Source organism: Aulonocara stuartgranti (genome assembly GCF_965226115.1).
Source record: "Aulonocara stuartgranti genome assembly, chromosome: 3".
Lineage (NCBI taxonomy): Eukaryota > Metazoa > Chordata > Actinopteri > Cichliformes > Cichlidae > Aulonocara > Aulonocara stuartgranti.
In genome coordinates, this window is record NC_138941.1 from 14,229,866 (window position 1) to 14,297,522 (window position 67,657).

At 43.5% G+C, this 67,657-nt stretch overlaps 1 protein-coding gene and 1 pseudogene across 2 annotated transcripts; both read left to right on the top strand.

Annotated features, from left to right (window-relative positions):
* The first annotated feature begins 652 nt into the window (after positions 1 to 652).
* Positions 653 to 24,417, top strand: LOC309702579 (protein NLRC3-like; annotated as a pseudogene). Its single transcript, XR_014280745.1, has 8 exons — positions 653 to 802; positions 2,713 to 2,848; positions 14,402 to 14,478; positions 14,595 to 16,432; positions 17,954 to 18,130; positions 19,871 to 20,047; positions 22,418 to 22,591; positions 24,000 to 24,417. The product of XR_014280745.1 is annotated as a protein NLRC3-like (transcript).
* LOC309702594 (uncharacterized protein) lies at positions 7,305 to 9,743 on the top strand. Its single transcript, XM_082527220.1, has 3 exons — positions 7,305 to 7,508; positions 7,618 to 7,899; positions 8,392 to 9,743. The coding sequence occupies exons 2-3, from the start codon at positions 7,728 to 7,730 to the stop codon at positions 9,420 to 9,422; spliced, it is 1,203 nt and encodes a 400-aa protein (XP_082383346.1). The 5' UTR covers positions 7,305 to 7,508; positions 7,618 to 7,727; the 3' UTR covers positions 9,423 to 9,743.
* Positions 24,418 to 67,657: the final 43,240 nt, after the last annotated feature.

Genomic DNA, 67,657 nt, shown 5'->3' on the forward strand with positions numbered 1-67,657 from the left:
ACGCCACAATTTGCCAATGGATTGTAGATGCTTGGGCTAACATGGCTGCTGGCACTGTTGTTCGAGCTTTCGCAAAAGCCGGCATCATTTCCGAGGAGCCGCACGGCACGGAAAGTGACTCTGACAGTGAAGAAAGTGAACCTGGCACGTTTGATGGAGATTTAGCGCAGCTGTTCAATTCAGACACAGAGGATGAGGACTTCGATGGGTTTGATTGATGATAAAAATGTGAGTACCAAACTTTGTTTTGCTCCTGCTTTATTTTTAAATACGCACACTTGTATGCTTGTGTGTTGTTGATGATGACGATTACTGGTAATAAAAATGTGAGTAAGGTACCGAACTCAGGTTTGCTCCCGCTTTATTTTTAAATACGCATACGGTACTTGTATGCGCCCTATGGTCCAGTGCGCCTTATGTGTGTGTTAAATACAGTAAGGGCACACATAACTGAGACTGCGCCTTTTAGCACAGTGCGCCTTATGGTCGTGAAAATACGGTAATACTATTGAAGCTTGCAGACACACCCACATCCTCTGATTTGTTCTCAGGGTTGTTCAGTGTGTTGGAGTTGGAGCAGAAACCTGCTGCAGGTTAATTATTGATCAAACAATATCACACAAGGTGCAGCAGCTGACCTTTGAGCTGTGAGCTTCAGACTCTTTGCTGGTGTGAAGTGTTTAATGTGACTTCAGCCTGCAGACACAGAGGACTGATGAAGCAGAAGATTGTCTCTGTTTCTACACAGACCTGGTCCAGACAGCAGAGCTGCAGAGGGAAGATGTTCATGGGAAGAAGCTGAGTAAGTGCAACGTCCTCTTTGAATCCTGGATCAGGAAGTGAAGCCGGTGAATATTTGGTGGCTGGACTCTAACCTGTGAGTTTCCTGTGACTGAAACCACAAGCTGACATTTTCCTTCTGAAGCAGCTGAATGGATGTTTGAGTTTACCTGCATACATGGTGCAAATAAACCCACTTTGGATGGTTTGGAGGCGGAGCCCAAAGCAGGACAGGATTCTAATGTGATTGGTCACTTTGATAAGGTGGCTGGAACTCAGGTGTTCGAGCAGGTCACCTGCTAACCAGAAGGTTGGTGGTTTAATGCCAGACTGCATGATGTCCTTGGGCAAGATACTAACCCCATGTTGCTCTCCGATGCAGACGCAGGTTCTGCAGCCTCTGCAGTCTCTGCACTGCTGTGCCATCAGTCTGTTGGACAGTATTTGATAGATTTCAGGGAAAAATGAAGGAACATGAACAACTGGTCAGAAACACTTATACTTTATACATCATGCTTTTCTTATGCAACATCCACATGTGAATCATGAAACTTTAACATTTAAAGGATCGTAGCTCTGTTGCTAAATTATCTGACTCTTGTTTTAATGGTAATAGTCAAAGTGTGATCGGTGAATTGTGAGCAGCAGAAAGGATGAAAGCACTAATGCTGGCACAAGGGGCCACAAGCCAGTGTACTCCAAGTGCCAGCCTGGGTAAATGGGGAGTGTTGCATTAGTAAGGGCCTTCTGAACTAAAGCTTTACCAAATAAAATGCGTGGATCATAATGAATAAGACTGTCATGCTATTGATGGCTGTTCACCTTACATTAATGTAATAACATGGTTAGCCTACTCAACGTAAATTACACACGAACAACATTAAGCTACTCACCCAGAGAAGAACGGCTGCTGCTGCATCATCATCTGTCAACATTTCTGCAACACTGGCAGGGCTGGGGGCCAGGACTCTCCTCTTCAGGTTCTTGGGGGATGTTGCTAACTCCGGGTCTGATAACAGGCTGATAACAAGTTGGGGTTAGTATCTTGCCTAAGATACTTGACACACAGGTTGGAGGAGCCTGGGATCGAACCATCAACCTTCCGATCAGTAGGTGACCAGCTCTACCTCCTGCATCTGAACAAAACAGAAGTACACACCAAACTCAATGGATAGTCAAATGTAGAATCACAGAACAGAACTGCAGGCTGAGTTTGGATGTTTGTCTTTCACACCTCTCTGTGGCTCACACACACAGTGACGTCAGACACAGTCACACACACTGTTTCATCTGCTTTGTGCACAAATTCATTACTTGCCCAGTGAATACTTTGCAATGTATTCAGTGGGCATATATTGATTATATTGGTAAACAGGCTGTAGCATAAACATCAGGTCTGTTCTGAAAACTGGCTTTATTTTTTCAAAGTAAGGGAATATCTGTGGTGTGATACCGCGGGCTCATGGGCTAAGGACTTGGATTGACAAGTCAAGCGCAGATGATTGTGTTGTTTCTTATAAAGGCTTGTGTGTGTGTGCCTTCCTGTGTGTGTCCTTGTGTCAGTGGAACTGAATCAGTGTGTTAGAGAAAGTGCTCCTCTGCTGTGCCGTCATCGTGTGGATGCTTCTTTTAAAGTTGGAACTCATGTTCTTATGATCTGCTTCATTTCATTGAACCTTTATTTCTAACCATGAAGTCCCTTTGAGGTTACAGCCTCCTGGTTAGGTTTAGGCTGTTATTGTGCTTCAGGCTGAAATATGAGGAGTAAGGAGTGGGGCTGGTTAGCCCTCATGACCCTCACCATAACACATACGTCACAGGACAGTGTTTACCATAGAAACTCCATGAAATGATCAATGAGAACTTTAGAAACCTGTCAGTGTGATGCTTCAAGTACAACAGCACCTCTGAGTGTGTGTGTTTGCCTCTCAGACTAACTCCATCCTGACATCAAGAAGATGGAGGAAGAGGATGGAGCAGGATCTGCAGCATCCAGCTGTGTGTCTGTGAGGAGTGACTGGTCCAAAGAAGAACCTCCATTCTTCAGTAATGAACCTGCAGCAACAATGTAAGAGAGCTGCTGACTCATTTATTCAGTGTAAATAATGATTTTTGATGCAATGGGAGAAGAAAAATGACAAAAACAGTTTTAAAAATAAGGATTAAAATATTACAAACTATGTTTTTGAGTTTCCTGATGTAGTACAAAAATATATGAACATAACTGTATATAGGACAGATATTTCACGGTTCTTTTAGGCAGCCCCTAAAAACAAAAAGACTATTTTTAAGCTGTCTGAGGTAGTGAGTCAACATGTCACACTGGGTCAAAGGTCAGGGAGTAAAAGTGTGTTTTAAAGGAGGTTTAAAAGCAGCGAGTGAAGGAGCCTGTCGAGGTAAATCGTTCCATAACTGATCAAATTCAGTTGGTGGACCTCTGTGTGAAATCAAGCATCTGGTTCACAGAGAGGATAACCCTCACATGGGCTGTACAACATTATATAGGGAGACAAAAACAGAGATTATCGTAGCCATCGCTCTCTCGCATGGACGTGGCAGTCTTGCTGTCTGCTGCGAATCCTCCCCGTACCTCCGTGACCTCGTCTGGTATCTGCTCCCTCCTCTGTAAGAGACAGTAAAGGAAAACACGTCTCTGCCTAGTCTTGAAAATCTAATCTTATCATCCATTGTTCTTCTAGGGCCTCTTCTTCTTGTGGCCTCAGCTAACTGCTAATATTTAAATGGATAACATTAACATGTGTGCCAGCCAGGTTCACATTTATGATGAACTATGATTAATTAACTGATGTTGAAACTGGAGCTTTACTGACCTCTGAAATTCCTCCTAAAGTGTTATTCAGTGTTGTGACAGTCAGCTGCTTCAGCTGCTGCTGGGATGGGCTGTGGCAAAGAGAACAGAGAAAATCCAAATCAGAGTTTTTCTCTGAATTAAAAGCAAGGAAACAACAATATATTCTACATGGTGAAACTGATGGTTTCTGGTGTTTGGGTCTGTTTTTCTGTATTTATGCAGATAAAGTGTAAACTCAGATGAATTATACCATCAAATGTTAAAGGAAAATATCAGGATGAGTGTCTGTGAGCTGAGAAGGACGTGAAGCGAGCAGTTTATCCCAGAGCTGAAGCTGCTCTGTGTGCAGAGATGAGCTCAGATTCCTGCTGTGATTGATCAACAGTCACAGAAATGTAGACTTGTAGTTATTACTGCAGTATGGTCACAGCAGATACTGATAAACATGTACTATGAGGATGGATGATCAAGTTTCTCACTCTCTCCTTTAAATCTCAGTTTTTTCTTCTTCACAGTTTATCTGTTAATTTATTAATGAATACAACAACAATCTTTATTTATAGAGCACATTTAAAAGCCTTGGGCATACCAAAGTGCTTTACATAAAACAATAAAAAACTAGAAAAATTTGCATTTCCTGCGAAAATGCTGTGTGGATGCCTTAAGGGCTGAAGATATCTGCTGAAAAAAGCTGAAACCCCCCCCCCCCCCCCAAAAAAAGCTGCCCTGAGCAGGATTTGAACCTGGCCCTTCTGGTACTCAAGGCAGGTTCTCATGTCACTGCACCAAGCTCTTTCTCACAAAGAAGAGGTGGAGAGACTGACAATTGTGCTGAAATGAGCAGAAGAGGCTGAGAATTGTGCTGATAAGAGGTGAAAAGGCTAAACATTTGGGAGAAAAGAGGTGAATCAGAAGAATTTCTGCTGAAAAGAGGTAAAGAAGCAAAAAGAGGTGTAGAAGCAGAAGTGCTTGCTGAAGATGGCTGTATGTGTAATGACACACTGGAGAGTGTCAAGAAAGCAGAGCGCATGCAAGCAGGGAACATGTGTAGCAACTGTCACAGGTAGGATTCGAACCTCTGCCACCGGGTCTCACGGCAGCTGCCCTACCCTCTGAGCCAAATGAGCTCTGGTCACAAGCAAAGATATGATGAGAGGGAAAATGTGCACTGTGGAGCAGAAGCTCAAATTAGCAGAAAAGAGGTGAAGAGGAAGAACTTTGTTGTGAAATGAGGTAAAGAAACTGAAATTTGTGCTTAAAACAAGTGAAAAAGCTGAACTCTGAAATCCTGCTAAAACAGCAGAAGAGGCTGATATGTTTCAGCTACTCATTGAGCCAAACTGGTTCTCACGTAACTGAAAAAAGGTGGAAAAGCTTAAAATTCTAATGAAAACAGCAGAAGAGGCTGAGATTTGTGCTGATAAGAGGTGAAAATGCTGATCCAATCAGAGGTACTGCTTCTGTCTGCTTCATCACGCTGTGTACTTGTATGTATTTCTGCCATAGACTGTTAACAAGAATCTGAGGTCCATATTAGAAAAGCTGCCGTTTTTTGGAGTTACAAAACGTCGTGTAACTCAAAAACTAGGTGGGATAGAAGCATAATTCTTGCACTGGGTGAATCAGCGGACTTTGGTGTACTTTGACTGCGATTTACATAGCTCTTTGTATCTCCATCGCGGAGATATGACGAGAGAAGAAACGGCTTCAGTTTCAGAGTTTGAAAACTGAGAGGAGGACAGATTTCCTACCATCAAACAAGTCTAACTCATCTCAGAACGGTAATAGGTGAGAAAATATTTCTGCTGAAAAGAGTTCAATTAGCATAATTTCTGCTGAAAAGAGTTCAATCAGCAGAATTTCTGCTGAAATGAGGTGAATGAGCAGAATTCTGCTGAAAAGAGCAGAAGCTGCTGAGAATTATGCTGATAAGAGGTGAAATGGTTGAAGATTTGGCAGAAAAGAGGTAAATCAGCAGAATTTCATCTCATACTCATCTCACTGAGCCAAACCGGTTCTCATATGATATCACTTCTTACAGGGTTCACGTTTACTAAGGCACTACCCAAAAGGCGCCACAAGAGGGCACTCCAACACAAGAGATGACCTATTTACACTGATGCACTTAGTAAACAGTCAGCCCCCTACTTAGCCACTACATAATACAGTGAAATTACAGTATACAAATTTACACAAATACTATGATTTGGCACAAATACTATGACTTAGTAGTAATACTATAACATAACAGATTTCCTAAAAAAACTATGAAATTGCAGTAATTCTGTGACTCGGCAGAGATACTACGTTTTAGCACAAATACTATAACAACACAGAAATACTATGACTTAGTAGTAATACTATAACATAACAGTTCAAGGTTCTTGCACAAATACCACAATATGGCAGAAATACTATGTTTTAGCACAAATACTGTGATTTGGTATAAATACTACGATTTGGCACACATACTATATTCCGCAGATACACTATAACATAACAGATATTCTACGACTTAGTAGTAATACTATAACATATTATAGAATTATTACTTGGGCACAAATACCACGATTTGGCAAAAATACCATGATTCGGCACAAATACGATGACATGGCAAAAATACTATGATTGGGTACAAATACTATGATTTGGCAACAATACTGCACAACTACTGAGATTTGATTGAAATACTATGATTTAGAAGAAATACTATTACTCCATACAAATACGATGCTTTGGGACAAATACTATGTTTTGGTTCCAATACTATGATGTGCAACAAATACTATGATTTGGCAGAAATACTATGCCTTAGTAGTAATACTATAACATAAGAGATATACTATGGTTTTGCAGACATACTATGTTTTTGCACAAATACCATGATTTGGCACAAATGCTGTGATTTAGCAGAAATACTATGATTGGGTACAAATACTATCATTTGGCAATAATACTGCATTTTAACAACAACTACTGAGATTTGATTGAAATACTATGATTTAGAAGAAATACTATGGCTCCATACAAATACGATTCTTTGGCACAAATACTATGATTTGGCAAAAGTACTATCATTTAGTACAAATACTATGATTGGGCAGAAGTACTATGTTTCAGTACAAATACTATGATTTGGCAGGAATACTCTGGTTTAGCAGAAATACTCTGATTTAGCAGAAGTACTATCTTTTGGTAAAAATTCCTGCTAAAAGGTACTATTTCTGCGTTTTAGCAGAAATACTGTAATTTGGCATGAATACTATAATTTGGGATAAATACTATGATTTGGCACATATAATATATTCAGCACATATATTATAAAATAACAGAAATATTATGATTTGGCCCCAAAACAATGATTTTGCACAAATACCATGATTTTTGCAAAAATACTATGATTTAGCAGAAATACTATAATTTGGCAAAAGTACTAAGATGTAGTAGAAGTACTTTGCTTTAGCAGAAATACTATGATTGAGGAGTAATACTTAAACATAGGAGAAATATTGATACACAGACACACATACACAGACAGTAAAGGGAACAAGAGCTGTGGAGAGTCTGGGCTTGGTGTAGGTCAGTTAAATAGCTGGGTTTCATTTGACGTAGACGTGACGTCGACGTAAAGCGCGAAATTTGACTGGAGGGCGGAAGTGAAAAAGATCAGCGCAAAATCACAGACAGACAGTACGCAAAATGCCTTTGTCCTGTTGTGTTTACGGATGCTCCAGTAGGTCGACCCGAGAAACTGATAAACGGTATTTTAGGGTACCAAAAATAGCCCAACGAAGAGGAGAAAAATGGAAAATTCTAACCGAAAAACGTAGGAAAAAATGGATTTTAAATTTACGTTTACAGTCGGGAGGAGCAGAGTCTGCCAATGCCCGTGTCTGCAGCGACCACTTCGTCAGAGGTAATGTTATGTTTGCAAACGAACTTATTAGCATTATGTTGTCGTTAAATTCTCGTTTACTTAGTGCTTTTAAGTTAGTAGTCTAATATTGACTTGATTGGGACTATAGGCTGCCCAAGTGCTTTGGATGACGAAGAGTCGGAGGACTGGGCTCCGACGGTCAATCTCGGCTACGAACGAAAACCCAGATCGGAATCAGTTCTCAAACGAGATAAAAGAATGAAGCTTAAGGCAGAACAGCATCGATGTGCAGAGGCGATTTTGGATATGCAACAGACGGCTGAGAGCCCGGATTTGAGCCTAGTGACAGTGGAGAACCCCGAACTGCAGCTTCCAGCTGAGAATCCACAACCAGAAGACTTCAGTGTGAATGAGACATTCACTTATCCAGGTAAGATATTGTGCTGAGATGTAAAACAAACAAGAATCATGTCAAAGAGAAAAAGATGCCATTATCTGTAATGATTATGGTCCAAGTTACATATTACATGTTTGTGATTTTTTAATCACAGAGTAAATCCATACCATTTTATTCAGAAAAAAAGAAAAAGTGGCACTTATTACCGTCAGGCACACACCACAGGTTTTTGTACACTGCTGTGGTTCTTATATTGCCAGATTCCAGACAGTCTCCTTTCACAGATAAGTAAAGATATCCGTAATGTAAGGTTTCTGTGGTGAGAAACATATAAATATATTTTTTGTTTAGACGCAACATGTTTTTTTGTTGATTAAAAAAAATAATTACATTAAATTAACATAGTGAATTAAACACATTACACCAGATTCTAATAGCCCACTAAAAAACTCCTACAGTGAAAATGAGTAAAAATTGAGGTTGCCTCTATTATGCTGATTATGCTCCCCCACTGTTATATTGCAGGCTGTGCGGATGCTGGATGCCAGACAGAGCTGACGATGGATGACATCGAGAAGATGGAGGATGTTTTGAGACAGAACACAGCAGAGCTGGTTGATCTTCGGAGCAAGGCTCTGGACACACAGTTCAGCCAGGAGGCTTTTGAAAAAAATGAAGACAAGACAAAGTTCTACACAGGGCTCCCCAACTTCTTAGTTTTAATTCAGATTTTTGAACTGTGCGAGCCCTATATCACCTCGGGACCTATGTCTTTGTTGTCCAAATTTGAACAATTCATACTAGTTTTGCTGAGGCTGAGACTAAATCTGCCCCTGAAAGATTTAGCTTTCAGGTTCAATATTTCTCTGTCCACTGCTTCTAGAGTTTGGCATAAAGTAATTGACATACTTCATAAAAGGTTAGAGTTCCTAATTGAGTGGCCAGAGCGACATGTTCTTCAAGCTACGATGCCACTGAGTTTCAGACAGGCATTTGGATGTAAAGTGGCTGTGATTGTTGATTGCTTTGAAGTCTTTATTGAGAGACCATCTAATCTTCTTGCACAAGCTCAAACTTGGTCCAACTACAAGCACCATCACACTGTAAAATTTTTGATTGGTGTTGCCCCCCAAGGCTACGTCACTTACATATCTTCTGCCTGGGGAGGGAGAATTAGCGATAAGCAGATCACAATAGAGAGTGGCCTCCTAAAGAACTTGTTACCTGGAGATATTGTCCTTGCAGATCGTGGGTTCAATATTGGCGATAATGTGGGGTTTTACTGTGCTTCACTACAGACACCGGCATTCACTAAAGGGAGAAAACAGCTGTCAGCCTATGAAGTGGCAGAGACAAGGAAAATAGCCAATTTGCGTATCCATGTTGAGCGAGTCATAGGTTTAGTCAGGAGGAAATATCAAATTCTGCAGAGCAGGGCTATGCCAATAGAGAACATGTCCACAAAGCCAGGTGAGACACATGCATTGATCGACAAGATTGGGGTAATTTGTTGTGCCTTATCAAATCTCTCCGAGTCTGTTGTCCCACTGGAGTAAGGGGGGTGGGTGGTAATCAATCAGTTAAAAAAAATTAAATGTCTTGTCACTGTCACGGCTCACAGAAGGGGGTGGAGAGGAAGAGTAGTGTCCAGTATCTGCTGCTTGGCTCTGGTGATAAGTAGAACAGGGTAGAGTAATAGTAGTACCTAAGTCCTGACTCCTGATTAGTCTGTAAATGTTTTCAAATGAAATATTTTTCTCCAACTGTCATATTGTGCTGGCAGTTTGTACAGTATTATACTGTGAGATGGATTGCAATCTATTTTGTTTATTTGTTTAAAAGTCTAATCTTGTAAATAAACCACCAATGTATTATTATGCTGCCTCAATAGCATTTAATCATTGTGTAGTGTTACACAACACTTAAATGACACAATTAAATGTACAATAAAATTAAATGACAATCTGTGCTCTAATGCTACGTCAGAGCAAATACAATAGCCAGAACTCATAATGACTACCATCAGGTCATAACAATATTCAAAATGTCATTATGTTGTCGTCCTTTTATCACATTACACATGTATGTTTGTAACTTGCTGTCCCAGTATTTCTGGGAGTATACTGTTTCTAAAAAAACACTCAACTTTAGGAATCGCATCATCCCAAAACTCAAGGTCAGGCAAAATCCTTTCAACAAATATGTCATTGCGGTTCCACACAACAAAGTCACAGTACTCTGCATTTGCAATGTGAAGCTGTGCCTGAATTTGGTAATAGTAGTCATGAGTTGGGTCCAGTGTGACATTATCCCCGTCACTGATGAGGCAGAAGCCCTTCTCCCCAGCACGCATGCGCAGGTTGACCGCATCTCTCTGAGAGTGTGGGCACTAAAATCACAGTGATGAGAACAACAATCAAGATTTATCTGATGAAACAGTGAAGAAGCAAAGATGATGGGTGTGGTCTGTGTTATCATAATCTCTCATTGCCCAAAACAAATGTCTATTTGAGACAGACAATAAAGCCTCATCTTATCTTAATTGAACAATAGATTAGAAATTAGAAAAGGTATTTCCTGCATTTTTACTCAGTTCACTGATTCTTATGGAAAGATGTCACACCTATGGCCTTGACTACAACAGAGTCAATACCTTAATCTCGCAGATGCCAGTTCCATGACAGTCACAAGTGACTATCCCATCAGGGGTGGACCCCATGTATGGCCACTTGGGGTTCAGCCAGAGACCGCTGTCCATACATGAGAAGCCTGCATGCTCCTGGCTCATAAGCTTCTCATATGCTCCTCTGGCTTGTGCTTCATGTTTGCATCCGTAACTATAAACAGTACACATGCCAAACATGAAAAGGAAATTATTACTTAGTATTGGATGTGTAAAACAGTAAAGTGATGTATTATACAATATGCCATTACCCTAAACTATACTTAGTTCTTACCCTGTATAACCCTAGCCGTATAAGCCTATAACTAACCTCCATCTTCATAACACTTTTTTAGTTACAGTTATGGACAGTTTCATACCCCAAATCTTAACTCTGCCTTACCCTACATCAAACCCTAAATACCTTGTAGCAGCTGTGGTGAACCTATATGCCTCTGGATAGCATATGGCCTTGATCAAGCTCTTTGATGGTTGCTGGGGGTTGGTCTTAAGAACTTGTTTCAGCTTAGAGGGAGTTACGCGTCCAGCTCTTTGCCTAAACCAAATACTGCTTGCACTCTGACTTCGAGTCGCCCTCTCTACAGCCTGGACTTGGGACAATAGAGCACATAATCTTTTTAACATGAAATGCAATATTTACAGTACATTTTGATGATGCATAGCTTACTAATACTAATGTGCAATGGCACTTTATTTGAAGTAACATGTTTATTCATTAACTCTTTCTCAACAGCCTATAGAGAAATCATTATCTAGGTGATGACATGACTGAATAGTTCTACCCTCTATCTGAAAAATGCATCTGAGTGTCATGAGGGATCTAAGGCAATCACACAAATTCTTAGCTGATGAATTCTTAGCTAAAAGAAAACACTCTCTCCCCACTACTACTGAAGTACACCTGCAAAATGCTAGCAGTGCCCTATGCGTATATGTGTGTGTGTGTGTGTGTATGTGTGTGTTCTCATTGCAATAACATCCTACTTAATTAGGCTACTAACCCTGCCATACAATTGCAATGGGCTGCAATCACTTCTCCATCCTCCTTTGCAATTACCCAAGTCTTCAGAGGTGTCTCGTTAGACCTCTGAGAATGGTTTACCTTGAAACAAACAACTGTCACTCTAACGAAGTCCTAAGGATTTGGCATGTTTGTTGACGTTAAAGCCGCTAACGCTAACTGTTAGCGTGTTTAAGATAAAGCAATATAAGAACAAACACTCACCCTTGCAAACACCAAACTGTATCCATCACGGAGACGTTTTGTTCCAAGGTTGTGGACCCACCCGCTGACAAAAAAATTGTACGCCTCCAGACTCTTGAAAGCTTTCATTTGCTCCCTAGTGTAGTAAGAAGTCTGGAGGACCAAGTAGTTGGTGATATCCACAGCGTCGATAGTAGGCAAATCCTTTACTTCTGTGGTGTATTCGGACATTTTCAAAGAATACGGATCACGTCCGATATATTTTTTAACTATCTGTTTATATCTCTCCCGAGAAACGGGGTCTAAAGTTGCACAATAGCTGCTCTCCTGACTCTCCACAGTGTCCTCCATGTTTACTTCCGCCCTCCACTCAAAAATCGCGCTGCCTCCGCACGTCATCAGAACCACGTGACTGCAACCCAAGTATTAGCTGCACCTGCTGTAGTCAGCCCTTACACACACAGACAAAGAGAGAGGTGTGAGTTTTCTTCAGTGTATTTCTGACATTCAGGATTCCCCTTGAACAAATGGCCATAATTTCCTAACCGTAGAGGCTAGAACGGTCATTCAGACATCGTTTTGTTCAGAAGAGATGGGGGAATCTTCAGGTCTTCATAATTCAGAGATAAAATATAAATTATTAAAGATATATGACTTGTAATACATTGTAACTGAGTAGAGGCGAAGCAAAAACTGCCTTGACTTGCTCTCAAACAACCTTTGGTAACTCTAAATCTATATGGAGCATCAAAATCATTCTTTCACCGTAGGAAACAGCAGGCTTTGGTGAACAGTCATGGAAATTTTCAGGGCTCTGTGGAAACCCATCAAAAAGATATGATGAGAGAAAAAAGTGCCTCATTTCCAGAATTTGAAATCTGATGAAATCTGAGTGAGGGACAAATTTCCTACCCTCAAGCAAGTCTAACTCATCTCAGAACGGTAATAGGTGAGAAAATAATTCTTGAATTGTGAGCATCAGGAGTGTCTGAAGATATATCGGGACAAGCCTTATGTCTTAACATCGCTTCGTTAAGGAGATATGACGATTCGAAAATGCCTCTCATTAGAGAGATCCAGCGGTGATTCTGAACAAACTCTCCATTGAGTTCATATGGAGAGTTTTCTGACTTTGTGTTACTCTGAGGAGATTTGCAAAATATCTATGAGTCCCACAACAATGATAGTGACATTTTCTGAAAGCCAGCAAAAATACCTATGTTTTGATGTATAATTTGTGCGGCTTGAGTGGAAATTGAGCAAGTAGCAAGAAGTTGTTTGGACATGAAGAGAAAATTCAAACAGTTTCACTGTCCCCTCTGAGTTAATTGCATAGCAACCATAGCAACGCATGTATTTTCTGAAAAATCACAATTTTGCAACTGAAGACTTAAAGAGAGATAAGATTAAAACGGTAGAAGATCTGAAAAAGCTGAATCATACAGGAATAGCCAAATCATTTGAGAACATTTCAAAGTTTGAATGGAGTTTCTAGGTGAAAGTATGAGGCAGTAGTTAAGTTTCAAAGACAAGAAAGTTTTAGCAGAATTGTGGAAGTTTCCCATTCATTTCAATGGGACAAATTAAAGGAAAAAAGTGTAATTTTTAAAAAGTATAATAGTAATAAACACCAAAAGTCATAGCCCACATTAGCAGAAAGAGCAGAACAGTTTAGAGTTTGAACAGAGAAAATCGGCTGAAAACTGAGGGAGTAGTTAAGCGGCAAAAAACGTACGGAAGCAACCAGAATAAAGTATAATAAAGTATAAAGAGAAACAGGATCTCAATAGTGTGGATGCCTATTAAGGCATCCACACAATAAAACAGTTCACACATTAACATCAAATTCATAAAAGTAACAGATTATGTTCACAGGTAAAAGCCACCAATAAGAGTAAACTGCAGCACATAGGTTATAGCAGGGTAAGACTGTACCACCATGATAAAAGACACCAATAATGGAAAGATAGCAGAGAATTTAATACAATAGGTCACTGCAAGCAAGCCAGCATTTAACTGGTAGAGTTAACTGGCAAGTTTAAAAAGATATGTTTTGAGCCGTGATTTAAAAGAATGAATAGAATCAGACGCCCGGATGCCAATTGGGAGATTGAATAACACTGAAAGAGTTTCTGTTATATTTCCCCTTGAACATCAGCTTATTAGGGCGGCATTAGGAAATAGCCCCCCTCCAAAGAATGAATAAATGAATGATGATGATAATAAAATGATTAAAAAGCAGAGCTCAGAGTGGTAGAATGGTCAAACATGGATCCACGGGTGGTTCAACTGCATTTGGTGACGTGACTAAAGCAAATCTTTCAAATAATCCCACCATCAACGGGATGTTGTCTCCTTTACTACGGTTACTTTACTTGGTCACCGTGTGAATTTCTTTGAAATGAACCAAATTCTTTTATTTGTTGGTTGTTGCATATTTAACCTCTACAGTCAGGAAAGGAGGAGATGAGGCCTCAACAATGTTGGGTTGTAGCTGTGGTTCAGGTTAGCGTGAGTGTCCATGGAATAAATGTAAGTCAGTGAACTGGAAACATGACTGTGTTCAAACTTTGTTTTCCTTTTTATAATGAGTCTAATCAAAGGTGGACAGAAGTATCTCCACTTTGACTTTTCTGTGTCACCATCAGAGCTTCTGCACAGTGTGGAGAAAGATCCAGAAGCAGAGCTGGACTGCAGACAGCCAGTCAGAGCAGCTGTGTACAAAGTAAGACTGAACATCTGTCTGCTGATGGACTCATTTCTGAAAACTGGACTTCTTGTGTTGTTCAGACATTGAAGAGTTTTCTTTCTCTTTAGTCTCATTGTTTTTCTTTCTTTCAGCAGATGTTGGTCTGCAGGAGGTTTTAGATGAACATAAGATCAGTCTGAGGAGGAGATGTGAACATGTGACTGAAGGAAGTGATGAAACAGGAAGTAGAACCCTCCTCAACAGGATCTACACTGAGCTCTACATCACAGAGGGACAGAGTGAAGAGGTTCATACCCAACATGAGGTGAGGCAGCTGGAGACAGCTTCCAAGATGGATGCCCTCCATGACGCTCCAATCAGGTGCCAGGACATCTTTAAAGCCTTACCTGACCAACAGAGACCCATCAGAGTGGTTCTGACCAACGGCGTGGCTGGTGTTGGAAAAACCTTCTCAGTGCAGAAGTTCACTCTGGACTGGGCAGAGGGCTTGGAGAACCAACATGTCAGTGTGGTGGTTCTGCTTTCATTCAGGGAGCTGAACCTGATCAGACATGAGCAGTATAGTCTTCTGGAGCTGCTCCATGTTTTCCATCCAACATTACAGAAGGTCACAGCAGAGAAGCTGGCTGTCTCTCAGCTTTTGTTCATCTTTGACGGCCTGGATGAAAGCAGACTTTCGTTGGATTTCACCAACGGGAAGCTGCTGTCTGATGTCACACAGAAGTCATCAGTCAGCCAGCTGCTGACAAACCTCATCCAGGGGAATCTGCTTCCCTCGGCTCTCGTCTGGATAACTTCCCGACCCGCAGCAGCCAATCAGATCCCTCCTACATGTGTTGACAGGCTAACAGAAGTACGAGGCTTCACTGACGCCCAGAAGGAGGAGTACTTCAGGAGGAGATTCAGTGATGAAGAGCTGTCCAGCAGAATCATCTCCCACATGAAGACATCCAGGAGCCTCCACATCATGTGTAGTATCCCAGTCTTCTGCTGGATCACTGCTACAGTTCTGGAGCACATGTTGACTACAGAGCAGAGAGGAGAGCTGCCCAAGACCCTGACTGACATGTACTCACACTTCCTACTGGTTCAGACAAAGAGGAAGAAGAACAAGTACCATGAGGGACACGAGACGAGTCCACAGGAGCTGACGGAGGCTGACAGGGAAGTTCTTCTGAAGCTGGGGAGGCTGGCGTTTGAACATCTGGAGAAAGGAAACATCATGTTCTACCAAGAAGACCTGGAGCAGTGTGGTCTGGATGTGACAGAGGCCTTGGTGTACTCAGGAGTTTGTACAGAGATCTTCAAAAGAGTGTGTGATCTTCCAGAAACCAGTCTACTGCTTTGTTCATCTGAGCATTCAGGAGTTTCTGGCTGCTGTCTACATGTTCCACTGTCACACCAACAGGAAGACAGAGGTGGTAGAAGATTTTCTAGGGAATGTCAGAGGAGAATACAAAATCAGATCTTTCTTTAAGAACATGTTCAAGTCTTATAGCTTCACATCACTGGATGTCTTTTTAACTAAAGTCATGTCTAAATCCCTCCAGAGTAAAAATGGCCACCTGGACCTGTTTGTTCGCTTCCTTCATGGCCTCTGTCTGGAGTCCAACCAGAGACTCTTAGTAGGTCTGCTGGGTCAGATAGAGATCAGTCCAGGAACCATCCAGAGAGTCATCAACAACTTGAAGGAGATGAACAGTGATGAAATCTCTCCTGACAGAAGCATCAACATCTTCCACTGTCTGATGGAGATGAACCACCTCTCATTATTTCAGGAGATCCAAGAGTTCCTGAAGTCAGAGAACAGATCAGAGAAGAGACTCTCTGACATCCAGTGCTCAGCTCTGGCCTTCATGCTGCAGATGTCAGAGGAGGTTCTGGATGAGTTGGACCTGCAGAAGTACAACACATCAGTGCGGGGACGACTGAGACTGATTCCAGCTGTGAGGAACTGCAGAAAGGCTGGGTGAGTCCAGATGTGATCATTAACATCATTGATCAGTGTAGGTTAGTAGTTTAATGTTGAAAATAAAATCAGATTGTAACCACAAAGTGTTTGTGTCCGTACGCTGCAACCTTCCACACCATTCCTTTATTGTACAGACTCAGCAGCAGCTCCATGGATCCCAAATCCAAGAGTGGAGAACAGATTTGAAGTGTGTCACATCCATGCAGTCACAGCTGTTTCCACCATGTTTCCACTGATATTAATCCTGTTCAATGACACGTTTCATATCAGTGAATATGTTCTTTAGGACGTCCACTGACATGTTTAAGTGTCCTGCTGGAAATCACTCAAATCATCCATGAAATCCATGAAAAATCCTTTTAGTGTTTCTAACTTCACCCTCTGTCCTCTCTCTCTCTCCATCCTCCTCACTGCTTCTTTCACTGATAATCACACAAACATCGTATTCAGCTACAAAATAACACAATAACATCATCTGATGATCATTATTATAAGAGCAGGATCCATATTTGATATCAGAGTAACACACTGCTTGGTTATGTGCAGTCATCATCAGTGACTGTGGGTCAAACAGAAGCTCTCTGATTGGTTGCTGACCTTGGTCACCTGTCCACTCTCACCTGTTTGTGTTTGCTCTCTCTTTGCTGTCTCCATCCTCTCTCTCCTTTCTCTCCCTCTCTGTCTTTGTACGTCACTCAGGTCCAATGGAAACAGTGACATTTACAAACCAATCAAAGACAAACTGATCCATGTCAGGTTATAACAATATCCAAAGTGAATACAGGCTGCTGCTGGACACAGACAGGTAACATCATTGTGACTTGCTGTCACCTGGATCTGGACTCATAAACACTGAAGCCCTGAACAGGAATACAAATCATTTTCTGCCAACTAGCGACACACCAGCAGATAATGGCTCAGAAAGCTAAAATGAGCCAATCATTTCTGTGTTTAGTTCCCCTGAAATCAGATCTGATATCAGCAGCTCTGAGTTCATTCATCATTGTCCATTGTCCATTGTCCAGTGATGAGATTTCTGCTCCGTTTGGTAACAGTCAGCAGGTTTTTCCTGCGTGTGGACGTGAACAGTCGTACCTGACAGCAGGTAGCAAACAGAGATCATCTTTCCAGCTGGAACTCTTCACTGAGCTGAACTCATTCAAAATGTTCTGGAGTCAAAACAGGAAACAGTCCAAATGTGTGTCTTCACTCTGACTCTGGATCAGATCTCAGTGACAGACTGTGGACATTATGGAAGCCTAAATGTGACACCATCTTCCTCCTTCATCTGCAGATTAAAGCCAAACAAAGATTCTCATTAAAGGTCTGCAGGTCTGAGAGAGACTCAATCGTTGTGTCATGTCAAACACAGTAAGAGGAGCTGAAGCACAGATGTGAAGAGCAGATTCATCAGATTATGACCTCACTCTATTTTGTCTTCATATACATTCAGTCTGTGTTTATAATGCAGATTTTCTGCTTTTATAATAACACATTTTATATTTTCTATCATCACAGACTGACTCAGTGTGGACTCTCAGACTCTCACTGTGAAGTTGTGGCCTCAGCTCTGAAGTCCAACCCCTCCCATCTGACAGAGCTGGACATGAGTAGAAACTACAACCTGCAGGATTCAGGTGTGAAGCTTCTGTGTGCTGGACTGGAGAGTCCAAACTGTCGACTGGAGACTCTGAGGTGAGTTCACTGACTGCGGCTCTTGTTGTTTTTCTATATTTCAGGTCTTTGATTGATGTTTGAAACTTTCTTTAGTTCCTAAATGTTCAGGATGTTTCTGAAGACAAATATGAAGAAGTTTGAGTGCTTTCAGAAATGTTGTCTTTCCAAACGACTGAACAGCAGTTTTTCCTTTTGGTTCCAAACAGAAGTGACAGACTTGAGCAGGGTTCATTTAAAGGTTGACAGAAGTGGAGTGGTGACGGGGAGATGTTTGACAGGACAGTGTTTCAGCCTCCACAGGTTCATGTTGTGCTCCATCAGTTAGTGAAGATGAAGTCAGTGCTGATGAGGCTGTAGAGTGTGTGAGGGATGTGAATGAGGATGATGAAGATCTGATGATAGCAGATAAAAACAGGCTGCAGAGACTTTGAGCCATAAAGGGCACACAGTGTGTGTACAGAACAGCTGAAATCATTATGGAGGCCTCACTGGGATATGGAAGCATCACAGTACAGCTTCAGTGAAGCATTAAAGTCTCTGATATGAGATGAGAAATGAAGCAGCCAGAGCTTTTTCATGAGTGGAAATCCACTGTGACTGTGAGCTGCTGCTACAGCCTCCAGATTAGCCAGCAGCTCATCCTGCTCAACATTTCCTCACCAACTTTAATGGAAGTGTGATGTTTCAGCTGGAGTGATGGTCAGGGTGGCCTCCCTCTCCTCTTCTTCTCCTCTTCCTCTTTCATTTGTAAAGCCACATCTGCTGCTTTCATTCATTTGGAAGTCCTGTAGCTGAGTTTGGGAGAGACTAACAGCCTCGGCAGCAGATGGGAGAAAGGCTGTAACACCACCACTTTACTCTGTTCTACCTGTCACATCATTTTATCAGGAAACAAATATGCTCATGTTCTTACTATGTTTGTCTTGAAGATGTAAGAAGATCACATGGTGCTTTTTATTATTGTGTTGGTTTGTTTCCTGTCTCTTGGATGGAGCCCAGCTGTGCGTGGCCCCTGGGCCTGTGGTCAGAGTGTGTGCTGGATAATCCGGCCCAGGATGAGGCCAAACTGACATGGGATGAAATGTCTGTCACATAATTGAGCTTAGTGTAGTTTCATTTCTGCACAATTTAAAACAACCAAAACTTTGTTCTGTCTTTTCTATGTTATACTGTAGACTTTCTTTGATACTGTGTCCAAAAGGAGCAGCTTTTACTTTGAAGGGGAGCCGTCTCTGTTTCCTCTTCAGGTTGGATGATGGAAGCAAATGAGTGTGTGATGTTCTTTCAGTGTTGCACTTTGTAGACGCTCCCTGAGCACTGGTCTCACAGCCAGCTGCACATAGAGACCAGTGTTGTTAGTCCAGGTCAGAAGATGACTTGTTGGAATGAAAATGAGCTTGTAGTTTGTCTGCTTTAATAATGTGACTGGAAAAAGGTGTTGGACTTCAAATATGTCCATTTCTTTCACACTTCACCTTTAAAAGTGAAGCCTTGTGGTTCCTGGAAGGAAAAACAACTTTTTCAAGTCTTTGTCCTGTTTTTATGATAAATGTACGACTTTAATGTGAAACATTCAGAGTTTTTTCTCTTGTTGTGTTTGTTTGAAGCTGCTTCCTGTTGGCTTCAGCTGTTTGGAGTTTCCATTTTCTAAACTTCTACATTCTGAACCTTCTTCAGCTCTGAACAGATGATGAAACACTGAATGATTTCGAGCTCACACTTTGTCTAATAAACTTACAGCTTTCATTCTTTATACAGATTGAGTGACTGTGGTTTGTCAAAGATCAGCTGTGATTATCTGGCAGCAGCACTGAAGTCCAACCCCTCCCATCTGAGAGAGCTGGACCTGAGCTCCAACAACAAGCTGCAGGATTCAGGAGTGAAGCATCTGTGTGGTTTCCTGGAGAGTCCAGGATGTGGACTTGAAACTCTGAGGTCAGTCAGCATGTTTTAGTTGTGCTGAGATGAATATGATGTGAAAGTTGTACTGACACTAAACTGCAGACATCAGGCTGATATTATACTGATCCACACTGAGGATCTTCATGGTAAAGTCTGTTTTCTTCTTCTCTGGTTTAATCCATTGACTGCAGCAGAACAATGTTCACATTTCAAACCTTCAAAGAAGAAGAAAAATCCTCCACTGGATAATTCACTGTGAAACTCTCCAACTCTTCATTCCACCTTAAAGTCTGTCTGACACTGAAATCCAAAGCAAAATGTGCTTTTGCTTTACAGACAGCAGTCCAACACAAACATACACACATCATCCAAAACACAGTCCAACATCCAAATCTCCTCCACTGCCAGCATGAATGATGGGAAAGAGAAGGAGGAACACTCTGACATTCAGGGTTAGAATGAGTTTCATGAAGCAGACTGTGAAGATCAAAGCTGCATTAGAAAGCTTACATGAATGAATGAGTGGACAGAAGTGGACAGAGATCATCTGAAGCACTTCAAAGGCTTTAAATCAGCACATTTCTCTTTATTCTTTATCAACTCTGTTAGTTTCTCTCAGTTTTCTGAGGAATGAAGCCAACAGCAGGCTAATAAGATGCTGACCAATAGGTTTCTATTAAAGGTTGTAATTTGTATATGAAAAAGTGCTTTGGCTCAGCAGGGATCAGTTTACAGGTAGAATACAGCTGCTGGATGGGATTAGCATGTCATAGCTATCTACCAAACTGCTAACTGGGGGATTTCAGGCCATCTATGGATCATTTTTGCTAACTGTTTATTCAGCTTAGGCTCACAGGGCTGCAGCCTGTGCCCTAGCTGTCATAGGGCAAGAGGCGTGGTCCACCTGCACAGGTGAGCAGTCCATCACAGGGCCAACAGAGAGAGACAGAGAAGCACTCTCTCACATCCACACCTACAGCCAATTTAGAAGCACCAATGAACCTAAGCAGCATTTCATTGGACTGTGGGAGAACATCCAACCTCCACAGAAAGGCCAACAAGCTTCAACCTACAACCTTCTTGCTTTAAGGCACTAGTGCTAACCACTTTTCCCCATTTCAGCCCAAATCCTGCATCTTCCTGTTTCTGACTCCAGGCCAGCTCCACTAACACTTTCTCATCAGACACTGCCACCTAGTGGAGGAAGTCTTAGTTCCATTTGAAGCTTCAGATTACAGTTAGTTCCTTTACAAAGAGGTGGAGGTGGTGGGGCCACAGCACCATCATCACTGAGTGCCATAGGACACTTAACCTTTGTTTCCATATGCTGGGAACTTCCTGTTGTTCCAAGGAGGACTGGAAAATGTGTGAAAATCTCCCAGTCAGTTCCTCACAGCACACTTCAATCATTTCCCTCCCACAGCATCAGGACCAGGGCTTTTTCTCTCTTTGGTCCCACTAAGAGATTTCCACACAAACACCTCATCAGTGGGACTCTCAAAGCTACCAGCCCTTTGCTACAATCACAAAGCTCTTCATTGAAATCAATGATATCAAAGCTGGAATCAAATGAGTCCAAGTCTTCTGCTGATTCAGCATCACATTCATCTTTGCTCCTTGTCCTGCATCCCCACCATGGACTTCATTCCTTTCCAAGCCAGCCTTGAGTGTCCTTTATTCAGCTCATCCTCTGCTTTACTTTTACACCTGATTTTAGCTGCTTTATCTCTCTTTCAACAAGTTTCTGTGCCTCAATCTTTTTCTTCTCTCCCTCATAACAAGACAGCTTCTTCTGCCTGAGAACATGTTGGAGTGATTTACTAATCCAGGGCTGCTTATTGAGGAAAATACTTCCTGTTTCCAAAGTAATCCCCATTTTTCCCAGAAAGAAATCTCAGTAGAAATCGATGATCTAAGTGAGAACATGAGCCTTTAAAAAGTCCCAGTGGGTGCAGTCAAAGCAGTCCCTCAGTCCCAGTATAGAGTCTTTGGTCCAGACTGGAACAACTGTGTGCCCAGTTTGAGCTCTCTTCAGTCCTGTGACCTGACAGACCCAGAGGGGCCATCACATCACATTTAGAAGCTCCCCTAATGGAGCCACAACACATGTCCAATACTTAGTCTGTCTTGTTGGACCAACTGGAAGAAATGATTCAAGGACTTAGTCACAGAACAGAGATTCAAATCTCCAAATTCCAACTGGCTGCATCAGGACATATAGTCTGAAACTCTGCACAGTTTCCTGTTTGAAGCTGCTTCCTGTTGGCTTCAGCTGTTTGGAGTTTCCATTTTCTAAACTTCTACATTCTGAACCTTCTTCAGCTCTGAACATATGATCAAACACTGAATGATTTCAAGCTCACACTTTGTCTAATAAACTTACATCTTTCATTCTTTATACAGATTGTGGGACTGTAGTTTGTCAGAGATCAGCTGTGATTATCTGGCAGCAGCGCTGAAGTCCAACCCCTCCCATCTGAGAGAGCTGGAGCTGTGGGGAAACTACCTGAAGTATCCAGATGTGAAGCAGCTGTCTGATCTTCAGCAGAGTCCAGACTACAGACTGGAGACTCTGGGGTCAGTAGAGTGATGGAGTGAGTGGGTGGTGCTGTCAGCAGTATTGTACTAAACACAGTCAGTATGAAACAAAGATCCAGTGTTTCCTGTAAAGCTGCAGCTTCTCAGTGAAGCTGTGAGAGGAGAATGGTGACAGGCTTCAGGATTGGACACAAACACTTCCTGTTTCTGACCATCATGGTCACCATAGTAACGGCTGACACGCTCTGATCAAACACTGTTGTTAGATATTTTAGTATTATGGGAGCATGTACTGGGTACTTTTTTTTGATGATATTAGAACAGAAGATTCTGTGACTCAACATGGCTCTTTATGTTAACCTCATTTACTCTTGCTTTGTCAACTCAAGATTTTATGGTGTGAAAGTAGATACTAAGGTTGAAGGGAAAACACCAACAAATCACTCTTTTACTTATCACTCCCTTGCAGAAGATATTTATGTGAAGACCATCTGGGTTGTGTCAGAACTCACGGATGTAGGAGACCTCTGTATAAGATTTATAGGCCTTGAGAGTGCATCTTAATGCAATTGTAGAACAAAGGATTCCAACTGTCTAGTGTTTAACGGACCTGTCAAAGGTATGTTGAGATACGATTGTAGAAGGCCTCTTTCAGAGCTGGGGGACCTTCCTTATATTTTTTTAACTTGAAACTTGTTGACACACAAACTTTCTGCCTATAAATACCGCTGCACAAAGGAATAAAACTTTGAGTTGATTTTGGGAAAGCAATCTTAACAGTCTCTGTATCATTTTGTTCTCCTAACTGCTCCCGACGTCGTAACTAACCCGCTGACGGCATATCTGAGTGTTACTTGAGAATATATTGCTGAGTGTTACTTAAGAATAATTTTGAATTTTATAGGGTAAAGACAAAACTTTGCTTATAGACGCCCACGCCTCGGGGAAACCCGATCCACGGACCAGATCCGGGACGGAGTTTCTTTCAACTGTCAACAGCCAATCAGCTCTCTGAACAAAGCAGCATGCAGACCAATGACTGCATTCATTTCCAAGTTTAAAGCAGTGAAGAACATAGTCTGTAGGTGAGGAAGAATTTAGTGAGAGCAGATGTTTGGATGGAATTCCTCCAGTTAACAGCTGGAACCATCCATCTGGATTGTTGGGCTTGTTGTTGGGGTTCCTACAGAGCTCAGAGTGGACACACCAAGGTTCTTCTAATGAATGAAAGTCCAAACTCAAACTAGGAGGGAAAAACATTTTCATCAACTTCAATAAAAATCCAAAGATTAGAAAAAGTGAAGCAACAATGAGTCCTAGTACAGTCCCAGCACTGAAGTCCCTGCTGCTCTTTGTACTGGATGTGCTGCATCACTGACTGACAGCTGATGAAGAGTCTCTGGAAACACTCGTTTATCTCCTCTGCTCTTCCTTCTTCTCTCTGCAGGTGGAGCTGGTGATGGTAAACAGGGCGGTGTGTGTGCTGAGAGAGGAGGAGCTGTGTCCTGATGATCCAGAGAGGTTGAAGCAGCAGCAGCTTGTGTGTAGAGACGCTCTGACTGGGCCATGTTACTGGGAGGTGGAGAGGAGAGCTTCATCCAGCAGTGACTGACAGAGGAATGAGAAGAAGTGCAGATGACTGTCAGTGCTGCAGAGTGAACTGCTCTGAGAACAGCTCCACTGTCAGACACAATGTAGAGTCCAGCATCATCCCTGTGTGTCCCTCTGGATCTGACAGAGGATCATCAGTGTATCTGGACTGCTCTGCTGCTGCTCTGTCCTTCTACAGTCTCTGCACAGTCTCTGTCTGACTCTGGCTTCAGACCCTCCTGGATCAAACTCACCTGGAAAGACTTTCAAACAACACTCAAGATTTGAATACAGAATATATTTGATATATACTGTAGATGTACTGTAGAGTTGCAGTTTGTCACTTGTAAATACAGTCTGTGAGCAGCTGTGAGCTGAAAGATCTTTCTAGAAACACGAAATGTTTTCACTCTTCTGTTGCTTTTTCATATATTTCCACAACATTAATATTGATCCCACCTGTCTCACCTGTTTCATGCTCTTATACATAATAACAGGACACGTGTGATCTGAGCGCTGCTGTGGTTGCTGTGCTGCACGTCTTCATTTAGATAACAGAGACATCTAGTGGTTCAGAGGGAGAACTGCAGGAGGTGGAGCTGTGTTTTAGCATGGAAAACTTTTTTATTTTTATCTCGGGGTCTTGTTCGCGAGTGATGGGAGAAGGGAACCGGAGATCGACAGATGGATTGGGGCTGCAGCTGCAGTAATGCTGACGCTGCACTGGTCCGTCGTGGTGAAGAGGGAGCTGAGTGTAAAAGCGAAGCTCTCAATTTACCGGTCGATCTACGTCCCTACCCTCACCTATGGCCACGAGCTGTGGGTAGTGACCGAAAGAACGAGATCGCGGATACAAGCGGCAGAAATGAGCTTCCTCCGAAGGGTGGCTGGCCTCTCCCTTAGAGATAGGGTGAGAAGTTCGGCCATCCGGGAGGGGCTCAGAGTAGAGCCGCTGCTGCTCCACATCGAAAGGAGCCAGCTGAGGTGGTTCGGGCATCTGACAAGGATGCCCCCTGGGCGCCTCCTGGGTGGGCTGTTCCAGGCATGTCCCACCGGGAGGAGGCCCCGGGGCAGACCCAGGACACGCTGGAGAGATTATATCTCTCGGCTGGCCTGGGAACGCCTTGGTGTTCCCCCGGATAAGCTGGAGGAGGTGGCTGGGGAGAGGGAGGTCTGGGCCTCTTTGCTTAGGCTGCTGCCCCCGCGACCCGGCCTCGGATAAAGCGGATGAAGATGGATGGATGGATGGATGGGACTGACAAACAGTTTCAAGCTGATTTGGTTGACATGCGTGAATATTCTGCGGATAATGATAATGTTAGGTACTTATTGACATGCATAGATGTGTTTTCTAAGTATGCATGGGTTAGGTGCCTTGAAACCAAGACAGGACAGGCTGTTGCTGAGGCTTTTGGTGATATTCTGAGAGAGGGCCGTGTGCCTGAAAAACTCCAAACAGATTTAGGGAAGGACTTTTATAATAAACATTTAAAAAACTAATGGAGCAGCATAACATCACACATTTTTCAACCTTTAGTGAAATGAAATCATGTGTGGTACAGCGTTTTAACCGCACCTTAAAGGGGAAAATGTGGAAATACTTAACATCAGTTAACTCGCCAAGATATGTTAATGTGATCCAAGATCTTGTACAGTCCTATAACATGTCTTATCACAGCTCTATCAAAATGACCCCCACCAAGGTGTGCAAAGATAATGAGAAAGCAGTTTTTAACACCCTGTACAAAATGAAACCCCAAAAACCGGTGACTTTTAAATTTAATGTGGGCGATACAGAGAGAATATCTAAATTACGAGGCATATTCTGAAAGGGTTACCATCAGACCTACACAGACGAGTACTTTACCATAAATGTCATGATCCTGGTTCCTTTTGACCCAGCGTTTTGTGTTTTCTCTTCACAATTTTGGTTCTGTTGTTCCTCTGGTTAGTGTTTACTCTGTTCTGCCCGTGTGTTCCTGTATCTAGTCCGCGTTTCTTAGTTTGTGTCCTTTCATGTGTAAGTTCCTGTTTTATTGTGAAGGTCTGCGTCTTATGTGAGTGTTTTCAGCTTGCCTCCCTAGTCTCGTCATGTTAATCACTCCCAGCTGTGTTTCCCACCTGTGTGTAATCTCCCTGTGTTCTCTGAGTGTATTTAAGTTGTGTTTTCTGTCTTAGTAGTTGCTGGTTCGTCTGTGTTGTTTCCCCTCGGTCTCCCTGCATCTCTCCATGTGTATTTCCCCGGATCACCCTGCATCTTCGTTTCTGGTAGTGATGGGCAGATGAAGCTTCATGAAGCACTGAAGCTTTTCATCCAATTGGTTCACCCCAACGCGAAGCTTCTTGAAGCTTCATTTGCTCTAGCAGGACACCTACTGGACGTAAAAATATTCATTGGCATGAATTTGAAGAGTGTGGCATTTTGCACACAGCCTGTGAATGTCAACAACAAAAGGAGTGTGTAAAACATCTATATTGTAGTGATGGCAGTATACTGTGTATATTTATGCTGGCAGTATGGAAAATGATTATTTGGAAACGCCTAAAATGGAAATGATCATATACTGTGAGGTGAGGTGTGGACAGTGGTTGTGTTTTCGTAACATTGAGGCAAGGACAGTGATTAGTGTTTAGGGGACACATCATTGGTTTATTTAAAAACAACATTTTCTCCACTGTGGCAGGTCGTAGGCGATTTCTTTTTTTTCCAAACTGTCTCTAACTCTCACTAACCGCAACTCTCCATCAAACGCCCACATTTTGAATGGGGTCTGAGGAGTTTATATCGCTGTGATAGCTCGCGGCAAAGTTCGAACCGCTTTCTGAACCAGTCACGTGGTACAGCCGGGCAGCGAGGCTTCGGACGTCATCATTTTCAGCTCCTCCCATAAATGAAGCAAGCCTCGACACACATTACTCGACACACGCTTCGAAGCCTCAATACAGAACGTCACATCACTAGTTTCTGGTTTGTTTTGGTTAGTTTATCCCAGTTTAGGTTTCAGTTTCATGTTCCCAGTGCCTTTGTTGTTTGTATTTCTTTCATTAATAAATACTCACCTGCACCAGAGCTGCCGCCTTTTGGGTCCTCTCTACCACTCCACACGGCTCGCCCCGGCAAACCGTGACAATAAAGGAGCATTTAGGAAGAGACCCTCCCGTATACAAACTAGAGGATCTCACAGGAGCTGCGGTGAAAGGTGTATTTTATGAACCTGAGATACAGCAGGTGACTATTGACAAAAACAAAAGGTTTAAAATAGAGAAAATACTTGGCAGAAAAAAAGAGGACCGAAAAAAGTTAGCGCTGGTCAAATGGCTCGGTTGGCCTTCTCATTTGAATTCATGGATCCCTGAAAAAGACATCATTGAAGTGTGATTAACAGAGACGCCGCAGCTCTGCATACTTTCATTCTGCACTAGACAAAGACTGAGGAAGGAAGGAAGGAAGGAATGGATAAAACGAACAACAACAACAACAACGCAGGCTTTTATGTGAGCCTCTTCTCGAATGCTTCAGCACATGTTTATCCAGGCAATAAGAAATCTAATTTTAGAACAAAGCTAGCAAAACCTATTGTTTTAAATGAACCGTATGAGGTTGGTGTTATAGAATTTCAATACCCAAGACTATGGTTGTCTTTTCCACAATCAGATTCGCGAGTGGAAATTTATGATCCAGTCAAAGATGGAGCATTGTCCATAACCGTGATTGAGCTGTCTGTGGGGCATTATGCATCTGTGGCGCAGATAATAAAACATTAAAACATAACACCGACATTAAAACACAATACAGTGAAGTTAGTAACCATGTTAGTGTTATGGGCCCTATAGGGGCACAGTTCTCACATTTAGAGGGAGACTGGCAGGAATCTTAGGATTCAAATCAGAAGACCCGTTTGTACTTCATTATAAAAACACATACGCACCACATCCTGCAGACGTATACGGTGGAAAATAGAACATTTTTATTTATGCAGATATCGTTGATTACCAGCTTGTGGGTGACGCCCATGCGCGGCTATTAAGAGCAATAAATATAACAGACGATGACCGTCGGGGAGCCATTCTTCAATTTGACAGCCCGCACTACACACCAGTCTCGAAATCCTTAATCCATGACATAGAAATTGATTTGATAGACGACCAAAATCAACACATACCCTTTTTATACGGGAAGGTGTTTGTCAAACTCCACTTCCGACCCATAAGACACCATTTTTAAAAAATAAGGATGTCTGTCTACAACACAGATGAAGCAAAATATGTAAGATATTATTTAAATCAGGCTGGTGGCGAATTGAATGGTTATATTGGGACTAGCACGCAATATGGCGCAGGTCTGGGAGGTTTGTTCAGCAGCCTGTTTAGAATTGCTGTACCATTGTTTAAAAAAGGAGTCAGCATAGTCAAACCCCACCTAAAAACAGCAGCATCAGGCATAGTGTCTGATGTGATATCCAACATAACCAGGCCAACATCTACTGAGCAGGATGGCAACAGCTTGTATGTGTATACACCACACCCAAACCTTCTAAGACCCCTCCCACTGCACGCATGCGTGATATGCCGCCGCATAAAAAGCGTAAAACGACAAAACCTGCCAGGAAAGACACCAAACGGAGACAACCACGCGGAGTGAAAAGACCCAGAACCAGTCGTTCAAAAACTACAGCATTTGACATCTTCTAAATGGCTCTGTTACACAACCAATCAGAGAATGTCTAAAAACAGAGCTCGATCTTTTTACTGTCCCATACACACAAACGTCCATAGAGAAAACGACCTTTATTGAAATTCCGCCAGTTTCTGCAATCACAGACGGAGGTCCAATCGAGTTTAAATCTCATCGTCCGGAGAGGATTACCTGGATCTAAACGATTCCTATATCTACACACGAGTAAGAATCACAGATGCTGACGGCACAAACTTGTTAATTATCCAGGTTGTGTGGTAATGTGTGGGTGTTCATGTGCTAATGGGGTTTTGCCAGTAGGGGGCGCTGTATTTGAGAGGGCTCATGAATGCCTCTATAAAAGAAGACTGACTTGTGAATGATAATAAAATGTTTGGAGCAGACGCTCGTAAAACACAAGTGGATGCTGTGTAGTTATTCAAAGCTATACGAAGACAACACATGGTACCAGGAGTAAAAGTGGGAGAGCGGAAGCAATAGCAGCTCAAAGTTCTGTTTGAGATGGAAAGTTTGAAGCCTCCGGATGGACTAAAACTGGTGGGGAATGTGGACAGCAACTGGCGGTGTTTTAAGCAGCAGTTTGAGCTGTACATGGCTGCCATGGGACTGGACTCTAAACCCGATGCCAGGAAGATTGCATTGCTGCTCACGGTAGCTGGTCCTCAGGCCATTGAAGTCTTCAACACGTTTGAGTTTGAGGAAGTTGGTGACAGGAGTACGTATGACAGAGTGATTGAAAAGTTTGATGCACACTGTTCACCACAGAAGAACACAGTATATGAAAGGTATGTTTTCCGATCTCGGATGCAGCAACCAGAAGAGACTTTTGATTGCTTTGTGACTGATTTGAAGCTAAAGGCACAGTCATGTGATTTTGGAGAGCTGAAAGATTCTATGGTTCGTGATCAAATTGTGTATGGGATCCATGATAAACGGACTAGGGAACGGCTGCTCAGAGATTCCAAGCTAACTCTGGATGAGGCAGAAAGACTGTGTCATGCGAGTGAGTTAGCCCTGCAGCATGCAAAGACATTTAATGAGACGAGCGTCGCTGCAGTACATGATGGTGCAAGAATAGCTATGGTTAAAAAGAACGTGAGGAAGAATATGTCGCAGAAGCCCAGCAAAGAGGATACAGTGTATTCCTGTAAGCGATGTGGTAGCAGACATGCACTTAGACTGTGTCCAGCTTATGGCAAAAGATGTTTGAAATGCGATGGAAAAAATCATTTTGCCAAACAATGTCTGTCGAAAGTCAAACCCAAATCAGTGCATGTAGTTGAAGAGACTGACTTAAGCGAGACTTTCTTTGTGGGCATGGTGTCACTTGAGGATGTGAAAAGTGAGCATAACGAAACAGAGGACAGTGGGCGATGCTCAGAGTATGACGACACGTGGATTGTTTCACTCCCAATACAAGGAACTTTGGTGGCGCTAAGGATCGATACAGGTGCGCAGGCAAACCTAATCAGCATGACAGAGATCCATGCTATGAAACCAAAGCCCATGTTAGGATGCCTGGGTCGTCGACCCAGGGTTTTTGAGTTTATAATATTATGTATACTTCCTAGTTTTTGGTTTCTTTGAGTTCTGTCTTATGGCTTAGGTCTCTGTCTTCTTTAGTTGCTCTGTCTCCCCTATCACCTGCATCCCCTTGTCTACTTCGCGTCTATGTGTATCTTAAGTTCCTATATCCCCGTGTTCAGTCAGTGTTTATGTCTGCCATGTTCCCACGTCTCTGTTCCCTTTGTTATAGTGCCTGCCCGTGAGTCTGTGTTATGTTTCCTGTTTTACTTTGAAAGTCCATGTCTGATGTTAATGTGTCTGGTTTTGCTTCCCCCTTGTCTCGTTAGGCCTGATTTGCCCCAGCTGTGTTTCCCTCCTGTTACCCATTCCCTGATTGCTCCCTCTGTGTATTTAAGCCCTGTGTTTCTTGGTGTCTGTGTTGCGATCTACCGTTTACGTTGCTGTGTGTTTTGCCTGTCCACCAGTGTAAGTTTATTTTGAGTTTTTTCTAGTTATGTTATGTTGCGTTCAGCATTAAAGCTGTGTTTGTTTAAGTTCTGTCTCCGGAGTCTGCACTTTGGGTCCAATTCCTGCCTGCACACAGCCTCACCCAACAGAAGATCGCGACCAGAACATGGACCCTGCAGACTCTTTTTCTTTTGAGTTCGACGGCGAGATGGAGCGGCTGGTGCGCCTGCTTGACCGCATTGCCCAGTCACAGGATTTACGGACTATGGCAGTCGGGTTGAGTGCAGTAGATGCCATCATTCGCCATAACCCTCAGCTTTCTCAGTTCGCTAAGGACACTAAGCTGGACGGCACCATTACTGCCTGGAGAGAGCAAGTCAAGGCTGGTGAGCTTGCTCTCTCACTCACTACATCTTCCCCACCGCTGCCCCAGGACAACACACTCTTTCCACCTGTCTCAACATTGCCGCGGACTTCCTCTCCCTCCCTGCACCAGCCGGGGTCTCGGTCGCCTGCGTTTTTTCTGGCAGCGATGTGGTCGGAGGATGAGGAGGAGGTCTCCGTTTCTCCACCGGTTCCTGTTCCCTCGTCTAAAAGGAAGCGACGCCACCGTCGCTCCTCTCCTCGGTCATCCGTTCAGCCACCTGTCTCCGCTGGAGGGTCCGAGAAACCGCTTCAGCCACCTGTCTCCGCTGGAGGGTCCGAGAAACCGCTTCAGCCACCTGTCTCCGCTGGAGGGTCCGAGGAATCACTTCAGCCACCTGTCTCCGCGGGAGGGTCCGAGGAACCGCTTCAGCCACCTGTCTCCGCGGGAGGGTCCGAGGAATCGCTTCAGCCACCTGTCTCCGCTGGAGGGTCCGAGGCATCGCTTCAGCCACCTGTCTCCGCTGGAGGGTCCGAGGAATCGCTTCAGCCGTCTCTTCCTGCTGGAGGGCCCGTGGAGCCCGTTCAGTCTCACGCCACCTCAGCTGGAGGGCCCGAGGAGCCCATCCAGCCGCCATTAGCCTCTGCCTCGGCTACTGCTACACCTGGTCCGGCCTCAGCCTCTGCAGCTCCGCCTGGTCCGGCCTCAGCCTCTGCAGCTCCGCCTGGTCCGGCCTCCGAGGGTTCAGTTTTTTCTGCCCCTGAGGTCTCCAATCTGTCTGTTCCTGCTCGTCCTGCCCGGCCCGCTCGTCCTGCCCGGCTTGCACGTCCTGTCCAGCCTGCTCGTCCTGCTCGTCCTGTCCGGCCTGCACGGCCTGCTCGTCCTGCACGGCCTGCTCGTCCTGCACGGCCTGTCCGGCCTGCACATCCTGCACATCCTGCACATCCTGTCCAGCCTGCTCGTCTTGCACGTTCTGTCCGGCCGATGACTGGACGTCGTTGCCGTTATGGACAGCCCTCGGAATTACGCCGCCGTCATGGACGGCCCCCTGAACTACTCCTCCGCCAGTGCCTCCCGCCCGGCCGGCCTCCTGACCTGCTCGGTCGCCGTCGCTGCCTCCCGCCCGGCCGGCCTCCTGATCTGCTCCGTAGCCACCGGGGCCTTCTGCCTGGCCGGCCTCCTGAACTGCTTTCTGGGCTCTTGGACCATCAGCCTCCGGGCCGCCCCCCTGAACTGCCCGGGATTGGACTGTTGTGCTGTCACCCTCCGGGCCGGCCCCCTGAACTTTTTCGAGACTATTGCCTGGGCCTCTGCGCCTTTCATGGGCTCATTTGTTTGTTTGTTTTTGGACTATTCCTGGGCCTTTGTGCTGTTGTTTTGGACTTTGTTTCTTGTGTTTTGGTTTTTGGTTTTCTGTGTTTCATTTGTTTCGTGCCCTCCATCCTGTTTCCCCCACCGCCCGCCCTGGTTGGGTTGTTTTTTGTTTTTTGATGTTCTGGTTTGGGCTGTCTGGAAGCCAGCCCTTAAGGGGGGGGGGGTACTGTTAGGATGCCTGGGTCGTCGACCCAGGGTTTTTGAGTTTATAATATTATGTATACTTCCTAGTTTTTGGTTTCTTTGAGTTCTGTCTTATGGCTTAGGTCTCTGTCTTCTTTAGTTGCTCTGTCTCCCCTATCACCTGCATCCCCTTGTCTACTTCGCGTCTATGTGTATCTTAAGTTCCTATATCCCCGTGTTCAGTCAGTGTTTATGTCTGCCATGTTCCCACGTCTCTGTTCCCTTTGTTATAGTGCCTGCCCGTGAGTCTGTGTTATGTTTCCTGTTTTACTTTGAAAGTCCATGTCTGATGTTAATGTGTCTGGTTTTGCTTCCCCCTTGTCTCGTTAGGCCTGATTTGCCCCAGCTGTGTTTCCCTCCTGTTACCCATTCCCTGATTGCTCCCTCTGTGTATTTAAGCCCTGTGTTTCTTGGTGTCTGTGTCGCGATCTACCGTTTACTTTGCTGTGTGTTTTGCCTGTCCACCAGTGTAAGTTTATTTTGAGTTTTTTCTAGTTATGTTATGTTGCGTTCAGCATTAAAGCTGTGTTTGTTTAAGTTCTGTCTCCGGAGTCTGCACTTTGGGTCCAATTCCTGCCTGCACACAGCCTCACCCAACAGAAGATCGCGACCAGAACATGGACCCTGCAGACTCTTTTTCTTTTGAGTTCGACGGCGAGATGGAGCGGCTGGTGCGCCTGCTTGACCGCATTGCCCAGTCACAGGATTTACGGACTATGGCAGTCGGGTTGAGTGCAGTAGATGCCATCATTCGCCATAACCCTCAGCTTTCTCAGTTCGCTAAGGACACTAAGCTGGACGGCACCATTACTGCCTGGAGAGAGCAAGTCAAGGCTGGTGAGCTTGCTCTCTCACTCACTACATCTTCCCCACCGCTGCCCCAGGACAACACACTCTTTCCACCTGTCTCAACATTGCCGCGGACTTCCTCTCCCTCCCTGCACCAGCCGGGGTCTCGGTCGCCTGCGTTTTTTCTGGCAGCGATGTGGTCGGAGGATGAGGAGGAGGTCTCCGTTTCTCCACCGGTTCCTGTTCCCTCGTCTAAAAGGAAGCGACGCCACCGTCGCTCCTCTCCTCGGTCATCCGTTCAGCCACCTGTCTCCGCTGGAGGGTCCGAGAAACCGCTTCAGCCACCTGTCTCCGCTGGAGGGTCCGAGAAACCGCTTCAGCCACCTGTCTCCGCTGGAGGGTCCGAGGAATCACTTCAGCCACCTGTCTCCGCGGGAGGGTCCGAGGAACCGCTTCAGCCACCTGTCTCCGCGGGAGGGTCCGAGGAATCGCTTCAGCCACCTGTCTCCGCTGGAGGGTCCGAGGCATCGCTTCAGCCACCTGTCTCCGCTGGAGGGTCCGAGGAATCGCTTCAGCCGTCTCTTCCTGCTGGAGGGCCCGTGGAGCCCGTTCAGTCTCACGCCACCTCAGCTGGAGGGCCCGAGGAGCCCATCCAGCCGCCATTAGCCTCTGCCTCGGCTACTGCTACACCTGGTCCGGCCTCAGCCTCTGCAGCTCCGCCTGGTCCGGCCTCAGCCTCTGCAGCTCCGCCTGGTCCGGCCTCCGAGGGTTCAGTTTTTTCTGCCCCTGAGGTCTCCAATCTGTCTGTTCCTGCTCGTCCTGCCCGGCCCGCTCGTCCTGCCCGGCTTGCACGTCCTGTCCAGCCTGCTCGTCCTGCTCGTCCTGTCCGGCCTGCACGGCCTGCTCGTCCTGCACGGCCTGCTCGTCCTGCACGGCCTGTCCGGCCTGCACATCCTGCACATCCTGCACATCCTGTCCAGCCTGCTCGTCTTGCACGTTCTGTCCGGCCGATGACTGGACGTCGTTGCCGTTATGGACAGCCCTCGGAATTACGCCGCCGTCATGGACGGCCCCCTGAACTACTCCTCCGCCAGTGCCTCCCGCCCGGCCGGCCTCCTGACCTGCTCGGTCGCCGTCGCTGCCTCCCGCCCGGCCGGCCTCCTGATCTGCTCCGTAGCCACCGGGGCCTTCTGCCTGGCCGGCCTCCTGAACTGCTTTCTGGGCTCTTGGACCATCAGCCTCCGGGCCGCCCCCCTGAACTGCCCGGGATTGGACTGTTGTGCTGTCACCCTCCGGGCCGGCCCCCTGAACTTTTTCGAGACTATTGCCTGGGCCTCTGCGCCTTTCATGGGCTCATTTGTTTGTTTGTTTTTGGACTATTCCTGGGCCTTTGTGCTGTTGTTTTGGACTTTGTTTCTTGTGTTTTGGTTTTTGGTTTTCTGTGTTTCATTTGTTTCGTGCCCTCCATCCTGTTTCCCCCACCGCCCGCCCTGGTTGGGTTGTTTTTTGTTTTTTGATGTTCTGGTTTGGGCTGTCTGGAAGCCAGCCCTTAAGGGGGGGGGGGTACTGTTAGGATGCCTGGGTCGTCGACCCAGGGTTTTTGAGTTTATAATATTATGTATACTTCCTAGTTTTTGGTTTCTTTGAGTTCTGTCTTATGGCTTAGGTCTCTGTCTTCTTTAGTTGCTCTGTCTCCCCTATCACCTGCATCCCCTTGTCTACTTCGCGTCTATGTGTATCTTAAGTTCCTATATCCCCGTGTTCAGTCAGTGTTTATGTCTGCCATGTTCCCACGTCTCTGTTCCCTTTGTTATAGTGCCTGCCCGTGAGTCTGTGTTATGTTTCCTGTTTTACTTTGAAAGTCCATGTCTGATGTTAATGTGTCTGGTTTTGCTTCCCCCTTGTCTCGTTAGGCCTGATTTGCCCCAGCTGTGTTTCCCTCCTGTTACCCATTCCCTGATTGCTCCCTCTGTGTATTTAAGCCCTGTGTTTCTTGGTGTCTGTGTCGCGATCTACCGTTTACTTTGCTGTGTGTTCTGTCATTTTTCTAGTTTAAGTTTGTTTTGAGCTTTGTTCAGTTATGTTATATTTTGAGTACTTAAAGCCTTTTTGAGTTCACATCTGTTTCCGGAGTCTGCACCTTGGGTCCTATTCCTGCCTGCACACAGCCGCACCTAACAGCCCAAAATAATAAAAAAAAAAAAAAGAGTACCTCTAAAAGACTACAATGGAAAGCATATTGAGAGCAGTGGTCAATGCAGGCTTAAAGTGACAATAAAACATAAAGATTATGATGTGTTGTTTAATGTTGTTCCAGAAGGTCGTGAATCACTGCTGGGTGGCGTGACATCCAAAAGATTGAACCTAGTAGAAAGAGTGTACCACATCGGCTGTCCAGAAATAGAAAGTGGACAGCGAGGAGCAGTTGACTCCATTGTACAGCATTATGAGGATGTCTTCAAAGGTTTGGGATGTCTACCATGCATTTACAGTATCCAGCTGAAAGAGGATGCAAAGCCAGTAATCCATGCACCACGTAGAGTCCCCGCTCCACTGAAGGACCGTTTGAAGAAAGAACTTAACAGGATGTAACAGTTGCAGGTCATTACAAAAGTGGAAGAGCCGACTGCGTGGGTAAACTCAATGGTATGTGTGGATAAAAGGAATAAAAACAATGATTTGAGAATATGCATGGACCCTGGCGATTTAAATCAAGCCATAAAACGTGAGCACTACCAGATACCAAAGCGTGAAGAGATTGCAAGTGAAATGGCAGGTGCCAAATACTTTTCAAAGCTAGATGCAGCACAGGGTTTCTGGCAAATAAAGCTGGATGAGAAAAGTTCAAAATACTGTACTTTCAATACACCTTTTGGCAGGTATAGATTCCTCAGAATGCCATTTGGCATAATCTCAGCATCTGAGATTTTTCATCGTGCCATGGACAACATGTTAGAGGGTTTACAAGGTGTTCGCTGTTATGTTGATGATGTGGTTATATGGGGCTCCACCCTACAAGAACATAATGAAAGACTGGTGAAGGTGCTGCAGCGGATGAGGGAGAATGGATTAAAGCTAAATCGTGACAAGTGTCATTTTGGTGTGAAGGAAATAACATTTCTGGGAGACAAATTCTCTGCTGGAGGTATTGAGCCAGATGAAAGAAAAGTAAAAGCCATCGCAACAATGCCATGCCCGACAGATAAGAGAGGTGTGCTCAGAGTGATGGGAATGATAAACTTTGTAGGAAAATTCATACCTAACTTGTCAGTGAGAACATCATCACTAAGGGAGTTACTTCGTGATTCCATAGAATTTAAATGGTCAGCGAGGCATGAACAAGAATGGAATGATTTAAAAACCACACTGACAACGCGCCCAGTGCTTGCCTATTATGATCCAACTAAGAGTCTGAAAATCTCGACAGATGCCTCAAAGGATGGGCTTGGAGCTGTTTTACTTCAGGCTGAAGAAGGGGGCTGGAAACCGGTTGGTTATGCTTCTAGATCCATGACTAAGTCTGAAGCTAGATATGCTCAGATTGAGAAAGAATGTCTCGGACTGTCATATGGACTTGATATTTTTCACTGTTATGTTTATGGTCTTCCTACCTTTACAGTTGAGACAGATCATCGTCCTTTGGTGTCAATCATTAAGAAAAATCTGAACGAGATGTCGCCGAGGATTCAACGTCTCATGATGAAACTACAAAGGTACAGCTTTGACTTGATATACACACCAGGGAAGCATTTAGCTTTAGCGGATGCACTGTCGCGAGCATCAGAGGTGTGTCACGCAAGCTCCACTGAGAAAGACTTAGGCGATCATGTTAATATGATAGTGGAGTCTCTGCCAGTTTCTGATGCAAAAATAAAACAAATATGCGAGGAGACAGCTGCCGACAGGGAGCTGCAAATGGTGATGGAAAATATCCAAGGAGACTGGCCCAAAGGGTCTTGTTCAAAGTATTATCATGTTAGATCGGAGCTCAGTGTGGTAAATGGACTGCTGTTGAGAGGCAATAGGATTGTGATACCACATAGTCTGAGACAGTTGATACTTCAAAGAATACATGAGGGACATCTGGGAATAGAAAAGTGTAAAAGGCGGGCTAGAGACACTGTGTACTGGCCTGGCATTAATAAAGACATTGAGACCATGGTCGGAAGGTGTGAAGCATGTAACAAGTTTCAGAGCAGACAGGCAAGAGAACCCATGATGATTCCTGAACTTCCTACAGCGCCTTGGAGGAAAGTCGGAACAGATTTATTTCATTTTAATGGGAAAGACTATCTGTTGGTGATAGATTATTACTCTAACTTTCCTGAGATTGCACTGCTTACAAGTACAATTGCTAATAATGTGATCACACATGTGAAGTCTATCTTTTCAAGGCATGGAATACCTGAAACTGTCATTAGTGACAATGGTCCTTGCTATAATTGCAAAGAATGGCAGAATTTCTCAAGAGAATACGGCTTTAAACATGTCACATCACGTCCTCAACATCCACAGGCAAATGGCAAGGCTGAAAAAGGAGTGCATATCATCAAGCAGCTTCTGAAGAAGGCTACAGATAGTCGATCAGATCCTTATTTAGCTCTGCTGAGCTACAGGACTGCTCCTCTTGACTGTGGTTTATCCCCTGCAGAATTGCTGATGAATCGTAAGCTACACACAACTTTGCCCTGCTATCCAGAATGCAAGCAGAGTGAAGGAATTATAAAAAAACAAGAGCATCTGAAATGGAAACAAAAACTGCGATACGACAAGGGGACAAGAGCACTTGGGTTGCTTGCAAAGGATGATGTAGTGAGAATTCAAGATCAGAATGCATGGAGCAGGAAAGCCATTGTTCTTCAGGAAGCAGGTCCGAGATCATATGACGTAAGAACTGAAGAAGGACGTGTTCAGAAGGAACCGTCGTAACTTGCTGAAGACTAAAGAGACATTTCAGGAGGAACAATTTGGTGAGGAAGATGAAAATGTTGATGTGTCACATGCAGAGACAGTGTCTGGTTTGAAACCATTGGATGGACATGAGGAGAAGAGTGCAGTTGTTTCAGAACCGGTATTGAGGAGGTCAGAGCGTAAGGTCCAAAGACCAGTTAGGCTTAATTTGCAAAGCTACGACCTGATTTGTTTTTATCTAATATTCTGATGGTGTTTTAAAAAAAAAGGCGGAGACATATTGATGTAATACAATTATGTGTATATGTTGATTCATGGGCCCTATGTTGTCAGAGAAAAGGGGATGTGGTAATGTGTGGGTGTTCATGTGCTAATGGGGTTTTGCCAGTAGGGGGCGCTGTATTTGAGAGGGCTCATGAATGCCTCTATAAAAGAAGACTGACTTGTGAATGATAATAAAATGTTTGGAGCAGACGCTCGTAAAACACAAGTGGATGCTGTGTAATTATTCAAAGCTATACGAAGACAACACAGGTTGCACCTTATTTAGTCAGGTAGATGTAAATTTGGGGGATCGCTTGATTAGCCAATCATCCAGCACGTATCCATAGAAAGGCATAATAGTATGTCTTATCAATTATAATAAGGAGACTTTAGACACACTGTTCAGCAGCGCTTTATTCTGTACAGACACAGCCTCGCACATGAATGGTACATGTATAGAGACCATGACCAGAGGTTTTTATACAGCGAATAGCAGTATTGTTGAATTGATTGCTCCAGTACATGCAGACCTGTTTTTTCAAGAAAAATTATTACTTAATGGAATCGATCTGTCGCTGAAATTTGTGCGCTCTAAAGACGAATTTGCTCTCATGACTGGAGCTAACACCGCGTATAAAGTTAGAATTGTCTCTGCCAGTGTTGTGATATTTTGATACTACGGTTAGCATTTACAGGATATTGTTTTATTGTGATATTATACAGGAAAACTATTACTCAATAAGGCCCATTTACTAGTTGTTTTTCTCTTTCTCTCTGACCCATGTATTGATGTGTAAGAATCACAGGCTGGTACCCCAAGGTCGAAAATACCACAGAGAGAGACCACTTCCTTACTCCCATCCTCCCTTCCTTATCTTTTAGAAAAGAGCTTGTTAAAAAGCCAGGTGGTTTGTTTCAGAATTCACTAATGAAAGAACTCTGTATTCTATGTCTAGGAGTGTATTTTGCTGGGATGATCATAAATCGTAGCTGGACTGATAAACTACACAAAGGATACTTCTTTGCTCACAAGGCAGGAAGACGTTTCCTTATTTGGTCTGTACCAGTTTGAATTGAGAACCTGCTGACACACGAACCTTTTTCCTCTATATAAGCTGTTATGTACTAAATAAACCTTTGAGTTGTGGAAGAGCAATCTGAACAGTCTCTGTCACTTTGTTCTCCTAACTGCTCCCGACGTCGTAACTAACCTGCTGAATGGCATACCTGAGTGTTACTTTGAATAATTAGGAGTCTTATAAGGAAAGGGAAAAACTCTGCTTATCGCTCACGCCACGGAGGGAAAACCGGGATGGCAATTTTCCTTCAATTTTGGTGTCAAGAAGTGGGACGCTGACGAAGGTAAATATATGTCTTTTATATTTATATGAGACTGTATTATACCTCTCTCAGTGATCTACCCATAAAATAAAAAAAAAACGGGATATGCTGATGCAAGTTTCACTTAGTGATCCAGAGAGATACACTGACGACTTCTTTAGTCCCCGAATAAGGTAAATTAAAAGCAGAAAGACACAGGAAGTTGCCTGTTGTATTAAAAAGACACAGGAAGTTGCCTGTTGTATTGAAAAGACACAGGAAGTTGCCTGTTGTATTGAAAAGACACAGGAAGTTGCCTGTTGTATTGCGAGAAGTTGCTCGTTATGTGAGAAGTTACTCACCCAAACAAAAATTGCTAGCAATAAATTTAAAGTAACCTCAGCTGTGCCACAGCAAAATACTAACATAAATCCTTCAAAGCGTGTAAACCCCTCTGGAAATCACTGAACATGGGTCAGAATAATTCAAAGACCACAGACAGGTCCGATAAAAAATCAAAATTATCTGTAAAACCAAAAAATAATAAAATAAAATATAAAGTTTCGAATGACGGCTCAGTGCGCCTCCCACTTCCGGTCACGTGCAACCCACTCCCGCGAGTCGGTGAAGACTTCCATGATTACGTTTCCAGAACGTGTGGAAGTGCTTATGTGACTGATTTTGTCTACAACTTAAGAACTGTAAGTACGATGCATTCTAATCTCTTTTCGGAGCCCTATCCCGAACGATTATCGCCAGAAACCAGGTCAGTAGAAATGTTGAATACCATTTGCGATAAGAAAAGTAGTCTGCTTAAAAAGTCCTGTAGAAAATACATGATAGAATGTCGTGACGTGATACATCAAATGCTACCGCTGTGGAAAAAGGGACCGGAACCAGGTGTAGATGCTTTAACATCAAATAAAACTAGTGCAGGCTCTAGCAAAGAACATAAACCTACCGCAGGAAAAGCTAGTCTTGCATGTTCAGCCGTTCAGCCTACAGCCCCACCCCCTTACGATGAGACCGAATTAATAGTCGCTGTAGCAGCTGCACGTAAACAATGTCAGCATTCTGATCCAACCAGCTCAAATGAAAGCGACAAAAAACCTGAATCACATGCAATGGATCTTAGCCACCTAATTGAACAAGATCAGGAAAAACAATATATACGCCGCGAGGAAGAATTAGCAGAACATAAAAAAAGAGAAAAACTTTTGAAAGAAGAATGTGAGGAACTTATGAAAAACAATTTAGACGACTATGAAGAAAAACTTTTGCATCAGGCAGTGTCCACAATAGACACCCACATGAAACGCCACGGTATCGTAGCTAGAGGTTTAGAGGTAGCTAAAGAAATACCTGTTACCCGAACTTTAATAAAGACTTATCTAAAAGAAAAAAAGGAAAAACAAAGCCGGAATGACAAAGGTCCTCACGCTAACACTCGCAGTAGTAAACAAACAGAACCAAAATCTAGTGACGTCAATGACACTTACCCCTTTATGATAATAGGAGACCAGTGTTGTATTCAGCCCCCTAAAATCTCAGAATTAGTGGCAACTATTAAAGAGCTTCCCGATCCTCTTAAAAATCCTACAGCCTTTGTCTCTGCACTACAGAGAAGTACCAGATATCACCATTTGGGTGGTCCGGATTACAGGTACATATTGTGTCAATGCATTCCTGGAGTAACCGAGTCACAATTCATAAGAGAGATAGGTGAATTAGATCCAAAGCATGATAAAGCATCCACAACTGCAGAGTTTTTGTGGGTAAACAATGACAAAATCACCGATTTCTTTAAGAATCTAAAGAAATTCCTGCTAACAATGTCCAGAGACAAAATTGACTTAAATGCAGTAACTATGTGTAAACAGAAGCCTGATGAATCTATCCTAGTATTCATAAAACGCTTTATGCACTGTTGGACTAACGAGGCATGCATGCCAGAGGATGGTAATGATCAGATTTTCATTACTACCTTTTTGAACAATATCCACCCTGAATGCTCTCAGTTGCTAAAAGTGACAGCTACTGATAATCTCTACGAACTGAGTAAAGATGCTTTCTTAAAGCTTGTACAACTGAAGGCCAGTGCCGATCTCTTCCCTGTTACCACAAAAGCTAAAAGTGTTAAGATGTTGTTGAATTTTGACGTTGAAGGCTCAGAGGAAAGTAAGAAACTAATGTATGCAGGACCACCCGCTCCAGCACAGAAAGGGAGTTTCGGAAGATGGAAAGATAAGAGTAGAGATGTGTGTTTTTGCTGTGGAAAGGGAGGACACTGGTCCAGGGAATGTCATTTTGCAGCCTCCAACAGGGCACACGCGCCTCGACCACAGAACGCAGTACAAGTTCCTGCCACTAGGCGTCAGCAGAGCTCTTCCAGTCAAGGTAACTGGCAACCACAAGAAATATGCAATAAAGGCTTCACACCTAGGCCGCAGCCTTATAATCCGCATTATAACCCACAAGGTAGACAAGCTAGAGGTGCAAATTTAGCTCAGTTTTCCAGTAGCCGCAGAAACCCAGAGCATGACTCAGAATGGGAAAGGGTGCGTTACAATTCTCACCATGATCTTTTCCCATCATCTGGTAATACCCGGCTGGATCGCCAATAGAGAGGCCCAGGTGATGATGAGGGACAGCAGTGTGAAGCACTACACACGATGCTACATTTACAACTGTCCTCTAACACAGAACATTTGCCCATGCTAGAAGTCGAAATAGATGGTAAGAAATACCCATTTTTAGTGGATAGTGGAGCCACTAAAAGTTCACTGTCTGGAAAATTCTATAATGGGCCTGTCTCCTCTGTGTGCATCAACACTATGGGAATTAATGGAACTGTAGTGCAATGCCCTAAAACTCATTCTCTAAAGACACGTTGGGGCCCAAAACCAGATAAAATCACATATCATCCATTTGTAATTATTCCAAATTCGCCTGTGAATTTATTAGGCAGAGATTTAATGGCAAAAATGAATCTGTGTATTTCATTTAACACAAAGGGTGAAATGTTTGCTGATACTGATAACAGCTATGTTTTCTCTGCCTTGTGTACCGACATTATGGAGAAGGAACAGCCTCTGTGTCAGCTGGACGCCTCAGCAGAGAATGAACTCAACACCTTTTTGTCTGGTATTCCACGACACACAATGTGCCAAAGACGTGTTCAGAAACCACTACCAGGTAATCCCATATCTGGGAGCCACACTTTTGTCTCTCTCACACTGTTCAACAACATGATAACTGCTCACACCAGTGAAGGTCAAACAGTGGTTCTGTCACATAACTCAGACATAGGTTATGACATAACTACACCATGTCGACACATAGATCTAACCTACCCTATCCACTGTACTATTTCTGCAGTTACGTTGCCAGCTGAATACCAGAATATGACATTATGGTCTAAAGGTGAGAATGATGTAGGATTCATTGACTGCACACCTTATCACGCAAAGCTGAAAAACAACAAGCCAGTATATGTCAAGCAATATCCCATTTCTGCCGAAAAAGCCGCAGCCCTAGATGTCATCATAGGAGATTTATTGACTACAGGAGTAATAAAGCCCACAGTATCTCCATATAATACCCCTGTCAATCCTGTGCCAAAGCCTAACAAACCTGGCGTATGGCGTTTCACACAAGACTTAAGGCAAATTAATGCAGTCATTATGCCTCTGCCACCTCTCGTTCCAGATGTCCCCAGTATATTGACATCTATTCCATCAACAGCCACACATTTTACTGTGGTGGATTTATGCTCCGCCTTTTTTTCAGTACCCGTGCACGAAGACACACAGCCGTTATTTGCATTCACACATAGAAATAAGCAGTACACTTGGACCCGTTTGCCCCAAGGCATGGTAGACAGTCCTGCTGCTTTCTCAATGGTGGTCCGTGCTACCCTGGACAGCTTTACTCCTCCTGAGGGCTGCACCCTGATCCAGTATGTGGATGACCTCCTCCTCTGTGCTCCGAGTGAGGAACTATGTCAAACTGCTACACACATGCTTCTCCAGCACCTCCAACAGACTGGCCACAAAGCATCGGCAAAGAAAATGCAGTACTGTCAGACTTCTGTTCAATATTTGGGATTCACATTGTCTCATGGAAAACGTTCCATGACTGCAGACAGGGTCAAAGCTGTGACCTCCGTCCCTCGGCCCACTACACAGAAGGAAATGCTGTCCTTCTTAGGCATGGTGAACTATTGCAGACAGTGGATACCAGACTGTTCTTTTCATGACCACATTCTGCGTGAATGCTGCAAAAAAGACAAGCCTCCTCGAATACTGTGGTCCACAGAAATGACTGCCTCTTTCAATGCATTAAAGGGAGCGCTGACCTCCGCCCCTTGTTTGGGTCTGCCTGACTACCACTTACCGTTCCACCTATACGTCACAGAGAACGGCACAACCTGCACAGGTGTACTGGCCCAAGAGCATGGCAGTGGCTACCGTCCAGTAGCCTTCTATTCGAAAGTACTGCCTGTGGTTGTTCAGGGGATGCCGGCCTGCCTGAGGGCAGTAGCGGCTTGCTCTATCATGATAAGGGACTGCGAGAAGCTCACACTCTCACATGACACTATTCTACACACCAATCACCAGGTCACGACCATTCTAGCAAACATAACTACACAACATATGACTGCACAACGTCGCTCAGGTTATGAAGCTACACTGACCTCCACAGCAAACCTCACCATAAAAGCGAGCAGCACACCTGATTCGCCAGCACATTTATTGATTCGTATGCTGTGTTCTTCTGACCGACAGGTTGGCTCAGACAGGCTTGACGATCATGACTGCATGACACGTATTCAGGAATCCACAGCACCACGCCCAGACTTAGAGCAGACACCAATCCCAGACTCAGTCATTGTTTATGTGGACGGGTCCTGTTCGAGGCCGAATGACAGCTCATTTCTTTGTGGCTATGCAGTGGTGACATTGCCTGACATCATACTAGAGGCTCACTCATTACCATTTCACTCAGCACAAAAAGCAGAGCTCATGGCTTTAATACGCGCTTGTGAGTTACATGTGGATAGGCGTGTGACGATTTACACAGACAGCCGCTATGCGTTTGGCGTCGTGCATGACTTTGGCACATTGTGGAGACAAAGAGGATTTAGATCTGCTGATGGAAAACCGATTGCTAATTCTGATCTTGTGCAAAGACTTTTGCAGGCTATACAGCTACCATCGGCCGTTGCAGTTGTAAAAACAAAAGGACACAGTACAGCTGACACAGACGAAGCAACAGGTAATGCCCTAGCAGACGTGACAGCCAAGGCTGCAGCTGCGTCGCAGCTCCCATCTCCACAGGAAGTATTATCTGTGCCCCTACAGCTGCCACTTGTTACACTCCCAGACTATTTAGACACAAATGTTGATTTGAAATTCATACAAGAGCAAGCCTCTGCATGTGATTACACCTATTGGGAGAATAATGACTGTACCTTAGATGACAGGGATGGCCTATACAAAAATCTTGAGGGTTTGATTGCCCTCCCATCTTCCCTGCTGCCAGTCCTTGTCCGACATTTTCATGGGGTGAGTCATGTCGGACAAAGAGGGGTTTCAGAAGCAATAAAATCAAGATTTGTAATTGAGAAAACATCGCATGCAGTAAAAAGCATATTAGCAACCTGTCTAACATGTGCACGAACTAATGTAGGAAAACCAAAAGCAAAACATCAGCATTTACCACAACCAGATTTTCCATTTCATACATTACAAATTGATTTCACACACATGCCAGCACAAGGAAGCATCAAGTACTTACTGGTAATAGTGGATCAATTTAGTAAATGGGTAGAAGCTTATCCAACCTCAAAAGAAACTGCACAAGTAGTCTGTCAAAAGTTGTGCAATGAAATAATACCCAGATTTGGAATACCTCACCAGATTAACAGTGATAGAGGACCTTCATTCACATCAGAAGTAATTCAAAAGTGTGCTAAAACTTTAGGAATAATCTGGAAATATCATGTGCCATACCACCCTCAGAGTTCAGGAGTTGTAGAAAGAATGAATAGGACCATAAAAAATCGCCTGACTAAAGCAATGATAGAAACAGGAATGACCTGGACCAAATTACTTCCTCAAGTCCTCTGCGAGATTAGAATGACTCCATCTGCAGCAACCAAATTATCTCCATTTGAAATAATCATGGGAAGACCGTTTCCAACACCATGGTCAGCTTCCAGAGGGGCACCGCTATTGGAAGGGGACATAGACACTGCATTGTCTGACTATGTTCATAACCTGGTAGAAACACTGAATAATAACTATCAGAAAGTTTGTCTCTCCCAGCCTCTCCCCCCCACAGCTCCAACGCACCAGTGGAGACCAGGAGACGCGGTGTTGGTGAAGTTGCTAAAACCAAGGACACTCGGGGAGGCCGCGTTTTCCAGCCCCCAGACTGTACTGGCAGTGACGAGAACCAGCATCCTTACGGACGGACAACCTCAGTGGATACACGCCAGCAGGGTTAAGACCAGCCCAATCAGACCACCTCAGGCGTCGGATCAAGTAGACGACATCTCAGGCGAGCCAGCGCCAGGATCCAATTCACCTACACACACGCAATCACTGATTAACACACAACGCCTGAGAGAGCCAAGACTCAGAGAGCTCTTTGATGCTTCACCTGAACAAAAACAAGGTACTCGAGCATCCAGCAGGAATAGAAAGCCAAGAGTACCACATGATGTCTAACCTGATAAAGCCAGACTCATTCCATCCTGATAATGGAGAAAATGAAATGCCCATTGTCATCATACGACGCTTATTCAATGTCTCTCGAACCTGGGACCAGGCCAGGAGACGACTGAAGAACTGTGTTTTTTCTTATATATTTAGGTTATTTATCATATTTATCGCATTATTTTTAGGATTTTTCTTTACTATTTTGTATTGTAAACTGCAACCATGTTCACATTTCTGCAGGTCACATTTTGCTGACAATACCTCATGCTTTATTTTGCAAGACACCCACTTAATACGTTCCTTACGTTCCCTAAAATCAGTAAATAGCAACATAGATGCCACTAATAAACCCTTTCATGCGCCTTCTAGAGCAGGAGTTAACTCTTGGTATGAAAATGCTAGAACAGCTGCTCGTGATTTAGGAAACAGTAATTGCTATGTTTGTTCAAAGGGTAATCCAGAACAGATTATAGTAGGATACCCAATCTCAGGGTTTCCCCTGACAAAGATACTATTCAATAATGATAAAAAGGGGCCCTTAACAGCAATTATGATGGAAGCGCAAGTAGAACTAAGTCCTTTAGATTGTTTACTCGTATACATAGGACGAGTCTCTGGTACAGATGTCCGCATGATTGACAACACTACCTGCCCCTGCATAAAGCGCCCCGAAGACCGGACTGAACCTCTTTCGCCCCCAACACAGGTGCGCCATCACCCAAATATCTCGATGATATGCATATACCAACCAAAGCTTAAAAACATAAATTATGACGCGCAAAATTATACATTTTTTTCTGACTTTCCAGGAGCACGCTGTACCGAGACATGGTTAGCAGCAAGTATTGACAGGACACAAGATAGAGATATGTTTTCTTATTTACAGGCATATGCTAGTAAGTATTCAGTAAAAACCTTGCGTGCCCCCAACGCACTGAACGACTCATATTGGGGAGGCATATTAAAAGGCTATACAGCTTTGCGCCTGACCAGACCAATCCCACATGCTTATTGGATGTGCAATAATACCCTTAGATCAGCTTTACCTGTTAATTGGACCGGCACCTGCGGTCTAGTAACTGTAGCTCAGGAACTACTAATACAACAAACCTCGGATATGCCTGCATCCAGCAGACGTACAAAACGTTCCGCTTACTCACATAACGTTTACATAGACGCTATAGGAGTTCCACGCGGGATACCAAGTGAATTAAAGGCACAAGGAGAAGTATCCGCAGGGTTTGCCTCAATACTACCGTATATACAGATAAACAAAAACGTAGCCTGGATCAATTATGTTTATTACAATCAGCAAAGACATACTAATTTGACCAATACGGCCCTTAAGGCCCTAGGAGAACAGATGTCTGCTACCTCTTTAATGACCATGCAAAATAGGATGGCCTTAGACATGCTGTTAGCTGAGAAAGGAGGTGTTTGTGCGATGTTTGGAGATGTTTGTTGTACTTTCATTCCCAATAACACCACCCCTAACGGTTCATTCACACAAGCTATGAATAGACTTGAAGCATTGCAGATAGAACTAAGAGCCAATGCAGGTCACGGTCAGTGGCTAGACAAGTGGATGCAGGACACGTTTGGAAAATGGAAGGAACTAATTGTAGCTTTTGTAACCATTGTAGCATGCATTATTTTGTTTTTGATGATTATTGTCTGTTGTGTGGTACCCTGTGTACGTTCAATGATAACCCGTATAGCTACTAGTACAGCTGCCTCAATGTATTTGCAATTGGCACAAATTGACCCAGATTATGTGTCAGATGTTATCAATGATGATCCTGATGTATGTATTGAGCATTAGATTGAGAATTACTCGATTATCCAAGAAGAGACCAGTCACATTTATGATTTACTTCACATTTATGATTTGTCTTTAGATTATGTTATTACATTCTGTCTTTATACTATGTTATCATTTCATGATAAAAGGAGAGAACTGTTGTGATATTTTGATACTACGGTTAGCATTTACAGGATATTGTTTTATAGTGATATTATACAGGAAAACTATTACTCAATAAGGCCCATTTACTAGTTGTTTTTCTCTTTCTCTCTGACCCATGTATTGATGTGTAAGAATCACAGGCTGGTACCCCAAGGTCGAAAATACCACAGAGAGAGACCACTTCCTTACTCCCATCCTCCCTTCCTTATCTTTTAGAAAAGAGCTTGTTAAAAAGCCAGGTGGTTTGTTTCAGAATTCACTAATGAAAGAACTCTGTATTCTATGTCTAGGAGTGTATTTTGCTGGGATGATCATAAATCGTAGCTGGACTGATAAACTACACAAAGGATACTTCTTTGCTCACAAGGCAGGAAGACGTTTCCTTATTTGGTCTGTACCGGTTTGAATTGAGAACCTGCTGACACACGAACCTTTTTCCTCTATATAAGCTGTTATGTACTAAATAAACCTTTGAGTTGTGGGAGAGCAATCTGAACAGTCTCTGTCACTTTGTTCTCCTAACTGCTCCCGACGTCGTAACTAACCTGCTGAATGGCATACCTGAGTGTTACTTTGAATAATTAGGAGTCTTATAAGGAAAGGGAAAAACTCTGCTTATCGCTCACGCCACGGAGGGAAAACCGGGACGGCAATTTTCCTTCAGCCAGCTTATTTGTGAAAAGAATCAGTGTCTCACCAAGTGTCAGGCTGGCACACGGCAAGGCGCTGCATCATGCAAATGCAAAATATGCTGTAGACAGAGTTTCTTTAAAGACCTTCTCCACACCTACTGGGGCAACAATATCAACTAATGACAACTTATTTATGGGCAGGTTGCCTAAATTTGTCATCATCGCCTTCGTGGATAACGAAGCTTATCCTGGTTCTTTTACACGTAATCCATTTAATTTTAAAACTGTGATATAGAATTCATGTGTTTATACGCTGATGGACAGTCGTATCCGGCCAAACAATTCCAGCCAAATTTTCAGAGAAAACACTACACCAGAGAATTTTATCAGCTGATACAAACCACTGGAAGACATTTAAAGGATAGACCATTGGCCATAACACGTGAGGACTTTGGCTGCACATTATTCTGTTTCAATCTGGAAGCTGATGAAGGACATTCAGGGAATGTATCGTTAGTTAAAACAGGGAACGTGAGACTGGAAACCCGTTTCAGAAATCCGCTACCCCGAACAACGAACCTGGTGTGTTACTCTGTATTTGATTCAGTCATCCAAATATCTAATATGAGACAAGTGCTGCTGGACGACTACTAAACATTCAAAATGAATACAATAGAACTAACCAGCGTTGTTAAAAGGATTAGTAACAGGGCTCATCTTCTAGGCGTCTTAGCATGTGACCAGCTGCCAACAAAGCCCATCAGATATCCATGCATGGGCATTGTGAATACAGATCCATCAGACTTACCTGGGAAGCACTGGTTGGCGTTCTATATCACAAAAGACAAGCAAGGGCACTTTTTTGACAGCTTCGGTAACTCACCTGATAAGTTTTCACCTGAGATAAAAGTTTTTCTTTTAAAAAACACCGCTCGGATATTGTATTCTGGGAGACAGGTTCAGAAGGACTTTTCGGTAACCTGCGGACAACACTGTGTGCTTTTTCTATATCATGTCCAAAAAGGAGCGTCTTATTCAAGACTAATTAATATGTACAGTGATAACCTTGTTTGTAACGATGCAATGGTTTGTCATTTTGTTAACAAAATAAGACCTGTTTCTGCATGTTTTGAAAATAACTTTGATTGTGTGCAGTGCGGATACTGATTCAAGTAACAAATAATAAAAGATAACAGAAGAGAATATCGTCTCATCTGGTATTTATTTTCACCTAATTGTTAAAAACATTATTTAGTAATAATACAATCTTTAAACATCAGCACAGAGTTCAAAAAGTAGTAAAAAGGGGAAAACTGTCATCTGTTTAACAAAACAATATAGACATAAATAAGAAAAAAACACATAAGTAGTAGTTTATAAAAAGGGAAACAAATGCGAGGCTAAATGATCTTTTTTTCAAGAATAAGAAAAACAAACATAATTTTAAAATACATTAAAAATCGATCCACCCGCTTCTACTCTGCCTTGATTTTTTATGTGTGGTAAATAAGCTTTGATAACTCAGTGACCGCTTCTTGTGCAAACCATTTGTTTCAACACTCGGGTCGCCAGTGTCGCCTTTATATTGGCTAATAGTCCTCCTCACCTCAGCATTAGGAAAAGCAGACAGAGGAACATTTAAGCGGGCGAGTGTTTTTAAAAATGTCGACCACCCTGCAGGCCATGAAACATCTGTTGCTCTACGTGTTGCTGTTGCACTTTGGATCAAATCATAGAGATGCGAACCTCGGATTCTCTGGTTGTCAATAATAATCTCACCCCTATCATTCCAAGAAACTCCCGACACACGAGTGAGCACTGTTAAAATAAGCTCTGCATTTTTTCTGCTCCTTTTTGCCATATAGGACAAAATCTCATCCCAAACATGTCTTTTTGTCTGTCGCCACCAACATTGCTTTGGCGGTCAGATGCATCCTGACCGGTTTCAGAAGGCAAAGATAGTGTTAGCACATTTTTTTCACTCATGCCTTGTTTCACAAGTGAACGGTATCTGTGAAGAATGGCAGAATACTTTTTAGCCTCTCATACACATCCAAATCTGCAGCTGCAGCACTTCAACCATAGCTTTGTCTCGCTCGTTTTGCTCTACATGTCTGACGGAGCCTGTATGTTGTTGCTGCTGATGGTTTAACATGTCCAACTGATGCTGCGGGACCAAAAACATTTTCTGTGTGTGCTCCATTTTCACCTGTTTGCTATAAGACTGGTGATGAAGGGTATGGCAGCCCCTAATAACGGTAGCAAAAATCCTCCAGATTGGTTGATGGAGCTTCTCTTTTTTAAACTTTTGACCTTTTTGTTTGCAACCAGCCTGATTACTTTTTTTCTTTTTTAGCTGTCTGTACTGTTGATCAGTCAGCGGGATAACACCTTTCAAAACATTGAGCGATATCTCACACAGAGCATTAATAAAATCCATGCTTGCATTACAAATAATATTCCTCCGTACGCTGGGTGGGGATTTATACAACAACTCCAACAGTGCAATGTTTCTCTGCATCCGTGAATACGACATCCTTTTTACCGCTTTAGCTGTTTTTTGGGGATATAAACAACTTGACGATCTGACAACAAATTGGTTCTGAGTCTTAAATACTCAGGCGTCTTAGATTTATAATCGATTAGAAGATACCCGTATGGGGTGGATGTGGCATCATTAAAAGCTTCTAAGAAGTATTTTGTATTACCTGGAAACATCTGGGGTACCCATGACTTTGCCAGTGACCGCCCCGTTAAAGACTGAAGTAGGACGTCAGTCCTTGACACACTCATACATGGTGTCACCACAAGTTCCAGTTAATCTCTTGGGCAGGGACCTGCTCATTAAGCTTGGAGCTACTATCATGTGTGGAGCTGATGGACTAACAGTGACTTTGAAAGATGGCACACGGCTGTCCTGTTTGCAATCAGGAATGAGAGGACAGTGGCTGTTGTCGGAGGATTGTGAGCGCACAGCGCAGATTTACTGGGCACGGCTGACCACATCAAATGGAATTCTGGCACAGTACCAACTCTGGCGCCCCTGGGTAATGTCCATGTCTGTCTATTCTGCCCCGCGTGATCCCTACCACGTGACATTGTTTTACGATCGCGAGAGCACTGAGTGGTTTGAGGACATATTTAATGAGTGTTTAGATGAGAAAACTTGGGAGCTTAACTCTCAGGACATTTATGTTGGCTCAGCTGGAGTGGCAGCGTTTGTTTCACTCCCTGAGGATAAAATGAGTTGGTATAGAATGGGTGATGAAGCAGTTCCCCACGTGACTTTGGCAATACATGAGGGTCATCAAGCTAAAGATTTAGGCCCGATGGTGAGGACAGCCACAAGGGCCACAGATTGGCAGCAAACACAGCTCACTGATGTCTCATACTCACCCAGTTGTAAAACATATCGAATCTCTGTAAACGCCACTGATCAGAGTATGTTAGAACACAAACTTTTAAAGCGAACACATGGCAGGGAGAAATCTGATCATGAGGAGGCTGTTAAAGGCCTGGCTGAACTCCCTGACACTCTGTGGTCTAAAGGCCCCACTGATGTGGGTTTAACATGTTGTTCACCTGTCACATTTGAGTTAAAAGATAACACCCCCATTTGGCGATCACAATACAGACACAGTCCAGAGGCAGAAAATGGCATTGCAGAAACAATTTCAGAGCTTCTGCAAGTAGGTGTGCTGGAAACGTCTTCCTCTGCATGGAATACTCAGATTCTCCCGGTTGAAAAATCAGGTACGGGCAAATATCGCATGGCACATGACCTGAGGGCAATAAACTCTGTCCTTAAGACACCTACAGTACCTGTACCAAATCCATACACAGCTTTGACTAATTTATCTCCAGACCAGCGGTGGTTCACATGCATAGATTTGGCAAATGCTTTCTTTTGTCTCCCTCTGCATCCATCTTTGAGAGATATTTTTTCATTTACCTACAGGGGCCAGCAGCTGCGCTACACACGGCTGCCACAGGGCTTTGCCCTTTCACCAGGGATTTTTAATCAGGTACTTAAAAATGCCCTTTCCCCATGTGTATTACCTGAAGGATGCACACTGATCCAGTATGTGCTTGTTTTCAAGCCACGATGGCTGTGCTTCGTCAGCTGGCTAAACAGGTTTTAAAGTAAGCAGAGAAAAACTTCAACTTGTCAGAACAGAAGTTACATTTCTAGGTCGTGTGGTGGCGATGCAGACGGTGGGCATGTTGGCATCCCAGAGGGAAACAATTATGTCACACCCCCAGCCACGTACAGTTAAGGAAATGTTGTCATTTCTTGGCCTCACAGGTTACAGCAGACACTACATTCCTGACTATGTGGGCAAAACCAAACCTCTGCGGGATTTGGTGAAAGAACACGGCATGAGAGACCTCACAGCTAATCTGAACTGGACCACTGAAGCTGAAATGCGGTTCATTGAATTAAAACAGGCCCTGTCTCGTGCAGCAGATTTGGCAATCCCTGATTATAACTCTGATTTTTCGGTTGATGTTTCTGAAACAAATGGAGTTGTTAATGGTGTGTTGTTTCAGAAAAAGGGGGGAAAGAGACAAGTGCTGATGTATATCAGCATCGGCCTGGACAACACAGAAAAAAGACACCCCACGTGCACACAGCATGCAGCAGGGGTGGCAAAAATAATTCAGAAAGTGGCTCACATTGTGCGAGGACACCCACTGAAAGTACTCACAACACACAGTGTGGTGGCCTATGTGAACTCACAGGCATTTACAATGACCCCACTGAGACAACAGAGACTGACAAAAATTCTGGAGTCTCCAAACTTGACCTTCACACATGAAGGGATTAACATGGCAGATCAAATGGGGGGGGGGGGGGGGGAAACACCTCATGACTGTACACAAATAGTAGAGGTTGAAGAGAAAGTAAGATCTGATTTGAGAGCAGAACCGGTGAGTGAGGCAGATGATTATTTTACAGATGGATGTTGTTTCAGAGATCCGAGTGAAGGATTGAAAACAGGTTATGCAGTGGTGAAAGGAGTTGGAGGCCAGCTGCAGGTGGAGAAATCAGGAACACTGGAAGGGCCTCAGTCAGCGCAGAGAGCAGAGCTTGTGGCAGTGATAGAGGCTTTGAAATTAGGGAAAGGAAAAAGAGTTAACATTTACACAGACTCAGCATATGTGTTTGGAGCAGCACATGTGGAACTGGGGCAAAGGAAGAGGGCTGGATTCCGAACAGCCTCAAATAAACCAATCAAACATGAGGAGGAGATGAGACAGCTGGAGGACGCTCTGAAAGAACCACTGGAGGTGGCCATCATAAAGTGTAAAGGGCATGATGAGTCTAAAACTTGGGTGGCGAAAGGAAACAGAGCAGCCGACGAGGAAGCCAAACGGGCGGCAGGCTATCAGGAAGGAAAACAAATGGTAAGTATGGGTATGGAATGGAGAGACCTGCCAGCCCAACAGCGAGAGGACATCGAGAAGGCACAAAAAGGAGCCTCACCTGAGGAAAAGGTGGTGTGGCAGGAGAGAGGAGCAGTGCAATCAGAAGGATTGTGGAGAGGGCCCGACGGGCGCCCAGTAATCACGGCAGGAATGGCTCAGGAGAAAATTAAAGAAGCTCATGGGCTAGGACACTTAGGAGTGACACAGATGGAGAGGGACTTGTGTCACTGGTGGCATCCCTACATGAAAAATATGGTGAGGGAACACGTGAGATCATGCCTGATTTGTGGACAATACAACCCGAAGCCCACTGTGAAACCAGAAATGGGTAAGTTTCCTTTGCCAGAGAGACCAGGCCAGGAGATTGTGATTGATTACACTGACATGATAACTCCCGTTCGAGGGTTTAGATATCTGTTGGTGTGTGTGGACGCTTTGACCGGCTGGCCAGAGGCTTGGCCAACACGTAGAGAAGACAGTAAAACGGTGATCAAATGTTTGGTGAATTGTTATGTCCCCTGGCATGGATTCCCAGAGAAGGTGAGATCTGATAATGGCACTCACTTTAAAAATCGAGACCTCGCTGAGGTGGAATGTATGTTGGGGTTGCAACATAGGTATGGTACAGTTTATCATCCACAATCTCAGGGAAAAGTGGAAAGAATGAACCAAAATCTTAAAAACAAATTGGCAAAAATCTGTGCACAGACAAACATGAATTGGGTTGATGCTCTTCCTATAGCTCTAATGAGTGTGAGGTGCGCCGTTAACCAGCGCACTGGGTTTACCCCATATGAGCTGCTGACAGGAAGACAGTTTCCAGGCCCTGCCGCAGGTGTAAGAGAATTAAGAGAGGAAGCAAATGTGTCTGAACATGTGAAACAGTTTAAAGCACTAAAAGCTCTTGTTTCTAGTTTCACTGCACAGGTGGGAGATCCAACCGGAAAGGAGGTGACCACTCCAGAGGCGAAGTGGGTGTGGCTGAAGGTGTATAAGCGGAAGTGGGACGAGCCCAGGTGGACGGGACCATTCGAGGTGACCACTCGAACCTCTCACGCGGTCCAGCTGAGAGGCAAAGGCGACACTTGGTACCACTGGAGCCAGTGTGCGGCAGCAGAGGAGCCTAGGCGGTCGGAGAGGCTCTTGGCAAAAAAGGGGGACCCGCCTGTGACCCCAAAAGAAAACACAGATCTTAGTATAGAAGGGGCAGAATAATCCCCTGGTCTGTGCAACGACCAAAGGGTAGTCCACCCCGGAGGTTGAAGAAAGAAGTCGAGAATCACCCGACGAGAAGATATTGTTAACTGCAGTAAAAATAAATAAATAAAAATAAAAATAAAAATTTAAAGTAATTTAAATAAGCTGCTTTAGATTAGAAGCTCTTAAGTAGTACAAAATGGAGGAGGGAAAGTCCAATGCAAAAATGAAGTTTCTGGAGAACTGGAAACTGATGGGAGTGTTAGCTATGGTCACTGTTGCTATAGTAACCACTGTCTTTCTGTTGTGTGAGTCGCCCAGTTACAGAACTCATCCACCTCCTCTTCCTCTCGCGGACCCTGAGGCGACCAGAATTGAACGCAATGTAGGTGAGAAACCAGATGCTTGTTTGGACTATTATGGAGGCATAGAGGTGGATTACGTTAGAGGATCCACCACAGCCTTCACTTTCGATCTTTGTTCTGTGATAAAGTGTGGGGAGGATGAGACTAGTTGGCACGGGTACGAAGTTTGGGCATGTCATGACATAAGATTCACGAGTGCTTGTCTTGTAGGTAAACCCACCGCCACCGGATTCAGCCCGTGCGCAGAGTGGGAAATGGTGACCGGTTACACCCTCCCAGGCTGGGATACACGGGGCCGATGGGAAGGGTTTGCGATTCAGCGTGATTTCAGTAACACTCGAAATCCACTTACAATGTCTATTGGTGGGTGGCAGGTAACACCGCAGCGGTACAGGAAGGAGGATAAAGTGTTTTATTTAGTGTTAGGTGTAGATGTATCTTTGAAAGATCCGTTCGGCATAATAAAGATAAATTTTATAGATCCACCAAGTAATGTATCCAGCAGCAACACCGAATTAACCAAGGCCCCACTTTCTGTTTCTAAGGTAACAAAAATGGATTATACAAAGTGGAAACCCCGACAGCTGATGTCTCGTGCCACAGGCTATGTCGACAGTAACCTGTGGTTGGACTGGCTGATTGAAAATGCAAAAGAGCAAAAGGTGGCCGATTGTGTGGCCTGTGCTGCAGCACGCCCCCATTTATTTACTGAACCGGCACCTCTGCATCCAGAGGATCCATGGGGTTTTGATTGCATGCTCCGACTTACTCGGAGAGCAGTGACTGCAGGAAAATGTGCGCCATTGTCTGTTTTATTTCCCCCCATAGATAATAACACCGTTCCCGGACCGTTTACACCTAGGAAAGCTAATTACACTTGTTTTAATTTTACCACAGTTGAACCCGGAATGCAGGAGTATGACGCTGGAGAAATACCGGCTGATTGGTGTGAGGCCATATATCCAGGAAGAGGGGAGGCAGCGCGTGCGGGCGCCACGGTTGTGGGGACTTGGGCTCGAGCCGGTTTGTACTATTATTGTGGAGGTGGGAGTCTGCATGTACGAATACCAAATGAAGCAATTGGTGTTTGTGCCATGGTCAGACTAGGAGCGCCTCTGATAATAATAGGGCAAAAGAGTGAAGCCAGGGAGATCGAGAGGATTGTGGAACGACCAATTAGGCGCAGACGTCAGGGGTGGCCTAGAGGATCGTGGTCATTTGATTTAACTGTTAATTCACCCACATATATAGATTCTATCGGTGTTCCGCGTGGAGTTCCAAATGAGTTTAAATTAGCAGATCAGATAGCAGCCGGTTTTGAAAACATCCCAGTGATTTCTGCCTTGTTTCCTGTCACCCCCAACAAAAACGTAGATAGAATTAACTATGTGCACTATAACGTTCTTCGACTGTCAAATTTGACCCGTGATGCGGTTGAGGGGTTAGCAGAGCAATTAGGGCCCACCTCTCTGATGGCAGTGCAGAACCGGATGGCGTTGGACATGGTTCTGGCTGAAAAAGGAGGGGTTTGCGAAATGTTCGGGCAGATGTGTTGCACTTTTATTCCCAATAATACTGCTCCAGATGGATCTGTAACCAGAGCACTGGAGGGGCTGCGAACTCTGGCCCATAACATGCATGAACACTCAGGTATTGAGAATCCGCTGGAGGAATGGATGACTTCTGTGTTTGGGCGGTGGAAAGGCTTTGTTATGTCAATCATGGTCTCACTGTCTGTTTTCATTGCAATCTTAACCACATGTGGTTGTTGTTTGATCCCTTGCCTCAGAGCACTAGTAGTTCGTCTTATTGACAGGGCCGTAGCCTCTGGGCCGGAGGGCCGGGGGGTCATGCTGCCTCTGTTAAAGGATGAGCCTCAGGAGTGGAGAGACTTGGACCTGATGACCCTGGAATCTGTGGTGTAAGTGATCTCTTTGAAGAAAAGAGATCAAAGGTGGGATTGTGGAGACTAGTAGTCAAACATATGCCATTTTATGACCAGTAGTCAAGGTAGTAGATTAGCTTAACAGCTGTAAGCCATATATAATCCTATAGCTTTGATGGTGTGCTGTGTATGTAGTTTAGTCTTTATTTTACTCTTGAATAAAGACACAAAACCATTTTGTAGTTCATTAGATAAAGTGTGCATCACTCTGTATCCTTGATCAGGCTGTGAATGTCTTACACTGTTTTCTTTAAATGCTTTATTGCTGAATCATGTGAAGAAGGTTGTGAGCAGGAGACTTGGTGTCTGTAGGGAATAGATAAAACTACATTCCTTACCCCCCTTCTTACTTTCACACAGAAAGACAGGGAGGCAAGGTCAGGAGCCGGCCTCGCTAAGAATTAGAAAAACATGTGAAGATGCAGCTTTTATGACAAGGAGGGGGGCTGTTACTAGCTATAAAAGCCTGTGAATGTTGTCACCATTTTGAGACATGCTGTTGACCCTCGGCAGACATCTCTCCCGTCCGGATGTTGTAATGCTCTGATTGTTGGATTGTATGGAAATAAAGAATTGTTGATTGAGCATTTATACACCGAGTATTGTCCTTCCTTCAGCCCAAAGATTCAAAGAACTGCTTGTTTTCAACACTACCTAAAACTGAAATTTGATATTTATCTCTGGGGTTGTTAAACAGAGTTAAATAATTAGTGTTCAACAAAATTCTGAACTAAATACATGCAGCTCAAGTTCCTATGATGAACGTATTGTGTGAACACATTTTGAACTTCTATGCTGTCAGACGCAGTATTCATCACATCGTCTATAATGAGCAAGTTGTTCTTATCCGGAGGTAAAAGGACATCGTCACTCAGAGACTCCGGTATACCATTCACAAAGGTGATTTTTCTTATCTGAAGAAGTTGATTGTATAAAGGTTGCCAGCGGGAGTAGATGTAAACAATATTGTCAATTTTGGCTGAAATAATAGTGGATGCTTTTTCAATGATGCTTTTGACAAAGAAAGTCTTTCCACAATTACTCGGCCCACTAATAACTAAACTAAAGGGTGCTGGAGCCTCCCATCAAAGGCTTGATCCTGATCAGTATCCATAAGGGAGTGTTGTATAGTCAGGCAGCACCCTTCTCTTGTTTTAGACCACCTGAACCTTTTTTACAACTGTTTCATTCCTGAGATGAAACCTCTTCTTATTGCGTTTGATGGTGTCAGACTCTGCAACTAAACGCGCATCCCTGTTGGCCACAAATGCTTTGACTAAGCCTTTCAACGATTCGTGGGTAACAACTTTAGAATTAACATCATTGAGTGTTACACCTTTACACTTAACCTGAGTCTTGCCCTGTTTTGTGTAATAACATTAGCATTTTGGACCTCCAGAGACAAACTCAGTAATGTGATCATCCTCTCCAGACCCGCCATCATTGAGCTCATCAGTCAGCTCACCGAGGTGTGGTCCTAAAGGGGGTACCCACTCCCCGGGATGAGAGGTGAAGATAACTGAATCTGTGTCGCAGTAAAGAATGCGTTCCTGCAGCTTGTCTAACAAGTCATACAGAGTGAGCCTCGCATAGGCCGTAGTCATAGCACCGACAAAGACATTCACATCCTTCACCCGCAAGCCTCTACCATCAGCGTGACACCTCTGAACCATTGCAACATCATCAGAGATGAAACAAAACTGGCGTCCGTCATAATGGTCACTGAACATCAGCTGTGTGAATCTGGCAGGGTCTGTAATCAGCTCGCAAGATGGCATATTTGTTCGCATGCAGAATCACCCCCAGAGAGAGTTCAGAAGCAGTTTATTACAACTTCTGATTGCTTTGTTTACACAAATCTTAGCAGGGTCAAGTCTGATGCCTTCTCTCTCATAATAGTCTTGAACAAACTTCTGCTGCTCCTCAGCTGTTTTGACATTTTTCGGGTATCCAGATGCCTGCTGCTTGAATTTCAAAAATGTTTTGACATACGGCTTAAACAGTGTGTCAGTCTTATTAGGGAGGTGCGAAACTTCAGCGACGCAGACAATCTGATACCCTTTTTCAATAGCCTTTTCAAGCTCAAAGGAAACCCAAGTACCTGACAGTTGCCTCTCACTCTCAGCATGCACACAATCACTGTGCTGGCGCTGCTCTTCAGCACACGTTCTGCAGAGAGGAAACATCAGCTTATTGTGGCACTTGTAGGGCAGAACAGGATGAAATAGACCCCTTGGAGGAAGCACAGTGCACTTAACAAACCCGAAATAATTTTCAACTCTGTCAAAATGATTGTATATGATCTGAGGGTGACCTATTGGATAATGTTTCGTGCACTGAACAGTGGGGTAAAGACTTGTAAAATCATAGTATCTGATCTTTTCATCTCCACCATCATCAACCTTGTGGTACAGTTTCATCGCATTAGTCCTCCCCCAAACAACGCGTCTCTAGGGTCCAGAGGCTCAGGCTTTTTGTATTTGTGCATAAAGTCCTTGACTGACTGATCAGTCGACTTTAATGATGACCAATCACACCCCCACATGACCACGACATTAAGACCATAATGCATTCTTAGAGCATTCACCTTCTCACAACTTGCATGATACAACTCGCCATATGACAGCTTGGCGGCAGGGTTAACATCACTCTCCGGGTAGCAGCGGAGACAACCGTGATAGAAACACCCAACGAATTCATATGCAGTTCTGCTGGAAGCATCAAATCCATCCACAAAATAAGGTCCTACTTTTTGTTCGCCGCCTCTGAGAGCATGCTTGATGACAATGTTTTGTTTCGTATTGAAGCCATTCAAGAGACACGTCTGAAAATGTCTTATTCTGATCAACATACGCACCGTGATGAGTCAATGCCAGGGTGTCTTTTGGAAGAAACAAGGTTTTGAAAATCCCCATCCAGTATGATGCCAGGGTGGCGTGTGAAAATGGATCAATCTGCGTGCACTCCATCAAGGTCTCGCGGTATATTTTACAAGCCATTCTCAACACTTCGACATCATTAATGCAGTACTTACGCATTTCAGCCTGTAAATCAAATGGTTTCTCGCAGGCAGGCTTGTACCACGCCATCAATTTCTCCTTTTCAAATTCAGACATTTTTTCATACCTGTAAAAAGACGGGGCAGGATAAGGACCTACATAGAATTCGTCAGCCCTTGTGTTAAATGTGTGTTGAAAAATGACTTTTTCAAGGTCCTCGAATCCCAAGGCAGAAGGTGTTTTGGCCAAACGCATGGGCAGAGAGCTAAATGAGTCCATCCATCTCTGATCATAGGATTTGTCATACATTAGAATGACACGACTCCCTCTCATTGTTACACCCGGAGCAATACCCTGTTTAACGAGGTATTCCAGGAGAATATAGCTGTCGAAACCCAAAGAATTATGGGCTATAAATGTATAGCCACGGTATTTAGGCCTTCTGTAGTGGATACATGAATTAAACCTGATTATAAAAACACATCAAGGCAACGAAGACCAGCTTACACTCAATATTAATATGAATACACAACATACACGCAACAAAGACACGCTTACACTCATGAATGTGAATACATGACATAAATTGGAGTTTCTGGCCGGAGAGAGAGGAGTGTGTTGTTTAAGTAGTGATGATAATAATGAAAATGTCTTAGTTTTGTCACTTTTAGGTGAAAAGCAGACCTGGATCAATTTCCCACATGCAGCAGTCGGAAGAAAGTTATAGGTTAACATCACTGGAAACGTTCAGGCCAAGTTTCTGGTTGAATTGTTTACAGCGCCATGTGTCACTAAACCTGACAAGCGAGCTCTCACTCCTAACTGAAGACGAGGAATGCAGCTCCAAAGAGCAATAACACGGCAGTTAAAGAGAGACAGTGGAGAATGCAGGACAAAGCTGAAAGAGAACTTCCTGTTATTGGACTGTTGAAGTGGGAGAGGACAAAGGAGTGAGAGCAGTAGGTGAGAACACAGAGAAACGCTGTTATTTAATGTGGGAAATCTAAATTTGGGTTAGCAAACCTGGGGAAAAGAAAACTGACTGCTTAAGTGGGAAAATTGTGAAGGAGTCTGAAACACTGCAAAAAGAAACATATGCAAAATCACACACACAAGCAGAAAATGTATTAACCTTACAAAGACAAGAGAGCTCATGAAGATTAGACAGCATCTTCAGCATGTGAGTCTGTTTATCATCTTGTCCAAGTCACTTAGTGTGATGAAAAAGTGATACAAAGATCATTGGACTCATAGCAAAGTAGTTAAAAATGATCCAGTTATAGCAGAGAAATGTGTAGGAAAGGCAGCTTTGAGAACATGCCCTGGTGGATCTGCAGCTCCACTGCACAGACATCGATTAAACCTGACTAATAACACACATGCAATGAAAATCAGCTTGTTATCTTTCATCAGTGTTAAAATAGTGTGAATGTAACACACTTAAACCCTGAAGTTGAGGAATAACTCAGGGACGTTTCATGACAATAGAGTGATTCTTGTGAAAAGGAAAAAGTGATTAAAGCTTAAAGTAGTTTTTAGAATAGTGAATTAGAAGTGCTCCTGTACAGATTGATCAAAACAAGTGATTACTGTAGAAAGAAAATAAAAATAATTCAATAATGTGGTGATGTTTAAATATGCATTTGTCTTGTCACGGCAACTTCTTTTTTTTTTTTTTTTTTTTTTTTTTTAAATGCTCTGCCATCACGTAATGTCGCACGGCAACTTCTTGAGATATGACTCAGTATGACTCAGTATGCAAATGAGTTGAATGACTGGGGACAAGAAAAGAAAAAGAAGAACTTCCAGTCAGATAGTTTCCTGTCTGACTGGATGAGTGAAGCTTGCACTGAAACACACACTGTGACTGTGTGAGAAGAAAGGCTTGGTAACAGACAGGATAATTAAATAAAGTGTTCAGGTCTGTGACTAAGTGCAGTCGTCCAGATTTGGAAAAGAAATTTAGAATTTAGTGATGATAGTTGGTTATAACGTCTTTAGAAAGGGCTTAATGAGAATATCAATGGTCTGCAAAACTGTGCAGCTTTTAACAAGATTTTCTGTGTATTGATCAGGTGAGACTATGTCAGTTGACCTCAGACTGTCAGGACGCTGAAGAACTTGAGGCAAAACTTTTCTGTGATTAAGATTTTTGGGGTTGTTGTTTTAGTGATGGGTTGATTCTGTCGGTTAGGTTTGGGTTGTTTTCTTATTTTAATAGAGGGAGTTTTATTAAACATGGACATGGTTAGAACTGGGCCCTTTAAAATGGTAACAGTGCACTTAGAGAAAACCTGTCAGGTGATGATGTTTTGTGCTCTGATGAGCTAATAATCAGCTCTCTTTTTCTCATTTTTGTTCTAAGCAGGCCTGCAAGATTGAATTAACAGCGCTGTAAAAATTTTTGGGAGAACAAATATAAGGTGAGCTTTTCCAGATTACAACTGGCTGAGGAAAAGCTGACCTGTGGGGACCTGATCAGGTTGTAAGTCCCTGTCTAAAATGATTGCAGCGAGTCAATCCAGTCCAAGAGCATAAAGAACTCTTTTCCTAAATAACAAAACAAAATAAATATAGAATAATAGACTGGACTGTGACTGGACTGACGATGTGGACTAAAGGTCGGACTGACTGGACACTGAGATAAAGACTGGACCAAGAGTAGGATGAATAAATGCTGACAAACAATTCACCACGCTGGCATGAGAAAGGGGATGCTTTGCTTTGCTTTGCTTTGCTTTGCTTTTGCCATGAGCAGGAGGAGCGCAAGACTTAATTCTGGGGCTGCTGATTTTGGGTTGCTGATGTTTACTTTGAAAAATTCTGTTTTATTGACTTGGTTTAGATTATGGTATTATGGTATTATTGGTATTATTATGAAATTATATAGTGGGGAAATACCAAATGCTAAAGGGGAGAAAATGTTGGATGCTACTCATGTTACTATTAACAAAAGCAGGCCACTGTAGAAGTCAATTAAGTTTGATAGAGGAAAATAATTACAACCAAAGTAATATTTATGAGTCAAATAGGGGATCGCTAGACTTTTCATATAAAAATGCAGTTATAGAATAACAAAGACTTGTCCAAGTGACCAAGGTTTTTTCCCTTTTAAACAGTAAATTATTAAAAGAGCTGCTACTGGAGGGAGACAGGAGCAAAGTAACGAAAGCATATAGATTTTGGGTAAGTCTGATGAAGTAAAATAAAATGTACCATTACATTAAGAGGAGCAGGAAACAAACGGGAGACCAGTCCTGACGGTGGATTACACTAGGACTGAGGACCTGATTGAGCGTGTCACCGGCTTCAGTGACAGTAACCTCTGGCTGGACTGGGTGGCTCAAAATGCTAAAGAACAACATGTATCTGATTGTGTTGCCTGTGCTTCAGCTAGACCACGTTTGTTCACGGAACCCGCACCACTGTATCCAGAGGACAAGTGGGGCTATCACTGCATGTTGCGGATGACTAGAGAAGCGGTGAGTACTGGCAACTGGACTATCTTGTCCAGCTTATTTCCCCTAATTCACAAGAAAACACAAGTAGGACCATTCATGCCCAAACAAAACAACTACACATGCTTTAAATTCTCAACGGATACAGTAAAGTACAAGTTGGGAGAGATTGACCCAAGTTGGTGCTCTGTCACAGTCACAGGGAGAACCACAAACAATGTAAGCCAAACGAACACTTTAATTGGACCATGGGCAAGAAGTGGGCTCTATTATTATTGTGGACGTAACACCCTTTTGGTTCGTGCCCATATGGGAAGTGAAGGGACGTGCGCAATGGTGCGACTCGGAGCTCCACTCATGCTAATTGGGAATAAAGTAAAAGCCATACGACAACGCAACACACACACATTGGCGGCCAGACGTAAGAGACACATTTTGGCAAAGACAGGGACACAGGGGATACATGCTTATGACCCTAGAATGAACTCGCCTACCTGGACTGACTCAATAGGAGTGCCCAGGGGAGTTCCAGATGAGTATAAACTAGTGGACCAAATAGCTTCAGGATTTGAACATATGTTCATATGGATAACTCCAAATAAGAATGTTGATCGCATAAACTATGTCCATTATAATGTGCTGAGACTCTCTAACCTGACCAGAGATGCCATGGAGGGGTTCACAGAACAGTTGGGTCCGACCTCACTGATGGGAGTGCAAAATCGAATGGCCCTAGGCATGTTGTTGGCGTGAAAGAAAGGGGGTGTGTGTGCCATGTTTGGAGCAGTGTGTTGTACCTTTATCCCCAACAACACTGCTCCAGATGGCTCAGTAACCCGAGCTCTGGAGGGACTGAAAACTCTGTCTAAAACCATGCATGAGCACTCGGGAATTGACAATCCGCTGGACAGCTGGATGACCTCAGTGTTTGGGAAATGGAAGGGGTTTTTCATGTCTGCAATGTTTTCTACTGCCACTTTTTAGCGATACTGGTCACCTGCGGTTGTTGTCTCATTCCTTGTGCCACAGGACTGCTGGAAAAGGTAATAACGAGGGCAGTGGACCCCGGAACGGTGGTTCTGGTGGCCATAATGCCATTGATGGACTTAGAAGCGGCCGAATGGGCCGAGGAGTGACACAACACGAAGTGTGGTGACCTTTCTTTTTGAAAGGTCAAGAGAGGGAATGTGGGAATAAAGAAAATACTTTGCTGCTACAATATAGCCTTCATCATTAACATTGCATTAAAATGTTTATTAAAGCTACTGGCATTAGACTAAAACTTTTATTAAAGGTGCAGCTATAATCATTGTATACACACATTGCATATTGTGATCATGAAAGAGTTGATGCTCAGTCTATTCAAGGTCTTAAGCTTCGTTGGGCGCGATGTCCCGATGATCTATTGTGTAAGTGACTTGGAGCAGCAGAAGGTTAAACCGCATACACGCTTACAAACACAAATGATTTAAACATAGGCCAGGCCGAGGGCCTGGAATTCATTTAGCTTCTAACTGCATTTGAGCTGCCTAGTAACAAGTGACAGAAGAAGAGTCAAGAAATTGTAAGTCCCCAGGAATCATCTGGAAGGTGGAACAAATTGCCATGTATGGAAGAATGTGACAGAAAGAGGAACGTCTCTGTCTGTTTTTATGCTGATATGGTGATGGTGTATATCTGACCCTGGGTGTGTTTAATAAAATTAAAAGTGTTTCTCACACACATAAAGAACATTGAGATTAAGTAAATTAAGATTAAGTAAAGATTAAGTGAAGTTAATATGAAGGACAGAACCCAGAACATGATATTTTGAACCAACTTTGAATAATTAAGGGAACAATAGATGCACACAGTAGATTATTGAGGTGTAGCAGAGAGAGGCATTTTGTTTTCTATCCTTTACAGGAGAAGATTTCAGGACCACAGCGACTACAGGGGTGGCGAGAATCCTGGAAGCCTGAGACCGAACGGAACCAACCAGAGAAAGGGGAACCCGAAAAGAAGCACAGAGCACAGAGAACCATAGTTCCAGAAAATGTGTTGTTTAGGAAATTAAAAGCTCGCTAGACACAGGTTAAATGTGAGCATAAAAGTAATGAAGAGTAATGAAAGGGACTTTAGGAATAGTTGCAGGATTTCTATGTTATGTAAATTGCCCAAACACAGTATTCAGGCCGGATATGCTCTACCCGTTAAAGGGGGCAAAGAAACCAGGACTAAGTTTTGAAGATGAAACGGGTTAACTCTATAGAGGATGTTTCCAAAGATTGAAAAAATAATCTGGGGCCTTTTACCAGAAAAGCTGATGATATCTGTTTGGAGTTTACAGTGAGCACTGAGGGAAGTCAGAAGTGGGTTTAAACTGGGATTCTGGGTAAAATAAAAGGGGGTGTAGGAAGTAGATTTAGGACATTTCACAGGTGCTGTCTTACAGCTTGATTTATTTGTTGTGGATAGAAGTAATTATGACGGAATAATAAGGAAACATTGAAAACATACAACCCGTTGAGGGGACAGATAGGGTTGGGCAATTGAAAGGTTTCATTTTGTTTAGCATAATCTCTTTTGTTATATTTTAGCCTTTTAACATGCAGGTAAACTTAATGGGATAAATCAGGAATTATGTCGTGTTTCTTAGGAAACACGAAAAGGGAAGAACTGTCATGTAATTAATATATTCTTAGTGCTTATTTTCTGATTATATTGTTTTATGTACTTTAATAATGAAGGTTTGTAAAGCAAGGCCACTTTTGACTCACAAACTAAGTGCTCAGCCAGACTGAAAAACAGGAAGTTAGTGTAGAAATATACAAGCATATTAATAAATACAGGAAGCCAGAAAGAAAAGAGGAGCTTGTACCATATAAGGAGTTGTTGAAACTGTGTGATGTGTAAAGTACCAAAATAACACCTATATGAGACA

Excerpts from the sequence above, each read along its gene's own strand:
- LOC309702594 (XM_082527220.1), top strand. The coding sequence starts at position 7,728 with ATGAAGCTTAAGGCAGAACAGCATCGATGTGCAGAGGCGATTTTGGAT. Across the intron at positions 7,900-8,391 it reads TGAGACATTCACTTATCCAG|GCTGTGCGGATGCTGGATGC; the intron begins GTAAGATATTGT and ends GTTATATTGCAG.